Source organism: Symphodus melops (genome assembly GCF_947650265.1).
Source record: "Symphodus melops genome assembly, chromosome: 9".
NCBI lineage: Eukaryota > Metazoa > Chordata > Actinopteri > Labriformes > Labridae > Symphodus > Symphodus melops.
The window spans coordinates 26211176-26264266 of record NC_136699.1 but is presented as its reverse complement, the minus strand read 5'-3'; the positions used below and the strand labels follow the sequence as shown (position 1 = coordinate 26264266).

The following is a 53091-nucleotide window of genomic DNA, read 5'->3' as shown; positions in this document are numbered from 1 at the left end:
GTACTCACTGACCAATCAGAGGAGCTCTGTGAGCTGAACCTGAGAGGAGAGAGAGAGAGCAGCACACACTTTGTGTTTCCTGTGTTGGACGTGATCAGCCTTCAGTTGACTGGTTGAATGAGGCTGTACGTTCGCTCGGGTCCATGTGGCTCCGTTTGTAAGCGTCAGAGCTGCAGCTGAAATATTACGACTCGGACGAGAGAATTATTTTTCTCCCTCACGTGTTGATTGAAGTTCATGTTTTACATGTAACTTCATTTTTTATCTGATCTGCTGACGCCTGACTTGATCTCGTCTGTGATTGGTTAGAAAATGTGAATGCACTCACAGACACTGCAGCTGAGTGTCTGCTTCCACATCAGCTGATTTGAGTTTGTTAAATGAGGATAAAAAGCCAAAAGTAATGGAGCCCTGATACTACAATTCGCCATGGCAACAGGAGACAAAAAAAGAGCTCCTCGTACTTTAACCATGTGGAAACATAAGCTCCACCTTCGAGCAGCCTTATGGAGAGTATGAACAGGTTTGAAGTGGAGCAGGAGACGACAGCTGCTCGCAGGCTGAATCAGACCACGGGGATATGAAACGGCGTTTCTGGCTCTGAAAGAGACGGGGAGCAGAAAACCTGCTCCTGACCCGGCTCGGTTAACAGCCTCCGTTACCATAGTAACAGACTCGGAGCTACAGTCACCTCCCGCTCATTGTCGGGTTTGAGTGGCTTCTCTCAGTTCAGGGTTAACTGACTCCAAGCTGCTTTCTGAAACGGGCCCAGGGTCAGTGAGGACATTAACCAAACATGACCCTGAGAGGTTCAGGGTGTGAGTGTGTGAACCCTTTAACATCTCTCTCTCCGTGTTCGTCAGACTCCATGAGCTCAGGATTCAGCCCTCCCTCACTAAAGACGGCGTCTTCTCAGCGCTCAAGATGGCTGAACTCGAGTTCCCTCAGTTTGAGACGCTTCACCTGGGGTACGTGGACGAGTTCCTGCTGCAGTGTGAGTTTCATATTCATCATCGTTACTGTTTGTTATCGTCTGATGACATCCTCTTAGAGCTTTCAATATGAAAGAGTCTGAAAACCAGGAAGAGGGACGTGTGGACAGACCAATGAGACGCTCCTGTTTGAATAACCTGCTCAGTCATGAAGTGATGAGTCTTGATCTTGTCTCAAACTGCTGAGCTGGTTCAGCTTCCTGTACAAACTGATGAACCTGTGTCTGCAGGTAAGATGAGTCACTCTGAGCTCGTCAAGTACGGTCTGGCCGACGTCATTGAGAACCCGGGAATCATCACCGACATCGGCATCAAGGTGGTGAACGAGGTGTTCACAAACATCAAGTACCTGCTCATCTACAACTGCCCTCACCTGCACAACCCTCACCACTGGATCACAGGTAACACACCTGCTGTGTGTGTGTGTGTGTGTGTGTGTGTGACTGTGAAGACGTGCTGATTTAACGCGTCTGTTCTCAGATCAGTCCCGGTGGAGCCGTCTGGTTGACCTCACTCTGGTTCGCTGTCATGCCATCAAACTGGAGTCCTTCTCCCAGTTCATAGAGTCGCTGCCCAGTCTGGAGTTCATCTGTCTGGACCAGATGTTCAGGGAGCCCCCCAAGGTACACACCAAAACGCACACAGACACACGTGTTCTGATACATGTTTGTTATTTGTGTGAGATGTGTATTAATGCAGGTGGCGTGTGTGTGTGTGTGTCAGGGCTGTGCCAGGGTGGGGCTGAGTGCAGGTACAGGTATCGGTGTGTCTTCAGCTCTTGTCAGCAACCAAAACTCAAACAATGACAATGACAACAACAACAACAACCATCATCACAATGAGGCCAACCTTCCTCCTGCTGCTCCACCTGTTGTCAACAACAACAACATCAACAATGTCAACAACAACAACAACCAGAGACAGCAGCACCACGGTGAGTAATGTTCACCCAGCAGCTCGCAGCGATCGGGGGGTTCGATTTAGTTCCCCAACCAGTTATATTGCAGTGAATAGCAGAAGCTCCGCCTCCTCTGTGACTGACCGTTTGTGTTTCGGCAGCCGTGGAGGTGAATGGGATGGACGAAGACGAGGAGGAGGAGGAGGAGGTGATGCTGGAAGAGGAGAACATGGAGGTGGAGCCTCAGAAAGGAGCAAAACAGGAGGACACGCAGGAAGCAGCTGACGAGTCTCCAGGTCCGAGTCGCCCGGCTGAGTTGGCAAGACCTCAGGACGAGGAGCAAGCAGGTCTGCACGCACACACACACACACACAGTCACACTCACACACACACACACACACACACACACACACAGTCACACTCACACACACTTTTCTCTGTTGCACTTTCTGATTTGTGAAAATCTGTCCTGCAGGTCCAAGCGGTTTAGTCAAGCAGAACAGACCCCCACATGACTCCGCCCCCAAAGCCCCCCTCGCCATCTCGGACTCGGACAGTGAGGAGGAGGAAGGCCTCATGTCACGACTGATGCCAGCTTCGAGTTTGCAGCAGCAGACATCCCGTACAGAAGGTGTGAGTCCGAATCAGACACACACACACACACACACACACACTCCTGCAGTCGAGTGTCCGCTTGAGGAACACTCAGAAGTAACATACATAACTGAAAACATCTTTGTGTTTACAGATGGGTCTGAAAGCTCTAATAGGGTGATTTTTTAAAAAACAACTTGGTTTTGATTTTATGTTTATTATTAAGATTGTGATGTTAATGTGTGCGTTTCACAGGTAAAGGAAAAACCCCTCTGCGGCGGAGCACTGCTGCCTCAGCACCTGTGACGGATTCTGCAACTGCTGGAGTCTCTGCAGCTGTCGGGGCTTCAGTACCTACGGTGGTCTCAGTACCTGCGGGGGTGTCCGTACATGCAAGGGTCTCAGTACCTGCGGGGGTCTCAATACCTGCAGGGGTCTCAGTACCTGCGGGGGTCTCGGGGGCCCAGTTGGGGGAAAAGGTTCGGGCTCAGGTGTGTGGGGGCAGCTGTGAGAAGAGCTGTCAGGTGAGCAGTGAGCAGATCAAAGCAGACATGAAGGCTGCAGCTGAGACCAGCAGGAGGACCAGCTGTAAAGGGGTCAGTACGGACCTTGGGGAGACCCCTTCCCGGCCTGGGGCTGACTCTGGACCTGCTCGAAGTACTGGGACAGCAGCGAGGACTGGAGTGCGACCTATATATGGGTCTGTGGGCAGGACTGGACCTGGTGTGGTGGGGGGGAACGCCCACAGAGGAACAACAACAACAGACAGGTCCACAGGAACCAGGACTTGTGAGGGCTTAGGCGGTCCACCTGTTGCTGAGGAGGGGCGGAGATCGGCTCCTACTGAAAGTCCTGTACCTGTAGGAGCTCCCAGGAGACCAGGTGATAGAATACCTACTGCTGGATCAGGAGTAATGCAAGCAGGTCAAGTCAGAGACCAGGACTTTGTTCCCAGAAGACCTCTGACTCGATCCTGCAGTAGAATGTCGTCTGTGTGCCTTTTACCTGAGACAGGTGAGACCGACGCACACAGGTAACATCTGAGCATGTTAGCGGTCTTGTGTTTGAAGTCTTGTGTTAATAGTCTCATGTTAGCTTCTTGTGTTAGCTGTCTCATGTTAGCTTCTTGTGTTAGCTGCCTCGTGTTAGCTGTCTCATGTTAGCTTCTTGTGTTAGCTGTCTCATGTTAGCTATCTCATGTTAGCTTGTTGTGTTAGCTGTCTCATTTTAGCTTGTTGTGTTAGCTTGTTGTGTTAGCTGTCTCATGGTAGCTTGTTGTGTTAGCTGTCTTGTGTTAGCTGTCTCATGGTAGCTTGTTGTGTTAGCTGTCTCGTGTTAGCTGTCTCATGTTAGCTGTTTCATGTTAGCTTCTTGTGTAAGCTGTTTCATGGTAGCTTCTTGTTAGCTTCTTGTGTTAGCTGTCTCATGTTAGCTATCTCATGTTAGCTTGTTGTGTTAGCTGTCTCATTTTAGCTTCTTGTGTTAGCTGTTTCATGTTAGCTTCTTGTGTAAGCTGTCTCATGTTAGCTTGTTGTGTTAGCTGTCTTGTGTTAGCTGTCTCATGGTAGCTTGTTGTGTTAGCTGTCTCGTGTTAGCTGTCTCATGTTAGCTATCTCATGTTAGCTTGTTGTGTTAGCTGTCTCATGTTAGCTGTTTCATGTTCGCTTCTTGTGTTAGCTGTCTCATGTTAGCTTGTGATGTCACTGAATGTGCGCTGCTCCTTTAACTCTGAGTGTAGCAGTTAAATATAAAACACTTGAGGATTCCTCGTTGTAGTAACTGTAATAGTTTAATAAATGATTTCTCTTGATGTTTGTAGATCTGAGCCGGTCCAAGCCTCGAGTGTCAGTGAGGAGGAAACGAATGTCTGACAAATCAACGAGCACGTCGGACCCTGTCACCGAGGACGACCACGTACAGGTGAAGTCTGCAGTCATCATTATCGTTGGCTGTCTGGTTAATAAACTCGCCTCTCAGACAGTGAAGATGAAGGTTAAGAGCTCCCCCTATAGACAGGCTGCAGTATAGGTCTAAGACTCCGCCCCCTTCATATTAACAGACAGGACAAGGGAGAAAGTTTTAAATCAAAATACACACAGACGCATTTCTCTCAAACGTACTTCTGATATAATTATCACACCGATTTTGTTTTCAAGGAATCTTTTCTCTGAGAAGTTACTTTTTAATATATAGGCGGTAAAACAACATGATTGACGGGTCTGGTGACAAATGAGGCTCCTCATTGCTGTGTGCGACGCATCATCAGATCAGAGAAGGAAGAGAGTAACTCCAGACCGACTTGATACGAATCTGCAGTCGACTGCACTCACCCGACAGCTCTTTGACCTTTTATCGTTTTTTAGTCAGCTAGAGTGGCGGGGAATCAAAACACCGCAGCGCTGGCCTCTCCTGCGTCACCCTGGCTCCAAAACGCCACGCGGGTTTTATGGTTCCATTTTTCTGCAACAGGGTGAGGTGGAGATCGATGTGCGTCCTTATCGCCGTCACCCTCCTGACAACAAGAAGGGAAAGAACACGTGCTGTTACTGCGAGGTGTCGTGCACTTTGAATCTTTCACTTATGAAATGTGTTTTTCTTTCTGTGCTTCAGGTTCTGTCCCTGAAGAGTAAGAACCTGGTGGGCATCACTCTGACTAACTGTGGGATCACTGACCTGGTCCTCAGAGACTGCCCCAAGATGATGTTCATCCACGGTACCGTGTGTGTGTGTGTGTGTGTGTGTGTGTGTGTGTGTGTGTGTGTGTGTGTGTGTGTGTGTGTGTGTGTGTGTGTGTGTGTGTGTGTGTGTGTGTGTGTGTGTGTGTGTGTGTGTGTGTGTGTGTGTGTGTGTGTGTGTGTGTGTGTGTGTGTGTGTGTGTGTGTGTGTGTGTGTGTGTGTGTGTGTGTGTGTGTGTGTGTGTGTGTGTGTGTGACGGGAGTTCTTACCGTTCAGTCATTCATAGTCGAGCACAAGTACAGTTATAGCTGGATTCAGCCCTTTAATAAGACAGCTGTCCTCGTCTCAGCACCGGGGAGAAGCGCTGATCTGTCCCCTTTCAGCTCGTTACGATTGGACCTTCTGTGGTTTTTACTCATTTTAACCCCGTTAGCAAACGGCTTAGTGGTAGCGTGTCCAACGGTGAAAACGACTCGTACGTAATCTACACTATGAGATGCATGTAAAAGGAAGCTCAGTGCAGGAACAGTGTTTTATGTGCAGGATGTAAATGAAGGGGTGTGTGTGTGTGTGTGTGTGTGTGTGTGTGTAGCCACCAGGTGTCGTGTGTTGAAGCAGCTGAAAGTAGAGAGCGCGCCCATCGTGAACCGCTTTGACTACGCTCAGTGTAAGAAGCTGGACATGGAGCAGGTCCTGGATCAGATCCTCAGGATGCCTCCTGAGAGGAACCGAATCATCTACATGCGCCCGATGCACCAGGTGGGTCACCTGTGGGCTCGCCCGTTGCCGTGGAAACTGACGTGGATGGATGTCTGCTGATACATTTCATCATGACAACTCTCTCTCTCTCTCTCTCTCTCTCTCTCTCTCTCTCTCTCTCTCTCTCTCTCTCTCTCTCTCTCTCTCTCTCTCTCTCTCTCTCTGTCTCTCTCTCTCTCTCTCTCTCTCTCTCTCTCTCTCTCTCTCTCTCTCTCTCTCTCTCTCTCTCTCTCTCTCTCTCTCTCTCTCTCTCTCTCTCAGGTGGACTCGGTCGCCCTGGAGCGTCAGCTGTTTCAGGGTCCATATCCGTACCACATAGCTTTAGTCCATGAGTTCAGTAACCCTCCAAACATCCGAAACAAGGTTCGAATCCGCAGCTGGATGGACACTATCGCCAACATAAGCCAGTGAGTGACATCACACAGTGTGGTTACCATGGTGACGGCTGTCGTGTTGATGGCTGGACAGTGATTTTACGTACCGTGTGCGAGGGTCACAGATGTAGCCTGTTCACTCTTTGATCGAATACCTGTCATGATTATCGTACGGTCCTCTGCTCTCCGATTGGTCAAAAGAGATCAATAATCACACCTTTCTGTCCTCAGAGAGTTGATAAAGTACGAGTTCTTCCCAGAAGCCACCAGGACCGAGGAGGATGTCAAGAAGTTTCCCAGATACCCCTGGGGCAGAGACATCTACACACTGGAGGGTAACGATCACGACGCACGGTGACAACGTTACAGTCAAACACGCTGTAATAACTGCTGTCCTCTGTGTTGTTCTGTGGTTCAGGAGTGGTGGACGGCGCCCCCTACAGCATGGTCACAGACTTCCCCTGGCTGAGGACTCTGAGAGCCGCTGAGCCCAACAGCTACGCCCGCTACGACTTTGAGGACGACGAGAGCAGTGAGTGCAGTCCAGGCGACGATCGATGCAAAGTTCAATCATTCAACAATCAGTGCTTCAGTAATCACATGGTTTCAATTTAATCTGACGTGTTCCTCCTCAGCCACCATCTACGCTCCGCGGCGTAAAGGCCAGCTGTCGGCGGATATCTGCATGGAGACGATCGGGGAGGAGATCTCAGAGCGCCGACAGAGCAAGAGAGGAGTGTTTCAGAGGGTGGTGGTGCTCTTCCTCCATCACTGTGACACACCCGGAGAACCCGTGGACGACGACTACATCTAGAAATCAATCAATGGCGACATGAATATATATTTTTATTTATATAAAAAAAGACACGTGTGGTCTGAAGTTGTTCCTCTCTGGAGTCGAGTTCATGAGACTGGCGTGTGGATCAGGTCTGTGAGGACACATCGAGGTCGCTCAACACCCGGACAAACATCGGGACACACTTTTGCTTCTGATTGTTTTTGTTTACGCAGAGTCTGACGTGGAGCTGCAGGTCCACGTCGGGTCTTCTTCCAGGGTGGATTGTTTCCTCCAAAGTGTCCGGGTTCCTCCTGCAGATTGTTGTGTTTAATCTGATCTGAGATCAGGATGTTTCTGCAGATCTTCAGAAATGGATTCATAAAAACAGTTCATGTCTGTGAGCAGATGTGACGGATGGTTCAACCCGTCGTGTTAATATGTTTATAAAGACTCAGATTATTTCACAAACTGAAAATAAAAAAAGACAAATCCAGGCTGTCGTCTTTTCTTCTTCTGCTCTGATCCGGACCGAACACCAAGTTCTGCTTCCTGTGTGTTTGTGTTCTGTCAGGGACATTCACGGGTCAGGTGACCATCACAACTAAATGGTCTCCTTCATACTCTGCCAACGCAGCGGGAGAAACTTGGAGTTAAGTGCCTTGCATTAATTCTTGCCCATATTAGACATAGGATGCAGGAGCTGGGGATTGAACCCACAACCTTCCGGTTGAGTGGCAGACGCCCGTCAGAAATCACAGCTGCTTACCGGGACGCAGTGTTTGTGTCCTCATAAAAGGACAATACAATTACAGTAACAGAAATTCTCAGGTGAGGGGGCGGGGCTTAAGAACAGTGACAGGTCATTAGTATAACGGTCAGAGAAAATATTGGGTTTCATGTTTGATTGAAACTGCTGATGAGCCGACACTATAAACAAGGATGCTCTGATGAAGAAGAGCAGACACACCTGAACGCTGTTTACACCTGGATTCACTCAGGACTGCTCTTCCTGCAGTGACAGCTTACACACACGCACACACACACACACACAGGGCCTGTAGGAAGGACTTCCTGACGCTGAGCAGACTCAGTCAGCTCCTCGCCGACCTCGTCCTCTTCCCTCTGAGTTCAGAAAGTTTTCATCCTTTGTCAACACAGTGTTCCCGTTTCATACAGGATTATTGACGTGTCATTAAATATCAGACTGTGTGTGTTTGGACCGTACGACAGAGGTCGAAGGACGGTGAATGAATCTTTAGTTTTCACAGAACAAACAGGATTCAGCAGAGGTTAAACAAGGCTGCAGCTGCACCCGGTCCAAAAATTATGTTAAGAAATCAGGTGCTCATTATTCACTAACTGTTTTTAAAATGTCATGCTCTGAAGTCTTTAATCTTTAAGTCAAGTTTCCTTTAAAGTTTAAACAACGGGGAATTCACAGGAACGGCCAGCTTCTCTCTGTAAAACAATTAGACGACAGAATCAGGAGAGTTTTAATTTATTTCACTGAAACTGCTACAAGAAGATCCAGACTTTTCTCCTTATGAGGGAAACACTGAGAGGCTAGTGTGTGTGTGTGTGTGTGTGTGTGTGTGTCCGTCCATGCTTGGCTAACATCACTAATAGTCAGTTCTTCTCTGCTGCTGTAAACACTGAACCATCTTCAGACAGTCAAACATTCAAACATTACCTTATTAAGACACAGAGCAGACACTGTGTGTGTGTGTGTGTGTGTGTGTGTGTGTGTGTGTGTTGGGGGGCGGTCTACCTGCCCCCCCCCCCCCCAGTCATTTATACACACATCTTGCCAGCTCGTCAGCTTTAGCAGTAACATCCAGAAATGTTCCATGAGTTTCTGACTTGCTGGTCTGCAGAGAGAACATTTCTTTAATGCACTCCTCTATCTTTAGAAGAGAGCTGAACTAAGGAGAAGCTCTCTTATCGTTGTTCTCTGTTCTTAAAGTAGGAACATGTTAATGGAGTTGAATAACTGCAGGTGAAGGGAAAGGTCTGCACATAGTTCAGCTCCAAATGTGCAACTTCAGCGAGGGAAACGATTCAATCCAAAAGTCTCCAGAACCTGATTTAAAGAACTCATCAATTCACAGAGCAGAACAAATATTTGTAACTATTATATCTATGTGGATCTATATTAGCTCTATATGGATCTATATTAGCTCTATATGGATCTATATTAGCTCTATATGGATCTATATTAGCTCTATATGGATCTATATTAGCTCTATATGGATCTATATTAGCTCTATATGGATCTATATTAGCTCTATATGGATCTATATTAGCTCTATATGGATCTATATTAGATCTATGTGGATCTATATTAGCTCTATATGGATCTATATTAACTCTATATGGATCTATATTAACTCTATATGGATCTATATTAGCTCTATATGGATCTATATTAGATCTATGTGGATCTATATTAGCTCTATATGGATCTATATTAACTCTATATGGATCTATATTAGCTCTATATGGATCTATATTAGCTCTATATGGATCTATATTAGCTCTATATGGATCTATATTAGCTCTATATGGATCTATATTAACTCTATATGGATCTATATTAACTCTATATGGATCTATATTAACTCTATATGGATCTATATTAACTCTATATGGATCTATATTAGCTCTATGTGGATCTATATTAACTCTATATGGATCTATATTAGCTCTATGTGGATCTATATTAGCTCTATATGGATCTATATTAACTCTATATGGATCTATATTAGCTCTATATGGATCTATATTAACTCTATATGGATCTATATTAGCTCTATATGGATCTATATTAGCTCTATATGGATCTATATTAGCTCTATATGGATCTATATTAGCTCTATATGGATCTATATTAACTCTATATGGATCTATATTAACTCTATATGGATCTATATTAACTCTATATGGATCTATATTAACTCTATATGGATCTATATTAGCTCTATGTGGATCTATATTAACTCTATATGGATCTATATTAGCTCTATGTGGATCTATATTAGCTCTATATGGATCTATATTAACTCTATGTGGATCTATATTAGCTCTATGTGGATCTATATTAGCTCTATGTGGATCTATATTAGCTCTATATGGATCTATATTAGCTCTATATGGATCTATATTAGCTCTATATGGATCTATATTAGATCTCTATGATCTATATTAGCTCTATATGGATCTATATTAGCTCTATATGGATCTATATTAGCTCTATATGGATCTATATTAGATCTATATGATCTATATTAGCTCTATATGGATCTATATTAGATCTATATGGAACTATATTAGCTCTATATGGATCTATATTAGCTCTATATGGATCTATATTAGATCTATATGATCTATATTAGCTTTATATGGATCTATATTAGATCTATGTGGATCTATATTAGCTCTATATGGATCTATATTAACTCTATATGGATCTATATTAGCTCTATATGGATCTATATTAACTCTATATGGATCTATATTAGCTCTATATGGATCTATATTAGCTCTATATGATCTATATTAGCTTTATATGGATCTATATTAGATCTATGTGGATCTATATTAGCTCTATATGGATCTATATTAACTCTATATGGATCTATATTAGCTCTATATGGATCTATATTAACTCTATATGGATCTATATTAGATCTATGTGGATCTATATTAGCTCTATATGGATCTATATTAACTCTATATGGATCTATATTAGCTCTATATGGATCTATATTAGCTCTATATGGATCTATATTAGATCTATATGATCTATATTAGCTCTATATGGATCTATATTAGATCTATATGGAACTATATTAGCTCTATATGGATCTATATTAGCTCTATATGGATCTATATTAGATCTATATGATCTATATTAGCTTTATATGGATCTATATTAGATCTATGTGGATCTATATTAGCTCTATATGGATCTATATTAACTCTATATGGATCTATATTAGCTCTATATGATCTATATTAGCTCTATATGGATCTATATTAACTCTATATGGATCTATATTAGCTTTATATGGATCTATATTAGATCTATATGATCTATATTAGCTCTATATGGATCTATATTAGCTTTATATGGATCTATATTAGCTCTATATGGATCTATATTAGATCTATATGATCTATATTAGCTCTATATGGATCTATATTAGCTTTATATGGATCTATATTAGCTCTATATGGATCTATATTAGATCTATATGATCTATATTAGATCTATATGATCTATATTAGCTCTATATGGATCTATATTAGCTTTATATGGATCTATATTAGCTCTATGTGGATCTATGTTAGATCTATATGATCTATATTAGATCTATATGATCTATATTAGATCTATATGGAAGATCTAAGGGGATCTACCTTAGATCCATAGATCCATATGTAGATCTATATGGATCTAAGGTAGCTCTATGTGGATCTATATTAGATCTATATGATCCATATCATCTGTATTTGGATTTATGTCTTTATTGATCTGAGTTAGCATATAAGGATTAGCTCTTTATGCTAACAGCTCTTTATCTGAGGGGATAATGATGGTGGTCTCACACACACACACACACACACACACACACACACACACACACACACACACACACACACACACACACACACACACACACACGTGATATATGTGTGTTTATATGGGTGTTAATGGGACCTCTGGGGGGTTTCGAGCCGGCCTGAGGTGGACACTCTAGAAATTGTAGTTTTTCATACTTCAGCTTGCTGCTTGGTTTTTACATCAGATGGTTGCTTTATTTTTAGTCCCACCCACTTTTCTTCCTCCCCCTCTTTCTTCTCTCTCTCTCTCCCATTCCCCCTCTGCCCCCCCCCCCCCGTAATAGTTTCCACATGGCTTTTCACTGGATTTCACAGCATCCAGTCGTCTCCTGATGAGAAAAAGACCAAATTTAGAAGAAATATGAAAATTTCCAAAGTTTTTCCGCTCACATACTCTCTTTTTTCTTTCCTATTCTGTTCTCACTCTCTCTTCTCCTTTATTCCTTTCTTCCCTCCCTTCTCCCCCTTTCCTCTTCTTTCTCCTCCCTCCCTCAACCTCCCCTTCTCCTTCCCTCCCTCTCTCTTCTCCCTCCATCTTTTCTCAGACTCTGCAGGTCCCCACTACTCCTCTGACGTCAGCGTATCACTCATGTCAGAGGGTTGTTCCGTGATGTAAGCCCCGCCCCCCTCTGACCATAAAAGGTTATGGAGGAATGTAGAGTCTGGCAGCCCATCAGCTTCATAAGACTCACAGTCTGAGGAGAAATCCTGAACCTTTATTTAAACCTCAGACGCTCCTCATCCCTGATAGAGACACCACATCAGAGCAGCAGAGACCTCGTGAGACCAGCAGAGACCAGGACCTGTTCTGGTGAGTGTCAGGGTTTCTGTTTCTGATTTAATATGTTTTAGTTGTGTAGCTGCAGTCTGAAGCTTTATGTGGTTATTTGTTTTTTATTTATCAGTGATTATTCCACGATTTAGTTCTGATTGAAATTCTTGTAACTTTTTCCCCGGTGATCACCTAAAGTCTCACTCACCCTGATAGACACACACACATCTTCATGTGTGAACTGCTCAACACACACACACACACACACACACACACACACACACACAGAGGGAGAGAGATGCTGCTTCACACATGCACAAAACTCCTTAAGACTTTCTGAAGTTTCTGGAGAGAGATCTGAGAAGCGTTGTTTTCCTGTATGTGATGCATGTGTGAAAGCAAATCCTGCCAGTCGCTTATCAAACATTTCTGCAGGAAGTTGAGCCGTCTCATCCAGCTCATGTTCCCTATTAGTCGGGAACAATCCAACACTTGTGTGAATTCTTCTTCACGATGATGGGATGAGCTGAAGTGTGATATGAACACTTTGAGTCTCTGTGGTAACTTTTCACGTCTCCTGCTTAAAACCCAAAAAGTCTAAAAGATGTCGATGGAGGCGCCACTCTCACGGGATGATGACGTTTATATCTTTTCCCCTGATACGATCTTTGTGCACATAATGAAGCTGCTGCATGCTCTTTTCTGTTCCCCAGTATGTTCCTCTTTGCTTTTCCATTCGTACCGAGAACATGTGGAACATCCTGTGAAGTTGATATAACGGCAAAAACTGTCGTCCAAGAGTCAGACTCCACTGACCCGTCGTCCCGTCTACATGTGTGAATAAGCAGCAGCCTGTCTGCACACTTTTAAGATTTTACAGGAAAAACATACACACACACACACACACACACACACACACACACACACACACTGCAATACTTTTAGAGTGTTTAACTCTACGACATTATAACAAACTAAAAGATAGTAACAGACGTGATAACAAACTTTCTCATCTCACACAGGAGAAGTGATGGCGACACCCACAACAACCATTCTCCAGAACCATCAAGCAGGAGAAGATTGAGGAGGTGAGGAGAAAAAGGACCAGGTTGGAGTCACACACACACACACACACACATCTAACCCTAACCTACATACATGAAAATAATCCTGAAGTTCTAACTGTGACGTTATTTTACTTCAGTTGAAAAGTGAAACTGGTCCTCACAAATATTGGAAAACACACACATGGACACACACACACACACACACACACTCTCTCTCTCTCTCTCTTGTTCTCTCTTTTGAACACCATCTCAATGACTCTGAACCTTTAATGTTGAATGCAGTTGAAATGTCCTCACAGTGACAGTAAAAAGTAAGACTTGTCCTCACAAAGACATAAACACACACACACAGTCTGCCACTGCTTTAACACAGACACACATGTTAGAGAGACACTGCTGAGCTACACAGTGAGGTCATCAGTTCATAGATAGGTGTATATAAATGGACGTGCCTCAACCTCCAGTTGGCGATGATGCTAAGATATCCCCGTGGCGTGCACTGAGGGATCGGACTAAGAGCCGCAGTAGTGACATCTCTGACTTCTTGATTGTGTCGTTTTGAAGCGACCAATCACGGTGATGGAAAGTTGAGTGACTCTTGTTGCGTTAGTGTCCGTTACGTTTCCTCTCCCTGCTCCTCCTGATCTCTGCACACGGCCCTGCAGGAGCCTCACTGGTCAACAAAACTGCCAATCATTGCGTCTTATACCTTTTTGTAACATCCAATAACTAAATAAGAAAGAACAGATTTTGATAAGAAAACAAAGCTTCAGCCAGTTCTTACTGGTTCTTGTTTGGACCAGTTGGTTCCCAGTACCGGTGTGTCTTTTTGTTTTTATTTTTTATTTCTTTGACAGTGAGCAGGTGAAGGTGTGTAGTTGTTTAATACGTATACTTAGAACCCCTCTTCACACAGTGTGTGTGTGTGTGTGTGTGTGTGTGTGTGTGTGTGTGTGCGTGCGTGTGTGTGTGCGTGTGTGTGTGTGTGCGTGTGTGTTTGTTGGGAGGCAGGAACAGGAAATGCTGTATTTATTTTCTGAACCGTCAGAAGTGTTCAGGGCAGCAGGTCAGCAGGACGTTCACATGACCCTCCTACTACACTTTGACATACACACACACACACACACACACACACACACACACACTGAGTCCAGTCCCCCTTTGGGACCATAGAGCAGGATTCCCAGGCTCTGATTCACACGGGTTTGTTATAGTGTGTGTGTGTGTGTGTGTGTGTGTGTATGCAGGAGGATGATGATGATGAAGAGTTTTTTGGGGCCCACTTCGGACTCTGGGTCGGCTGAAGAGAGACAGGAAGTGTTGGGAGGAGAGGGATGACATGCAGCACAGGGCCGAGCGTCTCACCCTCTCAAGATGAAGACTTCTTTAACATGAACGTGACTCCAAACTGTCTGCTCATAGAGCTCTATGGGCTGTCTGCTCATAGAGCTCTATGGGCTGTCTGCTCATAGAGCTCTATGGGCTGTCTGCTCATAGAGCTCTATGGGTTTTTACTCTGCAGAGCGCTGAATACGATGCTGAGTCTTCGTCTCACATCAACATCATGATCATGAAGGATCTCAAACAGGACAAGGGTGCATGATGATGATGATGATGATGATGATGGTGATGATGAAGATGATGTAGCCTAAATTCTGAATTCCTGGTCTCCTCTCTTTTCCTTGTATCCTTGTGTCCTTGTATCCTTGTGTCCTTGTATCCTTGTGTCCTTGTGTCCTTGCTCCGGTTCCTCCTCTAAGCGCTGCTGTGTGTGCTCTGTGTGACTCAGAGTTCAGTATGTCCATATATGGTATCTTATCTAAATTGGTGAAGTTATGGTGTGTGTGTGTGTGTGTGTGTGTGTGTGTGTGTGTGTGTGTGTGTGTGTGAGTGTGTGTGTGCGTGTGAGTACTTCCTGTGTGTGATTTAAGGAGCAGAATGGAAAGAGAAAAACGGCCATATAAGGAAAAGTTTGGCTCGATAGCAGAGATGGCTCTGACTGTTATCACAGCCTGTCTAAACACACACGCACGCGCGCACACACACACACACACACACACACACACGCACACACACACACACACACACACACACACACACAGTAGATTAGCATGCTTTCTAAGTGTATGGATTTGTTTCCACATCTTGGGGTGAAACATTGATGCAGTACTTTGGATATTTTGGGTCACTGAAGTAAATACTGTGAAACTCTGCCTCCTGTATCTGAACCCGTCGGTCACATGATGACACGCTACATGTTTATTTTAGCACGTTAGCATCACTGCACTATTCCCTTTATTGATCTTCTCCATGTCACTCTTTGTTTATTTAAGAGTACATATTTAATGTTGTACTTATGTTCACCGAGCTGATTCAGATTCTGACAGTTTGTCAGCCATGAGGGGCCCCCTACTGGCCTGGGGCCCCCTACTGGCCTGAGGCCCCCTACTGGCCTGAGGGCCCCTACTGGCCTGGGGCCCCCTACTGGCCTGAGGCCCCCTACTGCCCCTACTGGCCTGAGGCCCCCTACTGGCCTGAGGCCCTCTGCTGGCCTGAGGCCCCCTGCTGGCCTGAGGCCCCCTACTGGCCTGAGGCCCTCTGCTGGCCTGAGGCCCTCTGCTGGCCTGAGGCCCCCTACTGGCCTGAGGCCCTCTGCTGGCCTGAGGCCCTCTGCTGGCCTGGGGCCCCCTACTGGCCTGAGGCCCTCTGCTGGCCTGGGGCCCAAAGCAGTTAGCGAGCAGAGCCTCAGGATATGTTGTGTGATGAGGCGTTGTTCGTGTGTCGTATCTGATGTGGTTTTTTGGGGTCTTGTGTTGTTGTGTTGCACACTGTGTCGTAGTGCAGGGGTCAGCTCTGTCTCCTCTCCGTGAGGAGGTTGCTGGTTTGAATCCCTGTCTGACAGGAGCCTCTCTGTGTGGAGCGTGCATGGCGTGGGTTCTCTCTGACACATGCTGGTTACCTGTGAGTGTCTCTGTATGTCCGCTCTGTGATTGGCTGGAGAACAGTCCAGACCCCGCCTCTCTAGTCCTGATAGATTCACTGACAGTCTGACGAAGAAACAATCAGCTGACATTTACCGCCAGAACCATGATGTGATGATGTTTGTTGTCCTGATAACATTTTTAGTCATATCACCCAGACACACACACACACACACACACACACACACACACACACACACACACACAGGCTGGGAGAGTTCAGGTCTGTTTGTTGATTCACTTCCTGTGGACGAGGGGGGGGGGGGTGAGTAAGGGGGGGGTCTCTTCTGAATTAGGACTTGTGTTGAGTCTCAGCTGATGATGATGAAGATGAAGGTTTTTTTCTCCTTTTAAAGCCTCACTGAGCTCTGTGTCTACAAAAGGGAATGTATGTAAAAGTCGGTGGGGGGGGGGGGGGGGGGGGGGGTGACAGCCTATCAGTGAGAGCAATCACAGACACACACACACACACACACACACACACACACACACACACACACAGACTGGGAGAATGTTTATCCGAGCAGAGCTCCCATTTTCCATCAACCTTCAAATACACATCAGACCTTATAAGGACCAGAACCACAATCACATTCCTCTCTCTCTGTGAGCCGGGCTCTCTCTACCAATTCTCTCTCTCTCTCTCTCTCTACCAACTCTCTCTGTCTCTCTCTCTACCAACTCTCTCTCTCTCTCTCTCTACCAACTCTCTCTGTCTCTCTCTCTACCAACTCTCTCTCTCTCTCTCTACCAACTCTCTCTGTCTCTCTCTCTACCAACTCTCTCTCTCTCTCTCTCTACCAACTCTCTCTCTCTCTACCTACTCTCTCTCTCTCTCTCTCTCTGTCTTTTTACCTACTCTCTCTCTCTCTACCAACTCTCTCTCTCTCTCTCTCTCTACCAACTCTCTCTCTCTCTCTCTCTCTCTCTTTACCTACTCTGTCTCTCTCTCTCTCTCTCTCTACCAACTCTCTCTCTCTCTCTCTCTCTCTCTCTCTCTCTACCAACTCTCTCTCTCTCTACCTACTCTCTCTCTCTCTCTCTCTCTCTCTACCTACTCTGTCTCTCTCTCTCTCTCTACCTACTCTCTCTCTCTCTCTCTCTTTACCTACTCTCTCTCTCTCTCTCTGTCTACCTACTCTGTCTCTCTCTCTCTCTCTTTCTCTCTACCAACTCTCTCTCTCTCTACCAACTCTCTCTCTCTCACTCCCTCTGTGGTGACCAGTGGCACCCCATGAAAGGCTTTCACATTGGGCCCCTCCTCCACAGCTTCAGCCGACCCTGTGATGTTACTATGACAACACCTTCATCACGCAGAGATACGCTCTGATATGTTTTTATTTTTAACGTTTATTTTGGGGTTTTTAAAGCCTTGATCGTGGAGACAGGAGCGTGCATAGAGTCAGACATCAGAGAGGGTCGAGCTCTCATGTTCCTCAGCCTGAACGCCCCCCACAGTCCGTCTGCGTGGACGACTAAACCCTCGCTACATGTGCATAATCTAACTGCAGCGCCACTGAATTCTTTTACCTTCAACATTATTGTGAAGGAAGCTTGAACACCTTTGCTGAGAGTTGATGATTGAATGTTAAGTTTCTGGGACTTCTGTTTTGTTCCTGCAGCGTCCACACTGGTATCACCAAGCTTCTTCAAGGTTTTCTTTTTGTGTTTTTAGCCAATACTTTCCCTTTAATATGACCATCATGACTTCAAGAGAAAACCAAACATCGATCACAGATTTATTTCAGGCCCTATAAAGATCCCAGTCCTGCATTTAAGCCCCCCATACCAACCAGGGGCGGGTCCAGACTTTTTGGACTGGGGTGGCCCAACTGGGACTCTGAGTTGTGCAGGAGAGAATGAACACTCAAAGCACTAATTACATTCACTAAGATAATGGCAGCATTGACTTCTTCTTCATCTGCACACTGAAGACTATGAGCTTCAGAATAGTTATTGCAATATCTATTCATAATTTATGATGCTGCTACCTGTAAACAAGTCCTTCCACACATAGCCCATCTTACCTTAATCCCTTGATGCCTGAATTTGTTTCCAAGTATTAAAACTTTTTTTTTTAAATGTGTTTCTGCTTTCAAGTCGATGCTAAATGAAGTTGAGAACGTTTATTTGAAAACATCACATAAATAGATATTACACGCGACAACAGGCGTCAAACGAGTTAAATAGAGTTACTTTTGTTGTCTTTCTTTTTAACTGTGTGCACTTTAAGGTAAAGCCAAAACATTTTGTTGTACAATTGTATAATAATGTATTCTATTCTATTCTGTTGCAACCAAGCAGCAACCCTACGGTGTTGACAAATGAAGCCAATGCAGAAGTGCAAAATCCTGCAGTTCATCCATTGTCCACTAGAGGCTCGCTGCAGGAACACTGGAGGTCACATACACATGAGGGGGGGTTATAATAAAACAACTCTGTTTTGATTTTATGAGTTATACATGTTATTCACAATAAGGCGTGTAGCTGAGCTGAGTGACAGGTGGGCGCCGTGTAACGGTTTGTCAGGAGGCTTAAAACCCGCCTCAGCTCTCAGCCTGACGTTAGCTTGACTCACAGTTAGCCTGAAACAGCATTTCCAGCATAAACGTGTAATATGATGTGTGTTCTCTGTTGTCAGGACTGGTGCTGCTGGAGGAGGACTGACAGGGTGCATTATGGGTAAGACAATCACAAGAAAAGGAAGTCAAAATCTGCACACTGCTCCGTATCCCTTCTTCCTGTGGCCCCTGGTGCAGTGCTGCATCTCTGGTCAGTTGGTAGTCTGAGATGAAGCACTGTAGCTCGGGACGCAGGACCAAAACCTCCACCAGGTGAACACGTGTCCAGGTCTACAAGAGTCCACCTGAGTCAGGTCACCCAGAGGACACAGTTTGTGTTTACAGACAATATCTGCGAGTTTGATGACTAATAAAAATGTTCAGATGAATTAAATTCATACATTAAATCTGTAATCAAATGTTTGGTATAAAAAACTAAATAATGCAGAAAAAGAAGAAAAAGAGAACTCCTCCTCTCTCCTAGGGTCCAGTTTTCCCAGGAATCCCTTGACCAATCAGAAACGGGGATTCCTGGAAATACTGTTCTTGGGGGCGGGGCTTTTCAGCCCTGTAGCTTTAACAAGTTACTGTGTGTCACATTATTGTGTGTGTGTGTGTGTGTAATGTCACATATCTGTTATGTAGCAGTAAAACTATTGATCAGTTGTTAATATTAAACAAATGTAAAAAAACAATAAATATGTGTTCATGTTGTGGTTATTTATAGACTGCAGAGAAACATCAACAGATCCTGATTTCAGAATAAAGTCCAGAACTAAAGAAGGTGTGAAAACTTACAGTTATTAATAACACACATTCAGAAAACAACAACAAGAAGAACAGCCGGTCTAAATAATACAAATCTAAGTAATAACAAATATTATATATAGTAAGTACTATAGATACAAGAAATAATAAGTAATAACTTGACAATTCCAGCAGAAATTGTGAGGGTGGTTGCTCTCTATGCACAGAGCACTATCCCCTCTCGTGATGATGTCATCACTGTAACTCTGAATACCTGCTGCTCACTGATTGGTTGACATTCAGCTTTGATCTGCCAGAACATTCCATCAATGTATTTGAATGGGCTTACCACTGCGCGCAAAACCTCAAATATCTTGAAAACTAAACATGATATCACCGATCCGTTTGGACTGTGAGCGACAGAACAAATAGGCGCACGTTTTGATATATTTTATTTGTATTTAACATTCAGACTGGGACCACAGTGGCAATTTTAAAACATGAGTAAAAACTGTGAAATTCTGGACATGAGTTAGAGTGAGAGGCCAATGTGTGTGTATGTGGTGTGTGACTGTCAAACAAATGTCTCCCCTGATAGACTGGAACATTTTATTTATTTATTTTTTGCTTTATGAGTGAGAGGAGACTCAGAGCTTTCTTTTGATGTATTTTGTTTATATATGCGAGCAACAATGACTTCAGGATGGCGATTTACAAATATGTTTCCAAAACTGAACTTTTTGGCAGTTACACTCTAGGATTTGAATTTTTGCCGTTCATTTTCAATGGGGCAAATTTTTGTCGTTAAAACTCGATTTGTGTCCAAACCGTGTGTCCGAGGTTTCCACACCTTCCTTGTGTGTGTGGTGCAAACGCTGTGGGAGGAGTAGCGCGGCCCGTTTTGAGGATATAATAAGGCGAAGAATAATAATAATATTGAGAATAGTAGTAGTGTGGTTTGCCTTTCAGGCAACCACCCTAATAACACACATTCAGAAAACAACAACAAGAAGAACAGCCGGTCGTCTCTTATTTAGAAGGTTGAGGTAATACTGATGGACTCTGCAGCAGCCTCTACCATCAGTGTGTGAATGTGTCTGAATGGATGAGTTCATACTGATGGACTCTGCAGCAGCCTCTACCATCAGTGTGTGAGTGTGTCTGAATGGATGAGTTAATACTGATGGACTCTTTACTCTGCAGCAGCCTCTACCATCAGTGTGTGAATGTGTCTGAATGGATGAGTTAATACTGATGGACTCTTTACTCTGCAGCAGCCTCTACCATCAGTGTGTGAATGTGTCTGAATGGATGAGTTAATACTGATGGACTCTTTACTCTGCAGCAGCCTCTACCATCAGTGTGTGAATGTGTCTGAATGGATGAGTTAATACTGATGGACTCTTTACACTGCAGCCTCTACCATCAGTGTGTGAGTGTGTCTGAATGGATGAGTTAATACTGATGGACTCTTTACTCTGCAGCAGCCTCTACCATCAGTGTGTGAATGTGTATGAATGGATGAGTTAATACTGATGGACTCTGCAGCAGCCTCTACCATCAGTGTGTGAATGTGTATGAATGGATGAGTTCATACTGATGGACTCTGCAGCAGCCTCTACCATCAGTGTGTGAATGTGTCTGAATGGATGAGTTAATACTGATGGACTCTTTACTCTGCAGCAGCCTCTACCATCAGTGTGTGAATGGATGAGTTAATACTGATGGACTCTTTACTCTGCAGCCTCTACCATCAGTGTGTGGTCTGGCAGAGAGGAGGGGGTGGGTGTAGATCAGCGGTGTCCAAAGTGCGGCCTGGGGGCCATTTGTGGCCCTTGAGTGGATTTTTTGTGGCCCTTAACTTCAAATCAAAGAATCAGAAGATTTTGGCCCCAGGCCTCATCAGATGGCATATTTCGTTCTTTTTTGTCTTTTTCATGTTAGCGAGGGAGACCTATAAAAGCCTGACTATTCTTTCCAAAAAATTAGAACACAACAGTTTCCCACTGACATTAGTTATTGTGTATTTACATTATTTTTTGATGTGGTCAAAATACTAAAAGTTCCTTCCAATATTAAAAAAAACCAAACAACAACCCTGTGGCCCGTGAGCGATTCTAACGCGACAATTTTGGCCCGCAAGAAAAAAAGTTTGGACACCACTGGTGTAGATGGAGCACTGATGGGATGCTACTTTTAAAATCATGCTAGTTTTCCAAATTTACCAACCCTGCCTTTAAGTTGTAAGTCAACACAGTCACACTGTAATATTTCTTGCGGACTGAAAAAGAATCAAGCAGCCTGGAGCCCTCCGGTCTGGTGCCATGAAACTCCGCCCCCTGGGTCTGATCCCCTCCCTCTTACTTCTTTGTTTTTGAACTACAGCGTTACACTAATCATATCATACTTTTTAATAATCGCCAACAGAACAAACTCCCCAGATGATGAGCAGATTTGAGTTCTGGTTACATTTTGTTGTTGGATAGATACTTCATCTATTCTGAGGGAAAATTCAAAGCATCCAGGAGCAGCTAACAAAGAAACAAACATGTAAACAACAACCACTGCCCCCCCCCCCCCCCCCCCCTCCTCCGTATGTAAATATGATTAACCCGAGCAAAGATTTAACCTATGAAGAGCTCTTAAACAATGACAGAATCCGACCCTCCATAATAAAGGAAACAATGGATTCTCAGATCAAATGATTCTAAAATAAAAGTTCTGATGACGATCCTGAAAGTGTTCTTTACTCTCTACATCTCCAATATGTCAACTTCTTCTGTGACTTTTCACACACCAGTCGTTGGAGATTGTAAAAGTTGAATACTTTAGAACAATATTCATTTTGTTTCAGTGACATTTTTTAATTCAGTCCATACAAACAATAACTATTGTGGACGCATCGCAGTAAATGGCAATTTATGGTCCACAGTGGACATCACCTGCTGAGACGAGGTCCCTTGGACTTTGCAGGACTCTGTTAGGGACGTTTTGTGACTGTGGTGGCGTCTGCACTTTTCTATGCTGAGGACGAGCGAGCACAAAGAGAGAGAGAGGACGAGACTGCACAGACTGGTCAGGAGGGCCGGCTCGGTCCTGGACTGGAGGATCATGGACCCCCCCCCCCCTCTCTCTCTCTGAGCAGCAGACTGAGACCCCCACCCTGCAAGACTGAGACCTCCAGCAGCTCCTTTATTCCATCTGCAGTCAGTTTAACAGCATCACCTCCACATGACTCTGATGTATCATCATCATTAATGTTTCACACTGTTTTTAATCTGATCTGTCTTTCCACGAGCAAAAGTGAAAATAGTGTTTATGCCTTGTATTTTTTTAATTCTATTGTATTTTTCTCCCTTTATTTAATTAATGTAAATTTGCTCATAGCTGTTTTTTTTTTTTAAACTTTTTGATGTTTATATGACTTGTTTTTTGGAGCTGCTGTAACAACCACATTTCCCACATTGGTGGATCAATAAAGTTTATCCATATCCTTATGTCTTAAATTTATATATAACAAACAGACTCGCTGTTTTGATAGATTTTTCACGTTAACTTTGTTCCCATAGAAATGAGTGAGGAGGGAGAGTGGAGCGAGAAGACATGAGGTGAGAGGTCGCAGTTTTCAGCCAATATCACAAAATCTAAAAATACTGAACAGAGTCAGTTAACTTCATCATCTTTATTGTTCCAGTGTTACACAGACCTTCAGAGGTAATATCTTCAGAGGATGTGAATTACCATTTAAAATGTATGGGAAGAGCTTTTCAGTGAAAGTGTGTGTGAAGGTGTGTATGTGTGTGTCAGTGTCAGGATCAGAGAATGACAGCGTTCCTCTGTCCCAGTCCAGATTCACTCTGATCCTCTGAGGTCGTCCTCTCACTGACAGATCAGTGTCTTCATCTGACGGGGAGCGTGCTTTGTATTCACCATCATATAACTCTATTCCCCATAATCCAGTCGTCATGTCTTTTTTCCTGTCAGCAGACTCTTCAAACACGGCCACGTCCCAGAATGTGTTCTGTCCAACCTGGACGTCCCAGCTGTGAGTCCCTGAGTCGAAGCCCTCAGAGCCCAGGACGGAGCTGCCGTATCCAAACCTCTCTGGATTATCAGGAAGGTCCAGCTCCTCCTCTCTTTCCATCACGCTGGTCCCACAGGTCAGATCTTCAGACAGGATGAGTTCTGAATCAGCAGTGTTTGGGTCCAGGATCACAGGACTGTAGGAGACCATGTCCTTCATCTTGGTCCAGATGTTGAAGCTCAGGTTGCCCAGGTGTTTGGCCTGGTCTATCAGAGCTCCTGAGGGCAGCTGTGGATCCTCCAGCAGGGGGCGCTGCTGGACTCTTTCCACTGCAGCCTTGTAGTTTTTCAGGAATGAGACGTCTGCAGCTCTCAGCTCGTCCTCTGTGTCTCTGACTGTGAGTGAAAGAGCTGCTATCTCTCTGCTCAGAGCCTCCATCTCCTCCTTCATCCTCTGACTCTTCTGCTCCTCTTCCTCCCTCAGTGCACACAGCCTGGCCTCCTCTTCCTCTTCTAGAAACTGCTGAAGCTTCTTAAACTGCTCCTTAATCTGCCTCTCTGTCTCTGCAGCCTGGACCTTGATGTGTTTCCCTGTTTGATCACAGATTTCCTTCACATCATTGAGGCCTCTCAGTTTGTCCTTCAGGGGCTTCAGTGATTCCTGCAGCTCGTCCCTGAGCTCTTGTGCAGCTTCATCCACGGGTCTGAACGTGTGGTTGCTGTGTTGTTTGGAGTCTCTGCAGACGAGACACACGAGCTGCTGATGATCCAGACAGAACAGGCTGAGTCTCTCAGAGTGCAGCCTGCAGAGATCCTCAGAGTCTGATGAAGCTCTCTGACCTCTCTGCAGTAAGAAGGCCTCACACAGGTTCTTTAACACCAGGTTACACGGAGGTTCTGGCTTTGAGGATCTTCTCTTACAGACTGGACACTCCTGGGCCTGTTTCTCTCTCCACCATCTCTGCAGACAGGCTTTACAGAAGCTGTGGCCGCATGACAGAATCACAGGATGTGTGAAGATGTCACAGCAGACAGAACAGCACAGATCCTCCTCTGAACAAGAAGCCATTTTCCTCTGAGTGAAGTCACGACAGGCCGACAGCTCAAACAGGTCGGACTGAGGTTCCTCCCCCTCCTCCACAGATTTTCCTCTAACTTACTTTGACTTGTCTTTCTCTGAAGCTTTGTACAGCGTGCACTCAGTGACTGGTTGAAGTGGCAGTATCCCAGTATTCCCAGTATTCCCTCCTGAAGCTGTCGTCTCTTTTATTTCTCACACTGAAAGTTTTCCTCTGAGAGAGAGAGAGAGAGAGAGTCTGTTACCCATGCTGTTACCGGTCACTCAGGGTGGAGCTTTCTTCTTCTTCTGGAGTTTTATGCTGGTTGGCATCCGTAATTGGTGCATTACCGCCCCCTACAGTATTTTATTAACACAAGTTTCTCTTTTCCACCAGTGCGCATATTTCCAGTTTCTACCCAAAGTCATCCATGTCCTTACAATGGTCTGCTCTATTACCCTGTAACCCAACAGTGTCCTCCCCTCGGTGTGATGTAGCTTCTCTTCAGTTGGATTCTTTGTGATTTGCTGTTTATTTCTGATGCACAGTTTATTACCATCGATATAAAGGTAAGAAATTGTGTTTTCTTCTTCCCGGTGGAGCTTTGTTGGTCTGTGTCTGGTTTTAAAGTCTGATTGTAGAATAATGTTGAAGTATTAAAAACATCATGTGCTTTCGGATTGCGCCTCCTCTCCACTTTCACTGTCCTCTTTCCCTAAAGGCGGGGTAACACTGTGTGATTTTGTGCCATGCGCTGACATGAGTGTGTTTCATTTGTAAACCCTGATGTCCCGGAGCACAGACAGAGCGCTGTGCCGGCACTGCAGGAAGACGAGCGGACACACGGACATGAGTGCGCACTTGTTTTGGCAGCGTGTGTTAACAGAGGCTACAGTCTGCAGTGCAGATCCCACTATTCTGTGCTCAACTGATTAAGAACAGAAATGATGATTGAAGTCACGTCTCTCCACCTCTGTGCGTAAAGTTTCACGTCTCTCCACCTCTGTGCGTAAAGTTTCACGTCTCTCCACCTCTGTGCGTAAAGTTTCACGTCTCTCCACCTCTGTGCGTAAAGTTTCACGTCTCTCCACCTCTGTGCGTAAAGTTTCACGTCTCTCCACCTCTGTGCGTAAAGTTTCACGTCTCTCCACCTCTGTGCGTAAAGTTTCACGTCTCTCCACCTCTGTGCGTAAAGTTTCACGTCTCTCCACCTCTGTGCGTAAAGTTTCACGTCTTTCCGCCTCTGTGCGTAAAGTTTCACGTCTCTCCACCTCTGTGCGTAAAGTTTCACGTCTCTCCACCTCTGTGCGTAAAGTTTCACGTCTCTCCACCTCTGTGCGTAAAGCTTCACGTCTCTCCACCTCTGTGCGTAAAGTTTCACGTCTCTCCACCTCTGTACGTAAAGTTTCACGTCTCTCCACCTCTGTACGTAAAGTTTCACGTCTCTCCACCTCTGTACGTAAAGTTTCACGTCTCTCCACCTCTGTGCGTAAAGTTTCACATCTCTCCGCCTCTGTGCGTAAAGTTTCACGTCTCTCCACCTCTGTGCGTAAAGTTTCACGTCTCTCCACCTCTGTACGTAAAGTTTCACGTCTCTCCACCTCTGTACGTAAAGTTTCACGTCTCTCCACCTCTGTGCGTAAAGCTTCACGTCTCTCCACCTCTGTGCGTAAAGTTTCACGTCTCTCCACCTCTGTGCGTAAAGCTTCACGTCTCTCCACCTCTGTGCGTAAAGTTTCACGTCTCTCCACCTCTGTGCGTAAAGTTTCACGTCTCTCCACCTCTGTGCGTAAAGTTTCACGTCTCTCCACCTCTGTGCGTAAAGCTTCACGTCTCTCCACCTCTGTGCGTAAAGTTTCACGTCTCTCCACCTCTGTGCGTAAAGTTTCACGTCTCTCCACCTCTGTGCGTAAAGTTTCACGTCTCTCCACCTCTGTGCGTAAAGTTTCACGTCTCTCTACCTCTGTACGTAAAGTTTCACGTCTCTCCACCTCTGTACGTAAAGTTTCACGTCTCCCCACCTCTGTGCGTAAAGCTTCACGTCTCTCCACCTCTGTGCGTAAAGCTTCACGTCTCTCCACCTCTGTGCGTAAAGTTTCACGTCTCTCCACCTCTGTGCGTAAAGCTTCACGTCTCTCCACCTCTGTGCGTAAAGTTTCACGTCTCTCCACCTCTGTGCGTAAAGCTTCACGTCTCTCCACCTCTGTGCGTAAAGGTTCACGTCTCTCCACCTCTGTGCGTAAAGGTTCACGTCTCTCCACCTCTGTGCGTAAAGCTTCACGTCTCTCCACCTCTGTGCGTAAAGTTTCACGTCTCTCCACCTCTGTGCGTAAAGCTTCACGTCTCTCCACCTCTGTGCGTAAAGTTTCACGTCTCTCCACCTCTGTGCGTAAAGCTTCACGTCTCTCCACCTCTGTGCGTAATGGCACACTCACACTTTTATCAGTCAACTAAAAAGCTAAAATCTCAGATAACATGTAGTTGCTCTGTCTGACAGGATGGTAAAACGTCTTTTGTTTCTTTGATTATGTTGAAATCTTCTCCGCGACACTTCATCGTGTGGTCAACCACATGGACGCTCCGACCAGTCCGGAGCTGAAGGCCTATCACTCCGCACGTTCGTTAGTACGTTTACATGTTTGAATAACCTGGTGGTTTAAAATGTGTCTGATTTGGGGGGTGCTGCCTACTTCCAGTGTCCCGCAACAGTTTCATCCCCGCACTCCCCACTCTTTGAAATAATTATTCACAGACAGCGGCACAGCAGAGAACAACATTGAAAACCCGATCCTACCTGTTTATTTAGGCAAAACAAACAACACAACCATTGATCCTTTGACACTGGCAACATCACTGATCTCTCGTTGTGCACAAATCTTGCGCTTCATGCGTCCCTGTGACCCGACAACAATCTGATCTCTCGCTCTGTCCCACTTCTTTTTTATTGATTTAAAAATGTATCCAAGCAGGAAAACAAGCGATTCTCAGTTATTTAAGTTTTAAAAATACGTCAGAACAGATATTTTATTGCGCCAAATGTAATGAGAGAGTTTGACAGTGACTCAGATAGGGGCTGAATCCAAACAGGTGCCGGTTCCAATTTGGTACTTACACCAAATGAGTTCTGCCGTCCAAAGTGAAAACATTTGAGAGAGCTGTCCCTGTGGTCACTTTGAGATTATTATGTATTTCATTTGTAGAGAACCAAACCTACAGAGTTTAAAATAATAAAAGAGAAGTTAAAACATAAAACATGCAGAAGAACCCAAACCCCGGGTAGAGGGCGCTAGTGAGCACGAGGCCGCTTGAATCTACTATAACCGGAGAAGAAGGAGTAAAGCTCTCTGATTGGCTACGAGCTAGCCAATCAGAAGCTGACAGGACTCTGCAGAGTTGTTAGCAGTGTTAGCACGATGTTTGTCAAACTTTGGATCTCGCTGTTTGTTTTCTTTATTTTGCAGCATGAAGCCGCTGAAGCGCAGAAGAAGAAAGAGGTAAAACGTCACGTGGAGCCCGGACAGACTTTAAAAACATTTACAAACAAGTTAAACCTGTTTTTTTAAAGAAGTTCACAGCAGACCAGTCAGTCTGTCAGATAAGGACCGGAAGTGACTTTAAACGTTAAATAAACCTCAGTGATGATGGTTATAATGGTGTTAGTGGTCTAGGCTGAACACATTTATCTGTAGAGAACTTTATGTTTGTAAATCTCAGCAAAGTTAAAATAAGAAAACATCCAGAAGACAAAAGAGGCTTTTTTAAAAACCTGAGTCTGTGGGACCGTTCACAGTCTTAGACCAGGTCCTGATGGTCTGAGGGTGTGTGAACGGGTCTGAGGTTGGGGGTCATCAGGATCCCTTTCTGGCTGTTTTGAATATAAATCATGTAAATAAACGTGTGCAGACTGTCTCTTCCATGATGACATCACGCGGCGTGTTCCTGGTGTGTCGTGTGTCCGTAGACTCTGCTGTCGGAGAAAGTGTCTCAGATGATGGACTGGGCGTCCAAGCGTTCCGTCATCAGGATGAACGGAGACAAGTTCAGACGCTTTGTCAAGGCTCCGCCCAGGAACTACTCGGTGGTCATCATGTTCACGGCGCTGCAGCCGCAGAGACAGTGCGGCGTCTGCAGGTAACCACGAGTGACCACGCAGGCAGCTCGCAGTCAAAACGTTTAGTTGTTTTAATGGATGTTTTCAATCTCAGACAAGCAGACGAGGAGTTCCAGGTGCTGGCTAACTCCTGGAGATACTCGTCTGCCTTCACCAACAAAGTCTTCTTCGCTTCCGTCGACTTCGACGAGGGATCAGACGTCTTCCAGATGGTGAGAAAGGCGCCGTCCTCACGCCCCCGTTAACGCATGCTGCAAATCAATCAGTGGTTTGATTATCTCTCAACATCTTTATCTCTGTGTGTGTGTGTGTGTGTGTGTGTGTGTGTGTGTGTGTGTGTGTGTGTGTGTGTGTGTGTGTTTCAGCTGAACATGAACTCTGCTCCGACCTTCCTCCACTTCCCGTCTAAAGGGAAACCTCGTCGCACCGACACGTACGAGCTGCAGGTCCGAGGCTTCGCTGCCGAGCAGCTCGCTCGCTGGGTGGCCGACAGGACGGACGTACAGGTACGACTCACCTGGAGCCGCCTGTCACAGTGACATCATGATGATGATGATGATGATGATGATGATGATGAAGAGTGTCCCGTCTCTCAGATCAGAGTGATTCGACCTCCTAACTACGCCGGCCCTCTGCTGCTCGGCCTCCTGCTCGCTGTGATCGGAGGACTCGCTTACCTGCGCAGACACAACCTGGAGTTCCTGTTCAACAGGAATGTGTGGGCCTTCTCTGCTCTGGTAACACACACACACACACACACACACACACACACACACACACACACACACACACACACACGCACACACACACAAATGTACACAACTTTATGTACACACAAAAACACAATATGTCTGTGTGTGTAGATCTACGTAAATAAATAATCACACATATCTGGATGTTTATATCGTGTGTGTGTGTGTGTGTGTGTGTGTGTGTGTGTGTGTGTGTGTGTGTGTGTGTGTGTGTGTTTCAGTGTTTTGTGCTGATCATGACTTCAGGTCAGATGTGGAATCACATTAGAGGACCGCCCTACGCTCACAAGAACCCGAGCACCGGACAAGTGGTAAATCACACACACACACACACACACACACACACACACACACACACACACACACACACACACACACACACACACACACACACACACACTCCTTATTTTCTCCTCATGGATGGAGGGAAGCCCTGAGCTCAAATGTTTTCGTTGTCATGACGACCCTCTCCACTAGGGGGCCCCGTGTGTCGGCTCTACATGTTTCAGCTCTGTTGTGTTTTGGTGGATTTCACTGCACGCTCAGCTCAGGCACAGACGTGTGTGTGTGTGTGTGTGTGTGTGTGTGTGTGTGTGTGTGTGTGTGTGTGTGTGTGTGTGTGTGTGTGTGTGTGTGTGTGTGTGTGTGTGTGTGTGTGTGTGTGTGTGTGTGTGTGTGTGTGTGTGTGTGTGTGTGTGTGTGGTTAAATGGATAAGACTGTAAATCCTCCTCGTTCATTGTTTCTGTCTTTGTTCTTCAGAGTTACATCCACGGCAGCAGTCAGGCTCAGTTTGTGGCTGAGACGCACATCGTCCTCATCTTCAGTATCCTTCATCAGTTTAACACTTCATCCTCCTCCTCTTCATCCTCCTCCTCTTCATCCTCCTCCTCTTCATCCTCCTCCTCCTGTCCCCCCTCCTCTTCATCCTCCTCCTCCTGTCCCCCCTCCTCTTCATCCTCCTCCTCCTGTCCCTCCTCCTCTTCATCCTCCTCCTCCTGTCCCCCCTCCTCTTCATCCTCCTCCTCCTGTCCCCCCTCCTCTTCATCATCCTCCTCCTGTCCCCCCTCCTCTTCATCCTCCTCCTCCTGTCCCCCCTCCTCTTCATCCTCCTCCTCCTGTCCCCCCTCCTCTTCATCCTCCTCCTCCTGTCCCCCCTCCTCTTCATCCTCCTCCTCCTGTCCCCCCTCCTCTTCATCATCCTCCTCCTGTCCCCCCTCCTCTTCATCCTCCTTATGCTCCTCCTCCTCTTCATCCTCCTCCTCCTCCTGTCCCCCCTCCTCCTCCTCCTGTCCCCCCTCCTCTTCAGCGTGCTGGTGGTCACTCCTCACCTGTGTTGTTGAGCCTTTACCTGTATGTAGATGCTGCTGTTACCATGGGGATGGTCCTGCTGTGTGAGGCGGCTACCTCTGAACTAGACATTGGAAAGAGGAAGAGTAAGTGTACACACACACACACACACACACACACACACACACACACACACACACATGCAGCTGTTTATTACCTAAACATATTAATGTGTGTGTGTGTGTCAGTCATGTGTGTGGCAGGTGTGGGTCTAGTGATGCTCTTCTTCAGCTGGCTGTTGTCCATCTTCAGAGCAAAGTATCATGGGTACCCGTACAGGTGAGTGTGTGTTTCCTGTTTAACCTGCTGTAATGTGCTGGTTTCCTATTGGCTCACAGTCTTCTCTCTCTCTCTCTCTCTCTCTCTCTCTCTCTCTCTCTCTCTCTCTCTCTCGCTCAGCTTTCTGTTGTCTTAAAGCGACGGCATCCTCACAGCTTCAAACTCAGGACAGGAAGTCCCCGTCATCAGGCAGGGTTTCCACGACAACACGTCTGTTAGATAATCCAAGTGTCAGCTCACACACACACACACACACACACACACACACACACACACACTCTGTGCCTTCACAAAGACTGACAAGCTGTTTATCACATCGATCAGATTGTGCCAAATATGGATGAACTGTTCAGAGATCTTCAGCGACGTCTCAACTGGACCAGAAACAGGTTCATGATGACGTGTCGTCTGTTTGTTTGTGTGTTTTGAATGTGAAACAAGAATCAGATATATTTATAAATTAATACATTTAATTTGACCTTTTGACCTTGAATGACTTTGGTCAGAAATGAACAGAAAAGATAGGTGTGTTCCTCACTCAGTTTGAATTTAAAATAGCATCATTAAACATGATAATAATAATAACACTTATTGTGAATGTACAATATGAATGAAGGTGTTTTTATCTCTTTGATGTCATTTAGACCAAAATCTGTCTTTTTCTGCCGTTTGTAAATTCTGTTGCTTCTCCGCCATTATGCCTTTATATCCAGCGTCCTCGACTGGGCACATGGTCCGCTGAGCGTACTGCTGGGGGGGGGGGGAGTGAAACTTAAGGTGCACTCACAGGAGACGATCTGCACACTTCCCCTCTAAAGTCCAGCTCGTTTGACCTGTAAGTTTCACGTCCTCGGCACGCTTGGACGCAGATGATGCACGAGCACGCTGTTCAAGCCCGCTTCATGATCAGGTGACGCCGTGCATGTGTTATGTTATGACATTATGTACCGAGGTCAGTGCGCTCCGGTTGGTCCTGGAGCAGCGTGAGTGCAGGTCAGCGGGGGGGGGAGTCGTGATTAAGCACAGCACAGGACTACTCAGCCTGGTGTGAGTGCGCCCTAAAACAAGCTGAAGGAAGCGTCAGCGTGAACACAGAGCTGAGAACAAGAGATCCAGAGGGAGTTTCACTTCTATTTAGTCTGATGTAAAAATGTTGAAAATGTTGCGTATTATACCTTTAAAGTGAAACAGAAACACACCGTGTCTTTAATGACGTAACGCCTTAACGCCCTTTACCTGCAGGTACGCTTCTGATCCATCACCTGAAGGTAGAGAGATGAAAAAACATCAAATCAGAGACTTCTTCTCTCTGTCAGGCTTTTTTTTACAGACGTAATAAATTCATCTTAAATAATATAAAATCTAAACTTCATGATAATCAAACATAAATAATCTGAGTTCATTATCACGTCATCTTTTCTGGAACTTACCTGTGTTGGGATTTTGGTTGGTTTGTGTTTTTCGTGCTTGCAGGTTTTCGTTGTGCAGAAACAGAATAAATGTTCACATTTTGAGGATTTTCTTTGTCATGAGCCGAGATTCACCTGAGACGGTGCGAAAAGAGATTTAATTTCCTGTTTGAAACAAAGTGCTTTAAATGTTTCGTATCAGTTTGGATTTATTTCTGATATTAAAGTGCCTTTAACTCGTTTCACGGTCTGATTTTATTCCAGTTTTTTTATTTTTTATTAATAAGACAAATTAAACGACCAAAACGGCCTCCAAAGCCCCGCCTACCTTCTCTGGTCCAATCAGATCCAGAGCATTCAGGAGCAGAATCTAAAGTTAAAGTAAATAAGTAAATTAAAGTAAAGTAAATTTAAAAAATGAACAAAGTGATATCTTTATTATATTATTTATTTATTTATATCTTGACATCCCTGCTCTTGGTTCTTCAGATGTAATTCCTTTATTTGACCAGAGGGGGCGGAAACAAAAAAAAACACAAATGAAGAAGACAGAACCCGGAAGTGGAGAAAAGATGGCGTCTAGTGAGTCCAGTGGTGAGGTCCGGGATAGGTCCGGGTCTGAGGCTCCTAAACTGAGCGAGCTGCTGGATGAGGGCTGGAAGATCTACGACGAGGTGGACAGCACCAACGAGCCTCTCGGATCCAGTCCGGTCCAGGTCCGGGTCCGCCGCGGACTCAGCCTCCTGCAGGACGCGGCCCGGATGGTGGCTCAGCTGGACCTGTTCAGTCGGAACGAAGACCTGGAGGAGGTGTCCACCGCAGACCTGAAGTACCTGCTGCTGCCCGCCCTGCTCGGAGCTCTGACCCTGAAGCAGACCAGCAGAGACCAGAGGCTCAGCACGGTCCAGACCGCCCGGGACCACTTCATGGACTTCCTGGTGAGGTGCAGAGAGTACCACGTGAGCAGGTTCGACCTGCCGAAGAGGAGGGAGAGTCCAGATGAAGAGTCCCAGAAAGACCTGCCTGCTGCAAAGGTACACATACATTTAGACCCTCATGAGATGGGGCGGCGGGGGGGGATCTGCACCGGGACCCGAACCGGCAACCCATATTTTCCCGACCATCCTGTCTGCTCGTGTCCCGACGCGTACTGTCAGATGGGGGTCCTTGAGGGGGCTCCCCTACTGTCATTGGAGAATTTGCACATTTTGGCCACTGCTTTGGTTTGTTGGCCCCCGAAGGCGTCCAGGGCCTCAAGGGCCCCCTCTCAATCTGAGCTCACTGACCTCCGCTTGTCAAGCGGCTGAAGAGATTCCTTTAACTTAATTAATAAACAATGAAAACATAAATCCAATAACACAGCTTCAGTCGGAGGTGAAATAGTACACTTCAGACATGGAGGTGATGATGAGTCGTGTTGTCCTTCTTTAAATCGATCTTAGTTTGAGGACTGCGATTAAATATTTGTATTTGCATGTTTCATGTTGAGAACTAAAACTTGTCAGGCTTTTATTTTGAATGTGCTGTCTTTAGCTGCGAGTCCTTTACTTGCTATGTGCTTTTATTTTGAAATACAGTAAGACCCTTCCTGTGGAGTGAAGGTTAGGAGATCCCATTCTGTGTGTTCACTTCAGTCCTTCATGAAGCTGACCTCTCAGCTCACAGATGTGGAGGACTGGTTGGCGGGCGTGTTGAACCCGGGTCATGGGTCAGGTGGAGCGTCACCGTGCCGACCGTCTGCTGCGGCTGCTGTCAGATACAGATCGAGAGACTGAGTGTGTGAAACGAGTGAAGATGGGAGAGACTCTTCACTCAAATGATTTTAGATAAACTTATCAGAGCTTCTTTTTGATCTATCCCGACTTGTCGGCACTAAATGCTCCGGGGCCGGATCGTCCAGCAACAGCAGGCTGGAGGAAGGAGCTGAAAGGGGGAGGGGCTTATGACAGGTTTTACAGTTTTTATTGTCAGACTAAGGAATTTAAATTTAAAGCCGCAGAGATGGTGAGTGAAGCGTGAGGACGTCAGGAAGTTTCTGAATGAATGCCGAGGAAACACTAACAGATTGATGTGGCGTTCCTCTTCCAGCCCGCCGCAGGCTCGGCAGACCTGGTCGCCATGGCAACACAGCGGCAGGCTAAGATTGAGCGTTACCGCCAGAAGAAGGAGCTGGAGGCTCGACTGTCGGACGTGCGCGGCGCGGTGGAGAGCGGCCGGGCGGACGACGAGACCAGCAGAGAGTTTTACCTCCTGAACGTGAGGAGGTGGATCACCGTGAGTCTGGAGGAGATCGAGAGCATCGAGCAGGAGGAGGAGATCCTGAAGAACATGGACGGACTGAAGCAGAACACCGCCAGACCCCCAAACCAGCCCCCCAGACCGCCCATGAAACCCTTCATCCTCACCAAAGATGCTGTGCAGGTGAGACCGAGGAGGGCTTCTAGAAACACGTTTATCATCACGTCTGTGCACACTCATTGACTCCTAACATCATGGAAGGTTCCTGATGGACTGATTGTTGACTCTCTGTGTTTCTTACCTCCAGGCTCACGTCTTCGGAGCGGGCTATCCCAGCCTTCCCACCATGACAGTAGATGACTGGTACGATCAGCACAAGAAACGCGGAGCTCTGCCTGACCAGGGAATCCCGAGCAGGGTCACTGTGGACGAGGACTCTGACGCAAAGGAAAGAGACGAAGAAGAAAAAGAGAAAAAGGCAGAAAACGATGATGAGGACTCTCTGATGAAGGCCAGAAACTGGGATGACTGGAAAGACAATCACCGTAGAGGTTATGGAAACCGTCACAACATGGGCTGACCGGATCTGTTAGACTGAAGAGTCCAGGACCTGGACCCTGTTCAGTTTGGCCTTGAAACTGTCCCGCATGAGAAGGTCGCCAAACAGCAACCTGTTGACTTATTGCTCATCCAGCTGATTGACTGATGTAACATGTTGTCGTTTCCTCTGTGCTGTTTCTGAATGAATGTTAATAAAATCTGCAGCTTGTTGTTTAAATGTCACTGCGTCAGTCGATCAGATGAAGATCAATAATAAACACGTATCAGGCTCAGGTCTCTGACTGAACAAAGAGAAACTGCAGTAAAAACTGAGGGCATGTTGATGAGACATTTATTTTTAATTTGTTTATTTCTCCGAGTTGTTTTGCAAAGTAGAGCACGACGAGCAGCTGAACGTTTAAGATGAGACTAAAATGACTCGAGACAGACTCGGACTCGACTGCCGGTCCCTTTTTTTTAATGTTTTTTCTCTGCCTGTAAGATGAGCACGCTTCATAATAAAGCCGTGAGTGTGCTGTATTACCACGCTCTGTGCAAGAAGGTAACCGTCCTGAGGCCCCGTTTCTCCTGGAGCAACCTTGAACAGCTGAGTCAGAATCAGGTCGAGCTGGACGGATCATTTGATCCAGGGCTCATGTCGATAGGAGAGTTGCCAAAGCTACTTACTGCAGGTCCTGGTCCTTTAGGTCAGGGGTTCAAACTTTCAGCTTTTGACACCCAAAAGAAGGTTCCCAGAGACTGGACTGTCTCCAGAGGTGGATCAGGTATTTATTGAGCACATGGTCACACATACACACCTGAACACCCCATTTCCACCAGTGGTCCGGTTTGTGTCTGCAGCCAGCTGTGCCCTCATGACTACATCACAGCAGTGGGATGTAGTGTAGACCGCCGATGAGTTTAACAAAGATGAAGAACCCGACACAGTAAACAAAGGTCAGTGACCCCGAGGCAGCTCTGTCCACAGAGCGGCGTTGCACACCACTGTCACGTGGAAAGGGATTCTTTCGACCAATCAACGGACTGCAGTGTTGGATCAGGACTATATTGTTTATTAATTTATAATAAAAGCTAGAATCAACATACAACTAATGTCCATTTAGAGTGGACATACAGGACTTAATAAGCACACACACACACACACACACACACACACGTACTCCAACATTTAACACCTTTTAATGGTTGATCACATGTGATAGAGTCAGAAACAGGGATGGAGGGAGATTGTGAAATGACGTGCAGGAAAGGAGCAAAAGAGCAGATTCAAACCTCTGTAGAAGTTTTTTTAAGAGCCCCTGATGATGACTTCAATCTATTGGTCATTGTCCTCAAAGTGGGAGACCCGGGGGCCCAAGGGGGGTATGCAGGATGCTTTAAAAAAAAAAAAAAAAAAAAAAAAATATATATATATATATATATATATATATATTTTACCAATTACTGTAAAAATAGATACACAAAAGTACTTAAAAATGTCTTTAATTCAATTGAATTAAATGAAAATCGTGTGCCTAACAGAATAACCACTGGAAATGACTAACTTCCGTGCGTAGTTTTATTTTGGAAAGAAACCGGATCTTGTTTTGATGTGACGTCAGCTGCAGCGTGTGTCTACCGGAAGAGGAAGAAGAAGCTGCAGTAGCTTGACTAAAGTCCTTCGTCCTCTGAGGACAGAGTTGTTAGCTTGTAGCAGTTAGCCAGGAGGGTGAAGAAGTCCAGAAGAGAAGCAGACGGGCGCGTGCAGGCTGAGCTACTTTACCTGTGACAGGTGTGTGTGTGTCAGGTGTGTGTGTGTGTGTGCGGTTTGATAATGAATTAGCAGGCTAACTTAGCTGAGTTAGCTCTGCAGGTTTGTTTATTTCCTCTCTGAGGTGTTTCTTTAGTTTTTCATTCATGTCACGTTGCTGTGCGCACGCGCTTCAATGTCCTCGCTGAAGTTTTATTTGTATTTAAGTTCATCAGTTATAAATGTGTTTATTAACGTTACACTATTAACTTTATAAATGTTTTTATTAAAGTTATATTAAAAACTGTGTGTGTGTGTGTGTGTGTGTGTGTGTGTGTGTGTGTGTGTGTGTAGATGCCAGCTGATGGTCCATGGGTGTGAGCAGACTTGATCTTTTCTACAGACGGCTGCTCCTATCCAAACTCTTCATCGGAGGATGGGGGAAGCCTGAAGACCTCAAGCGGTACAGAACCAGATCATTAAGAGTGCTGCTACATGGGCAGAACTGTTTCTAGACCTCAGTCCATACTGGGACTGGAACAGTTCCCAACAAGTCCCCACAGACCGAGCCAGATGTTGATCCAGTGATGTTTACCTGATGTCTGATATTTGATGTCTTACAGGATATTTGAGTTTCGTAAGATTGTCGGGGACCGAGAGAAGTGCAAGTTTTTGGTACCGGAGGATTATCCAGTTCACATCAACAAGGTCCTCATCAGTCCGGACTTCCTGTTTCATAAGAACAGAACTTATTAACATGTATCTATAGAGATCTGTGTGTTTGTGTCCAGACAGAGGAGCACGCCGACTGTCACATCCACCATGGGTTCCTGATCTCTCCTCTGGAACACCTGGTCCCTGGAATCCTGCCAGCAGAGTCTGTCAAAGCCAGGTACTGATCCAGAGTCTGTCAGAGCCAGGTACTGATCCAGAGTCTGTCAAAGCCAGGTACTGATCCAGAGTCTGTTAGAGCCAGGTACTGATCCAGAGTCTGTCAGAGCCAGGTACTGATCCAGATTCTGTCAGAGCCAGGTACTGATCCAGATTCTGTCAGAGCCAGGTACTGATCCAGAGTCTGTTAGAGCCAGGTACTGATCCAGAGTCTGTCAGAGCCAGGTTTGGAGTCTTTTGTTAATCCATGTTAACAAAAGAAATACTAAAACACCAAAAAAACAACAGAAACCTCCACAGTGACCTTTGACCTTTCGTGAGTCCTCTGTCCAGGTTACAAAGCAGAAACGTGCAGAGTGGTGAAAAAACGTTTGTGCTGATCCTGGCAGCTGAGCTTCTTTTATTCTTCACATTATTTTTTATCTGCAGTTTGACCTTTGGTTCCTCGTGTGTGACTTTAATATCTAAACTGCTGCATATCACCGGGATGGACTGGTTTTTGGGGAGATGTGAGACTCGTCTGTGTCACTGCAGCATGATAGAAGGAACACATTAAACTCTACGTCTCTGCTCTGACAGATCGTCAACCCGTTCAAATCCTTCACCATCTCCGAGCGTCACATCACACGACGTCTGTGACCTAGTCACCTCTGTGACCTCTCTGTGACCTAGTCACCTCTGTGACCTGTCTGTGACCTAGTCACCTCTGTGACCTCTCTGTGACCTAGTCACCTCTGTGACCTCTCTGTGACCTAGTCACCTCTGTGACCTCTCTGTGACCTAGTCACCTCTGTGACCTGTCTGTGACCTAGTCACCTCTGTGACCTCTCTGTGACCTAGTCACCTCTGTGACCTGTCTGTGACCTAGTCACCTCTGTGACCTGTCTGTGACCTAGTCACCTCTGTGACCTCTCTGTGACCTAGTCACCTCTGTGACCTCTCTGTGACCTAGTCACCTCTGTGACCTCTCTGTGACCTAGTCACCTCTGTGACCTCTCTGTGACCTAGTCACCTCTGTGACCTGTCTGTGACCTAGTCACCTCTGTGACCTAGTCACCTCTGTGACTTGTCTGTGACCTCTCTGTGATCTAGTCACCTCTGTGACCTGTCGGTGACCTGTTGATGACCTGTTTGTTTAATTTTTCAGGTTCCAGTTTATTGTTCCTAAGAGGTGGAAGAACCACAGACCTCTGTGACCTAGTCACCTCTGTGACCTGTATGTGACCTAGTCACCTCTGTGACCTCTCTGTGACCTAGTCACCTCTGTGACCTCTCTGTGACCTAGTCACCTCTGTGACCTCTCTGTGACCTAGTCACCTCTGTGACCTGTCTGTGACCTAGTCACCTCTGTGACCTCTCTGTGACCTAGTCACCTCTGTGACCTGTCTGTGACCTAGTCACCTCTGTGACCTGTCTGTGACCTCTCTGTGACCTAGTCACCTCTGTGACCTAGTCACCTCTGTGACCTGTCTGTGACCTCTCTGTGATCTAGTCACCTCTGTGACCTGTCGGTGACCTGTTGATGACCTGTTTGTTTAATTTTTCAGGTTCCAGTTTATTGTTCCTAAGAGGTGGAAGAACCACAGACCAGTATGTATCCAGCTTGCCGGTACAGGAGACCATGTAAGACACACACACACACACACACACACACACACTCTCTCTCTTACTTTGATGTTAACCTGATACTGTGTGTGTGTGTGTGTGTGTAGTTTTTCTGGCGTCGGCGGACCCTGATGGCTCGTCCGATGGTCAAAGAAGCAGGAATGGCGTCTCTGCTTCTGGAGAATCCGTATTATATCCTTTTATAACACACCCAGATGAATCTGGCTTCTGATTGGCTGCCCCTTTTTAAACTGCATACCATCATGGTGGTAGACGTGAAAATACAGTGTGGGCCTGCAGGAGGCCGACGGAGGGCGAGCGCTTTAACTCCACCTGACTCTGACTTTTACCCAAATCAACAAAAGTGCAAAACAATATAAAATGTTTCAACATATTTAATCTTCAGTGTTTCCCACGTGTACACGACTCCTGGGCACGCTGCCAAAGCACATGTCCGACCTTTGTTTATTCAGTTTTTATTTATTCATCAGATTGTTGTGAGACACTGACCAGGACAAACAAATCCCTTCTTTTCAAACTTCTCTTTGTGTTCCCTGATCATCAGTTTGTTTCTTAACCCGCCTTCACATGGATACCGTAAACCCAAAGACCAGCAGTGAGTTCACTCTTCATCTCTCAGAGTAACAACAGTCCTGATGTGTGTTTCCTTCAAGGGACACAATACTGATCTGTATTTAATCATCTGAACCGGACTGAGCTTCAAAGAGTGTAAACATGAGGTGTTTGTGTGATCGCTCAGGAGGTCCAGTCTGAAGAACGTGTCGGACCTGTTTGTGATGGGGGGCGCCCTGATCCTGGAGTCCACCGTGCTGCTCCGCTGGCTGCAGAGGGAAGGTTACTGGCCTCTGGGAATGACTGGCATCTCTATGGGAGGATACGTGAGTACAGTCTTTAGAAAGCTTCGTTCAAACACGCTGTGATGTCATCAGCGACTCTTTGTATTTTTAACCTCTGACCTCCTGATTCATTTAATTAAAGATGGCGTCTCTGGCGGTCACTAACTGGCCGAAGCCGATTCCTCTGGTTCCCTGTCTGTCCTGGTCCACAGCCTCCAGCGTCTTCACCACGGTAACACACTCACATGACCGATGAGGTCACTTCCTTTTATTCATGCATCATGCCCTCTGGGGGGCGCCACAGAGCGCAGCCCAAACTGTCAAACCTGTTCAACGCTGTGAAGGAGAATTTCCCATTTGGGACAAAGTCTAAATAAAAAAGTGTGTGGTGTGTGTGTGGTGTGTGTGTGTGATGTGTGTGTGTGTGTGTGTGTGTGTAGGGTGTCCTCAGTAGAGCAGTGAACTGGACGGAGCTGGAGAAGCAGTATGCTATAAACTCAGTGTATGAAGAGGAGATCATTAATCTGCTGGAGTACTGCGGGGTGAGTCCAGCACACCGACTGTCTGTTTGTTTAGCACATTTAAAAACAGCCTCAGCTTCACAGGCAGAGCATGAAAACAAACAGTATACACACACACACACACACACACACACACACACACACACACACGTACATGCACATACAGATACATACGTAGACTTCAATAAAAAAAAGAACAAGTGTTTGATCTGTGCCTACAAAGATCTTCTATTTTTGTCTCCTTTGTTTTGGAAAAGGTTTCAATATTTGACTTTTACCAGAGTCGATATCCAAGTTTAAACATTCTGTTGTCATGACAACCCTTCATCAGTCAGATTTTTAAATATTCGCTCTCTGCTCGGCTGCTCAGGCCGACTCCTTTAAGATGTGTCGGGAGTTTTAAAGGACCCAGGGTCTCTGGAGGACCTGCTGGGTCTCTCTGAGGACAAGGACCACAACCGGACAGAGGGCTGGACGGGGACTGCTGATTGGAGGAGACCATGTAGACCAGTTCCTGTCCTCGGTTAGCAGCAGTGGGACCACAGCGGACTCCATGCAGAGGTAATCAAAAGCTCTCCGAGTGTTTGATTTATAAGTTTTAATCCTCAGGTTCTCAAACGTTACTTTGTTTTAGAGGGAGTTTGTTTGTTTAGGTCTAAATGGGATTAAGAGAAGGATGCATCCCACGTAGCAGTAAACCAGTATAAAATGCTGCATCTTGCACCTTCATTTCTGCACAGAACGGACGCAGTTAAAAAGTCCCCTCCCTGAATGTGTATTGAAAGGAGTGTGCAGGGAAACGCAGCGATTGTGGACCAGGCGTGTGACGCCACTTTTCACCAGCGTTCGTTCCTCGTCAGAACGCCGTCCTGCATTTAGAGAAAACATACTGTCATTAAACCCCGCGGAGTGAGGGACCACATCCAGCAGGGACAGCAGACATTTCCAACCACACAGACGGGGGTTGGAGGCGTGTCTCTGGAGGAGGCGTGGCCTAACAGCAGATTGTTTTAGTTTTAGGCTGGATCAAAAAAGTCACTCGTTCTTCCTGTTATCGTTGTAAAGGTTTTAATCCCAAACTTTGTCTCTTTTCAGAAACATCAGAGCGAGCACGCAGCCGGGGAAGAAGACGGATGCAGACAAATGCTGTCGGCCATCTTTGCACAGAGAGTCCATCAGTTTCATGAAGGGAGTGATGGACGAGTGCACCCACATGGCCAACTTCTCCGGTAATAAGCTGAGAGGACAAACATGAGATCCTGATGAAGACAGTTCTCCTCGTCTTCGGATTAAACTGGAACTCTTATTATTGTTTTTAACAGAGCTGCAGGTTTCACATTTACAGGTGTAGAGTCGAGATGTTTGTAAAAGATTTCAGATTTTCTTCTTCCTGTGGTTTCTGACGGGTTAGGGGGGGTCATAATGTTTGTGTCTTTTGTCCTAAATGTTCTGTGTCCTCCCGTCCTTCCCAGTCCCCGTGGACACCAGTCTGATCATCGTGTGTCCAGGCCAAAGAGGACGCCTACATCCCTCGTACGGGAGTCTCAGTCTGCAGGAGATCTGGCCTGGCTGTGAGGTCAGGTACCTGAACGGAGGACACGTCAGCGCGTACCTCTTCAAACAGAACGTCTTCAGGTAAACCAGGACGCAGAAATGAGGTCGTTAATAAGCCCGAATCCAAACTCTCATAAAATCCTAGAAAAAAGGAATGATACCCGTTTATTACAAACAGCCTGTACGCAGCGCTGCTTCGGACAAACTCACCGAGCGTGTTAGTGTCTGTACCGGCACCATTAGAACTTGTAGACCGTGTTTCTGGATGTTTCTGTGTCTCAGTCGTTGCTGTTCTAGCCCGAGGGACGATAATCGTATCGTCTGCAGTCTGGACTAAAGAAAAACAAACAGCGTTTCTCTTTTCGCTGCTCTAGAAGCTTCTGTAACTCGTGCATGAGAACTGTGTCGTGTGACAGCTGGGACACTAAAATGAATCCACTGTGGAATAAATATGAATTAACAAAGCTGCAATGATGACGGAGCAGAACTCACCTCTCTCTCTCTCTCTCTCTCTCTCTCTCTCTCTCCTCTCTCTCTCTCTCTCTCGTCTCTCTCTCTCTCTCTCTCTCTCTCTCTCTCTCTCTCTCTCTCTCTCTCTCTCTCTCTCTCTCTCTCTCTCTCTGTCAGTCTCTCTCTCTCTCTCTCTCTCTCTCTCTCTCTGTCAGTCTCTCTCTCTGTCTCTCTGTCAGTCTCTCTCTCTGTCTCACTGTCTGTCTCTGTCTCTCTCTCTGTCTCTCTCTCTCTCTCTCTCTGTCTCTCTCTCTCTGTCTCTCTCTCTGTCTGTCTGTCTCTCTCTGTCTCTCTCTCTGTCTGTCTGTCTCTCTCTGTCTCTCTCTCTGTCTGTCTGTCTCTCTCTCTCTCTGTCTCTCTCTCTGTCGGTCTCTCTCTCTCTCTCTGTCTCTGTCTCTGTCTCTCTCTCTCTCTCTCTCTCTCTCTGTCAGTCTCTCTCTCCCTCTCTCTCTCTCTCTCTGTCTCTCTCTCTCTCTCTCTCTCTCTCTCTCTTGCAGCAGACCTTCAGGTCTCAGTTCTCTTTCATATTATTGGTCATTAAAATAAGAGGTTGTATCGTGGTATTAAAAAGTATTTCATCATCTGTCAGGTGACTTCTGGCTCTTCAACATTTGGTATGTGTGTGTTATTTTCAGACAGGCCCATATACGACGCATTCAACAGATACTCTTTGAAGTATCCCAACCTGCACCTAATCATCGGATCTGAACCAGGACCGGAACAAGAGTCTGGACCTGGACGGGGACCAGCGTCCTTTCGCAGCAGCTCTGTATAACTTCTTTCCTACGTTCTGCGGTAGAGTCCACTCTCTCATTGTTTGGTTACCGCAGAGACACAATGTTCATCTCTAGTGATGGAGCGTGACGTCCAAAATAACCAAAATATTGTCACAGAATGAGGTGACCAATCAGAGAGCAGCGTTTGTCTTCCTGCACTTTTTGTTCCTCTCGTGTCTGATCGTCTTTAAACAGAAGAACGGAGGAAAATAAACTTTAGTTCACCGACGTTTATCCACAAACACAAACTCAAGTGTTTGTAGAAAAAGGTCAAAAATAAGACAAATCATTACGACGAGGTTCTTCAGTCTGCAGCTACTGTCAGATAACAACAGTGCCCTCTAGTGGTGGGAACTTTAACGACCTCATAAGGTGACCTCACAGTCCTCTGTGATTGGACATAATCGATCCCAAAGAACACGCACAGCTGGTGAAACCGTCTTCTGCTCAGGCTCACCTTTTAAAACCATCGCCATGACAACAACATTTGAGGACTGTCAGACCTACTAGAACCTAGGTGTAAGATTTAAGGTGCAACTTCTGCCTCTCAATTCAATTCAAAAAACTTTATTCGTCCCCGGGGGACAGTTGAAGTAACAGCTCTGTCAGCTGAATTAGAAATGTGTTTGAAGTTACACAGAGCTGCTGCGAGCCGGCGTTTGGACCTGCAGCTGTCCGCAGACCAGAACGTGTCTGCTTACAGTTAAGATCTCTTTACATGAAACATGAAGTTAGTGACTGCACAGGTTACATCTGACTTGTACACAGTGTTATGAACATGTGACTGAAATATAACACTGGTATAAGTGACTGTTGGTCCCACTGAATGAAGCTGCAGTATTTACTAAATTAATCATAGAACGTACTGACCACAGAGAGATATCAGATAATAATTTTATATATAAATTATTCCAGTATTTTTCACATTACCGTCGTGTTTTTAATCCACTCGTGATTTCTGTGTGACCCCCCCCCCCCCTTTATTTCCATTTCTCTGTCACTGTAGAGTCTGTTTGAAATGAACCGATTTTTGTTTTTGTTCATATCAATCACACAGTTTGATCTGGAAAAATGCTAACATGCTAACAAGGCAAGCTAACACAACACCCTCACACCTGTGGTAAAATCCCCCCGACACTCACTTAGAACAGATAAGGTTCCGTACCGTTACCACGGTAACCACGGGTGTTTTCCTGAGGGGTCTACCACAAAACAAGTTCAACGTGCCTTTTTCTGAGCGTGCAGGTTTGACAAGTTGGGAGTAAACGGAGAGCGTTATCGACCAGCGACTCTCTGCTTCAGTCACACTGCTGCTGCGTGTAACGTGACAGCTGCACACGGTACATCTCTAAACTTTAATAATCACAACCTGTCACGGTGTCAGATTCTTATTTGTATATTTGGGAATAAATGTTAAAATAATGTCATTAGTTTGCCAAATGAAAATCATATGTATTGAATTGATTTAGTTTGTGATAAATACATAAAGACTAATCAATTAATTATCGGTTTTCTTTGTAAAACCAGCTGTGTACAACAAATGATGGGGGATACATACAGTATGTTCATACCAAGGAGCAACCTCCGGCCTTGAAGTGCAAAATCCTGCAGTTCATCGAATGTCCACTAGAGGCTGGCTCCAGGAACACAGGAAGTCACATGACTGACAAAGAAGTCGTTTTTACAGCTTAAACACGCCCACACAGCACGGGCTGATTTTCTTTAGAAACCGCGTCGTTTTCAGTTTGAAAATGATACACGTGTTATCCACAGTTCCTCAGGAGGTTATATGCTGCGTTCCATTTACCTCGGAGCTGGGAATGACTTCATCAACCTTCTGTTATAGCTGTAACTGTAATGTTTATTCACCGCCTGCTCCTCTTTTTGTGTAATTGAATCAGTCACACAGATAGCATCTTGCACGTTGTCTTGCAACTGGAACACGCTCTTCTCAGGTGTGATGTCATTCCCAGCTTCGAGGTAAATGGTACGCTGCATAACTGGGGCAACTGAATTACTAGTAAACACGACTTCAGGGGCCGTTCCATTTGACACTTACGACTGGAAACTCATAATATCCTACTTCCAATTTCAACTGGAACACAGCATAAACCCTGCCTCAGCTCCAGCCCTCAGCCTGTCCGTTGACTCAGAGTTAGGATGAGACCAGCATGGCGGCTGCTGCCGATGAGCCTCTGGAGCCCCCTGCTGGAACAGACGGCTGACGTCACTCAGGCTTCGTCCTTTAATATTTACAGTCTGTGGTGAAAACGACATTAGTTTTATTACTTCTTTCGCTGTGAGACTCCCATAATGCCCTGCACATTTTCTCTCATGTTCGACGTTTACCCAAACAGAGTTTGGACTTGAAGCCATCGTTAAATTGATGGGACACATCAGATTTGTCTGATGTCTGTCGACAGGTCGATGTTGAGCTTATTCATCATTGCATCCCTCGTAAGAACCCGAGGATGTTTCATGACATACATCACTGATCTAAATACATGGGCTCTGTGGTGTGATGCATGCAGCTTTCTTCTCTGACTGCACAACGTGGTCCTGTGGCATTAAAAAGCTAACTTTACAATTCCATCAAGTTGAGATAAAACAGTCATCAGGCAGAGGATCTGAGAACTCTGGTTAATGGTTTCCAGTTAACTATTAATAAAAACGAGAATACTTTGCTGTAAGTCTGAGCATAAACTGGCCCTAATCAGGTTATGAGTTCAGAGTCCGTTACCATGGTGATCTAGCCAGGTTATAAGAGAGCCAGCTTCGTGACACCAGGAACGCCAAAGAACAGAGGCGGCTGAAGTCCTGCCTTGTCCCACGGCTCTGTGGTTCTGTTCTGTCTGGGACTTCAGTAACATAAGAAACGGACTTTGCTGGTAATTAATTAATCTTCTGATTGGTTAGCGTTTTAATTCTTCACAGATCCGGACCATCACTGTCTCATGAGAAAGTGTTTTTTCTTGTTTATGAGTGCTCTCATGTGAACCTCCACATCTGTGTGCCATTCTGTCATTATGTTTGTTTGTTGTTCTTGCAGCTTCCTCTGATAACTCCTCATCCTGTTTGTATGCACAGGTTTTCTCGATGTCTTTTTTAAATAACCACATTTCTACAATTTATAAAATGCATCTAAAATATGTCCTGATTGGTTTAAAAATTGTAGATTCAAAGATTGAGTGTTTTGTTTTTTAAATAAGGATATCAGATTTTTACAAACATTTAACTTTTCAAATGTTTCACAACAACGCGCAGATTCAGTAAACTTCACAAACGGAGGTTTGATCAGTGATTTGTTTTTTTCCCCTTTGTGCCATTAAAAATAATAAAGTTATTAATGAGACCAACTGCTGTGCTTCTTCACCATGCATACACAATGACAAACACATACACGGACACACAAACTGTGACACATTAAAGTGTCATCTTTAATAGTTTAAAATGATTTAGTATTAAATGTGGGGGAGAATTCACATGCATTAAAATTGATGAAAGAAAATAACTTCCAACTTTTCTGATTAAAAAACCCCCCAAATATTACGTTAACTCTAAATTATTGAAACATTACATTTAATAAAAGAAGCTGCTAAAATCAAAGATTGTAAAATGTACAGCAATCATATGAATTAAATACTGTAAAATATATTTAAAAAACAGACGAAATATTGAAAACAAATGTGAAATAATGAAATAAATGGAAACAAAATGATAGTAAATAACAAAAATGAATATCGGTCTACTCTATGTAAATATATACATTATATGTATAAAATATAAAAGTAACGAAATAAACTACATGATTATAACATCCGGAGACTTTAATTTTGTAGCTTGTTTACATGCGTGAGGTGGCGCCGGATATGACGTCAGCGCCGCGGTGTACAGCTGATCGGAGCAGAGACAGATCTCCGTCAATGTTGTTGTTGTTTTTAATGTGAACTTGTGGACCGGACAGCCGCACGCGCCGCGGACATTCAGCGGGGACCCTGCAGCGCGTGCAGCTGACACCTGAGATACGTCACGAGACCCCGTTACCTGGTTGTTTTTGGCTGTTACATCACCAAGGCCTGCCTGCGATGATAGGCTAACGGTGCTAGCTGTACGAGCTAACAGGGCTGATGATGATGTGCTGCGGATAAACAGATCTGAGATTAAGCTAAGCTAAGCTAACAGCTGTGTAGAGAGACAGGTGTGTGTGTGTGAGAGAGAGACAGGTACATCCACGAACAGACAGACCGGGCTGGTCCATGGTTCTGTAGTCTGGGGGTTACAGACAGTTTGTGGTCTCTGGGGGTCTCTGCTGGTCTCTGGTCCGGGTCAAAGGATGTGGCTCCGCCTCTTTTTCCTGCTGCTGTACTTCCTGCTGCTCTTCATGCTGGCGCGGATCTTCGAGGCCGTGGTCTGGTACGAGACCGGGATGTTCTCCACCCAGCTGGTGGACCCGGTCTCTCTAAGCTACAAGAAGCTGAAGACCATCCTGGAGACTCGGGGACTGGGATACTCGGGACTCGCCGAGAAGAAGGACGTAAGCGAGCTCGTGGAGAAGTCAGGTAAGGAGGCGTTACCCTTTAAAGATGGTTTCTGATTGGTCAGAATCCGTCATGAGGGAAATCCTAAGTGTTATTAAAGCACAGTTTTAATGTGAACTATTAGAGTTTATAGATCTGTGTGTGATTGGTCATTGACAATGGTTCTCTGGCCCCGCCCCCCCTCAGGTGAGCTGACTCACGGAGAGCTGTACTCGGCCATGAAGAAGGAGACGGAGCAGACGGAGGCAGGAGACTCGAGCAGCACGAACTTCAGCGGAGAGATGCACTTCTACGAGTTAGTGGAGGACACCAAAGACGGCATCTGGCTGGTTCAGGTAAAAACACACCTGTAACAGGATGTTTAAACGGTGAGGAGGACACGCCCCCTTTTACACAAATCTTCAGTGTCTCTTTGTTTAATGTAGGTGTGTGTGTGCAGCAGGTGTTTCTAACTGAACTCTTCGATGAGCTACACTAACACCTACACTGTCTTTATGTCCCTGCAGGTCATCGCCCAGGACCGGGATGCTCTCCTCAGTCCGTCCAACTGGGGGAAGATGGTGCAGAAAGTGTCCCAGTTTGGGATCAGAACTGGAACCTTTAACTGCTCCAATGACTACAGGTGAGAATCCTGTACTGGTCTGACTAATAATCCAGTATGAAAGGGGGGCGGCAGTAGCTCAGTCTCAGTCTCCCCCAGGTGGGTGACACTCCCACAGCTAGGTGTTTGTTCTGCCCTCTGAGTCTGCCTTCTCACCGTAAACAATAGGACATGGAGCCAGAAAGCAGCGAGTACACCCGAGCCCTTCCAGAGAGGGGGCGTGGCCAGACACAGCTCATTTACATATTTAAAGCTACAGACACAGAAACAGCCTGTTCTGAGCAGGGCTGAAATAGAGGGGTTTATAGACATGATCAGATACAGGATCAGAGTGGATTTACAACAACACACTTCACACACGTTTAGGAAGTAGTGTCTGATCGTGTGTATCTTCGTGTGTGTGTGATCTTGTTCATACTTTCTCTTGCTCCGCCTCTCAGGTCGTGTATCAGGCGAGGTTGGCAGCGCTCCACTCTCATCATGTCGGTCCCTCAGACGTCGTCGTCTAAGGGAAAAGTAATGCTCAGAGAATACAACGGCCGGCGCATCGAGACGGAGCACATTTTCCGCTGGATGACATCACATGTTTCTCAGCGTATCAAAACCCTGCGTCGGTCTGAGCAGCTGAAGGAGGAGTGGCGCTTTGACCCGGCACACCCCGTGAAGATGTTTCTGTTTGCACGTCTGTCGCAGCCGCCCGCCTTCTTCTCCTCGCTGTCCGTCAAGTTCACCGGCAGGATCGACTTCATCTTTGTGGACATCCGTCACTGGGACAACTACAGCAGCCTATCGGAGATCGGCGTGACACAGGGCCCCGCCTACATCCTCAAGATGCCTGAGGGCATCTATCGCTATGGCAACAGGTGATGATTGATCCTGGAAATGATCATCCACAACTTTTACCCTAAATGAGTTATTTTAACTTTTAATTTCCCTTTCTCTCTGACCCCACACACACACACACACACACACACAGTACAGGGGAATTCCTGTCCCTGGTTGCCATGGATACGTTCCTGCGGTCTGTGCAGCCAGAAGTCAACGATCTGTTCGTCCTTAGTCTGGTTCTGATCAACCTGCTGGCCTGGATGGACCTCTTCATCACTCAGGTGACTTCCTGACCCGTCTGTTTGAAGGTTGTTTATTGTTTATTGATTCGTTTTATTGATTTTCTTCTTCTTACTTTGTCATCAGGGAGCGACAGTGAAGCGGTTTGTGGTTCTGATCCGGACTCTTGGAACATACAACTCGATCCTGCTGGTGTCCTGGCTTCCTGTTCTGGTATGAAATCATTTCTGCAAACACAGAACCTAAACTTGATCTAAACAGAAGCATTTAACGCCTGTATATTCAGCAGGTTTAGGCATGGTTGACTTAAAGGGGACAAATGATCCCCCTCTCCATCTCTTCAAACAGCGCCCCCTGTGGTCTGAATGAAACATCTGTGTTTCTGAGCTTGGGTCCAAATATAACATGAATGAAGCAGCAGAGGAGGTCATGTGACCCTGTAGAAACCAGCTCTCTCTGAACGCTCTGTTTTGGTGTGTGTGTCTCTTTAAATGCAATAAGCCCCGCCCCCTGAGTTTCACTGACGACATCACTCCTCTGTAGAGAGAATCAAAAATGGCCGACCTGTGCAAAAGTTTAGCTGTAGTCTGCAGGTGGAGTCCCTGGGGGGAGATACCTGGGGAGGTAAGACGGTATACAGAGCACAAACAAAGGAATGGATTTATTTCATAATGAAGGATTTTTCATAATATGTCCCCTTTGTCAATAACTAACTAACTGACTGTTGGGTGAAAATGGATTACTAATCTGTGAATGATCACCCTCCAGGCTCTCCTGCAGCTGCCCTACCTGGACGCTCTGTATGGCTACAGTCTGAAGCTGCTGCGCTACGCTGACACCACCTCGCTGGCCAGTCTGGTGAGAGCGGACTGGACGTTCTACTCGTCCCACCCGGCTCTCTTCTGTCCACATACCTGGCACACGGCCTGCTGGTCGACTACTTCGAGAAGAAACGACGCTGTGCCGTCAGAAATCAGGAGGACAGCACCACAACCTGGAGTGGCTGGCCAGTCTGTGGGACTGGTACACCTCTTACCTACTCCACCCCATCGCCTCCCTCCAGCAGCTCCCGTCTGACCACTCGGACTGGACGAGGATCCAAACTTCTTATTGGAGCGGCTGGCGTTCCCTGATCTCTGGCTCCGACCGTTAGTGAACATGGACTACATTAAAGCCCTGCCCACATGGAGGTTTAGAGCTGTCTGCAGGGAGGAAGGGGCGGCGTCCGATGAAGAGATGGACAAAGAGACGGACGGTTCAAGGTCAGAGACGGACGGTTCAAGGTCAGACTCGGAGAGCAGCGAGCAGACGGATGAGTCACATGACAGAGGTCCCAGCAGCAGGGAGCCCCAGGGATCATCCTCGGCCCAGGACAGCAGAACACACACTGACCATGCAGCATCGAGCTGTCGCCATGGCAACAGAGACTTAACATCGGCCGACAGGCTGCCGGAGCATCCGCCCTGCGATTGGTCGGTAATGGCCGCGTGACGTGCTGCACTGCTCGAGTGCGTGGTCTGTCTGGAGAACTTTATGAACGAGGAGTTACTGATGGGTCTGCCCTGTGGCCACGCCTTCCACCAGCAATGCATCATGGTCTGGTTGGCGTCGGGCCGACACTGTTGCCCCGTGTGTCGCTGGCCAAGCTACAAGAAGAAACTGCAGAGGGCAGCAGCGAGCAGCTCAGTGCACGAGTGATACAGCGCTCTACTCCTCCGTGTTTCTCCTCTCTGTTTTTACGCTTAGTGACTCTGAGTCTGTTAGCAGCACAGCTAGCTTAGCACCAAGCAGCTGAAAAAAACCTGCAGGACTGATCAAACTGAATCTTCTGTGCTTTTCCTCTCCTCTCTGTTATCTTTGTCTCATGAGTCTAAGCTGTCAAAACAATCCTTACAAACGACAACAACAACCAACCCTACCTAGCTTCAAAGCTAGCTCAGCACTTCTCTGTTATCAACATGCATGGGGTGAAGTTATGATGGGGGGGGGGGGGGGGGGGGGGGTTCATACACTACAAAAACATGGGCGTAGTTTCAGTGACTCCATAGTTAGTTTCTGAATGTGTGTTTTAAGCCAACCATGCTGAGCCCCATGTTTGAAACGCTCTCTCTCTCTCTAACAGCTAACATGGCCGCCTGCAGTCAAATGAGTCAAGCCTCCATGCAGAGAGTTATTTAATCAGCCCCTGTGGTGTGTTCTGATGAAGACAGAAACCATCCACAACAAAATAACAAGGCTGTTAACAAGTTTATTTCTGCTGTTAAAATGGGCATTACAGCATGGCCGGGTGTGACACGTGCTGGCCTCAAGTGGACACTCAAGGAACTGCAGTTTTTTTGCACTTACGGATTTACGGCTTTATTTGTCAACAACAGAGGTTGCTGATTGGTGAAGCCCGGACATGGGGGGGCGGGGGAGGGGGCCTGAAGACTGACCCACGAGATGTGAAGACCGGACTGAGAAGGAGATGAAGACGGGGTACAGATTAGTCTGTGGGTGTCGGGTGCTCTCATGATGAAATAATCCAAACTCTACTGTCAGCCATGTTTAAAGAGGAAACAGTCAGAGGAGAGACGTCACAGTTCACTTCTTCGTGCAATAAAACATGTCTGTAATGTGTTTTTGTTTCATTTTTGTGACCAGTGAGAGAACAGCCTGTCTGATTACATGAAGGACATCACCTGCTAATCTTTAATTTAACATCAAGCTGAAGGTATTAAGTGAGTTATGTGAGTTACCTGAGCTGCTGTGATCAAACTTATAAATCTTATTCAGGCTCCGCCCACTTTTCAAACTATGACTGCTCTTCAGGCGTCTTCACATGCAAACATTGAATATTT

General features: G+C 45.9%; 6 protein-coding genes across 7 annotated transcripts in view; 5 read left to right on the top strand and 1 right to left on the bottom strand.

Annotated features, from left to right (window-relative positions):
* fbxo38 (F-box protein 38) overlaps positions 1 to 7564 on the top strand; it is a 10887-nt gene extending 3323 nt beyond the window's left edge. For both annotated transcript variants that reach the window (XM_079351937.1, XM_079351938.1), the window contains exons 8-21: positions 864 to 994; positions 1223 to 1393; positions 1473 to 1615; positions 1716 to 1926; positions 2052 to 2237; positions 2366 to 2521; positions 2740 to 3498; positions 4304 to 4404; positions 5095 to 5197; positions 5753 to 5919; positions 6181 to 6326; positions 6525 to 6628; positions 6712 to 6825; positions 6929 to 7564. In XM_079351937.1, the coding sequence (XP_079208063.1) occupies positions 864 to 994; positions 1223 to 1393; positions 1473 to 1615; positions 1716 to 1926; positions 2052 to 2237; positions 2366 to 2521; positions 2740 to 3498; positions 4304 to 4404; positions 5095 to 5197; positions 5753 to 5919; positions 6181 to 6326; positions 6525 to 6628; positions 6712 to 6825; positions 6929 to 7107 (2671 nt within the window). In that variant the 3' untranslated portion in view covers positions 7108 to 7564. The remainder of the gene's footprint in view (positions 1 to 863; positions 995 to 1222; positions 1394 to 1472; positions 1616 to 1715; positions 1927 to 2051; positions 2238 to 2365; positions 2522 to 2739; positions 3499 to 4303; positions 4405 to 5094; positions 5198 to 5752; positions 5920 to 6180; positions 6327 to 6524; positions 6629 to 6711; positions 6826 to 6928) is intronic.
* Positions 7565 to 23504: 15940 nt separating this feature from the next.
* Positions 23505 to 25168, bottom strand: LOC306829459 (E3 ubiquitin-protein ligase TRIM35-like; the record flags this gene model as incomplete). Its single annotated transcript, XM_079352502.1, has 1 exon — positions 23505 to 25168. Exon 1 carries the CDS (start codon positions 24912 to 24914, stop codon positions 23505 to 23507), a length of 1410 nt encoding a protein of 469 aa, XP_079208628.1. The 5' UTR covers positions 24915 to 25168.
* Positions 25169 to 28242: 3074 nt separating this feature from the next.
* magt1 (magnesium transporter 1) lies at positions 28243 to 33043 on the top strand. The gene is made up of 10 exons (XM_079352723.1): positions 28243 to 28397; positions 28865 to 29034; positions 29109 to 29226; positions 29380 to 29520; positions 29611 to 29751; positions 29988 to 30077; positions 30527 to 30590; positions 31126 to 31200; positions 31303 to 31393; positions 31514 to 33043. The coding sequence occupies exons 1-10, from the start codon at positions 28317 to 28319 to the stop codon at positions 31527 to 31529; spliced, it is 987 nt and encodes a 328-aa protein (XP_079208849.1). The 5' UTR covers positions 28243 to 28316; the 3' UTR covers positions 31530 to 33043.
* Positions 33044 to 33310: 267 nt separating this feature from the next.
* On the top strand, positions 33311 to 35818 carry igbp1 (immunoglobulin (CD79A) binding protein 1). Its single transcript, XM_079352722.1, has 3 exons — positions 33311 to 33836; positions 34891 to 35223; positions 35348 to 35818. Exons 1-3 carry the CDS (start codon positions 33342 to 33344, stop codon positions 35618 to 35620), a joined length of 1101 nt encoding a protein of 366 aa, XP_079208848.1. The 5' UTR covers positions 33311 to 33341; the 3' UTR covers positions 35621 to 35818.
* A 1368-nt stretch (positions 35819 to 37186) lies between these two features.
* On the top strand, positions 37187 to 42859 carry abhd18 (abhydrolase domain containing 18). Its single transcript, XM_079352740.1, is given in 16 exon segments — positions 37187 to 37372; positions 37685 to 37793; positions 37954 to 38038; positions 38122 to 38222; positions 39769 to 39844; positions 39934 to 40020; positions 40417 to 40442; positions 40587 to 40725; positions 40826 to 40915; positions 41124 to 41225; positions 41575 to 41604; positions 41608 to 41765; positions 42300 to 42433; positions 42677 to 42705; positions 42707 to 42746; positions 42749 to 42859. Coding segments are annotated over 15 exon segments (1284 nt in total). The 5' UTR covers positions 37187 to 37372; positions 37685 to 37701; the 3' UTR covers positions 42844 to 42859.
* Positions 42860 to 47899: 5040 nt separating this feature from the next.
* On the top strand, positions 47900 to 52870 carry rnf103 (ring finger protein 103). Its single transcript, XM_079352696.1, is given in 12 exon segments — positions 47900 to 48603; positions 48769 to 48917; positions 49089 to 49204; positions 49624 to 50046; positions 50160 to 50292; positions 50378 to 50464; positions 51020 to 51152; positions 51155 to 51238; positions 51241 to 51339; positions 51342 to 51730; positions 51732 to 51753; positions 51756 to 52870. Coding segments are annotated over 12 exon segments (2055 nt in total). The 5' UTR covers positions 47900 to 48377; the 3' UTR covers positions 51950 to 52870.
* Positions 52871 to 53091: the final 221 nt, after the last annotated feature.

Bases quoted from the DNA above. Each gene is read 5' to 3' on its own strand.
- magt1 (XM_079352723.1), top strand. From the start codon at position 28,317: ATGTTTGTCAAACTTTGGATCTCGCTGTTTGTTTTCTTTATTTTGCAG. The intron at 28,398-28,864 runs GTAAAACGTCAC...GTGTGTCCGTAG, and splicing joins AAGCGCAGAAGAAGAAAGAG to ACTCTGCTGTCGGAGAAAGT. The intron at 29,227-29,379 runs GTGAGAAAGGCG...TGTGTGTTTCAG, and splicing joins GATCAGACGTCTTCCAGATG to CTGAACATGAACTCTGCTCC.
- igbp1 (XM_079352722.1), top strand. From the start codon at position 33,342: ATGAAGAAGACAGAACCCGGAAGTGGAGAAAAGATGGCGTCTAGTGAG. The intron at 33,837-34,890 runs GTACACATACAT...TTCCTCTTCCAG, and splicing joins AAGACCTGCCTGCTGCAAAG to CCCGCCGCAGGCTCGGCAGA. The intron at 35,224-35,347 runs GTGAGACCGAGG...TCTTACCTCCAG, and splicing joins TCACCAAAGATGCTGTGCAG to GCTCACGTCTTCGGAGCGGG.